Source organism: Sitophilus oryzae, unplaced genomic scaffold, assembly GCF_002938485.1.
Source record: "Sitophilus oryzae breed Bouriz unplaced genomic scaffold, Soryzae_2.0 scaffold_1177_pilon_pilon, whole genome shotgun sequence".
In the NCBI taxonomy this organism is placed as follows: domain Eukaryota; kingdom Metazoa; phylum Arthropoda; class Insecta; order Coleoptera; family Curculionidae; genus Sitophilus; species Sitophilus oryzae.
In genome coordinates this window covers 3,040,055-3,112,143 of record NW_022145812.1, presented here as the reverse complement: position 1 = coordinate 3,112,143, position 72,089 = coordinate 3,040,055, and positions in this window count along the sequence as shown.

Sequence of the window (72,089 nt, the reverse complement as noted above, 5' to 3'; positions counted from 1 at the left end):
TGATAAGATTTTTCTTTAAATTTCGTTAACTAGAATGATAAGGGTAGTTTATTTCAACCCTTTCCACTCATTTTAAAAAAGTGAAAAAATTACCAGAAAGTGTGTTTTCGTAACAGTAATGCTCCCATAAAATTTCATTAGACTATCTCTTTTCGTTTTCAAGATAAAAAATAAAAACATTATTTTTCCGCCATCTTTGTACCGCGATATCTTCCTAATGGTTGACTTTTGACCCAACGTTTATGAAGCAAACTACCCTTTATTTTGAACAAGGAATCGCCCCCTGAAGTTTTTCGCATTTGTTTTGAAACACCCTGTATACTACTCCTAAAAATATTTGCACTTATTTAAGAGGCACCCTGTATAATCTAGGGCATTACTAAATACTAATTACCAAGGAAACGAATCTATCGCTCCGGCCGAGAATAAAATTCCAAAATTAGTACGGCGGCGAATAGTGGGCAAAATAGCCGGGAATTATTAACCTTTAGAGATTCGGCGAGCGGTAAATTAATACGGCGGCCCAAACAGCTGCTTGGTCTCGAAATTTATTTCGACTCGCGCGACTCGAAAAAACAACAACGAGGGCATTCCGAACATAGGCCTCGTCTACGACCGGAGTTCATTCTGCCCGCGGAAAATGCACGATTCATTGTTGGAAATAGTTGACGAAGAATGCACACCCGGAGAATGCAAATTTATTCTCCCATTTGAACTGACGAAAAGAGAAACAATTTTGGAATTGGTTTGAATAAGATATATTATATATACCCGGTATCTTGGTATCTTCTTCCAATTGGACGTATTATTTGTATATAAAATTAGAAGCTTGGATTTTTAAAATAGCCAGTATGCTCCTTAAAAGGCGAGGATTTATTGCTCGATGAGCATTTTTCTCACATTTTTAGGAAACTGCATCATATAACATATATATAGAATATAAAAGAATTTCGGACTATTGTGCTGTTTTGACCAAACATTACAAAAAGGTGAAACAATGAAGTCAGGTATTGCGGACCATGTTTGGTCAAAACATAAAGATATAATGTGGTCGGAAGCTCGGGTTGTCCACAGGGAACCTCATTGGAAAAAGCGTAAATTTAAAGAAGCAGTTTTTATAGCAAACAATAATAACATTTTTAGCAATCCTAGTACGGAAATACCTACGATATGGGAACCACTGATAAAAAGATCCAATGCAGGCATTGAATGTGGACAACCTCACGGTTGACTGCACCCAACTTTTTCACGAGTGAATGCTTGACCGCAGTATAAAAGCTAAGTCGTTTTAGGGGAATTAGTTTAGTTTACACTTGAAACGGTCAGTGATCCTTCTGAGCGAAACGTTGTGTTAATCAAACTAAATAGAGATAATCGTAACAAACTCTATTTTCAATACTGAATCATTTTCTACCACATTCAAAGAAAAATATTTAATAGAGGTCGTGATACCTAGCAGTCGTGATACCTAGCATACCTAGATTCTGTATAGAATGTAAAATTAAATTCAAGGAATGTGAGCAAAATGCTTCCGCACGATCACTTACATGATTTTTAGCCTAGCGACCAATGCCGGGTCCCATTACTTACTCACTATGCGCTGATGCGCTTCATCAATGCGTCGATTTGATGCGCCAATGCACTGAAAAAACAAATCCATCGGCCCAAGGGCGAACGCATTTGAACCAATTTCGCCATGCTCTTGATATATGCCAAATGTATGGGGTTCAATTGGGGTAATTTCAAGATGCATTTGGGATAATCGCTGTAGAATCGCTGGTTGCAAGGACTACAGCCTTATCCTGAAAGTATTGCGATTTGCATGACTTCATACCAAAGTTTTCAAAGATCATTATCAAAACTCTGCGAATTTACGGCAGAAGCACTTTAACTTTGTTATGAAGTACCGCGAATTTGCGATAAAAGCACTTCGAATTTGTAACAACATAGTGGAAATTTGCGACAAAATCATTGCGAATTTGTAGCATTTTGCTGTTTTTTTTGTAGCAATTTGTTGGTTTTTGTAACTAAAGCACTGGGAATTTGTAACAAAAATTCACCTTAACAATCAATTTTTCTTTCAAATATATTTGCTAATAAGTGTTATTTGAGTGTATGTGGCGTTATTTATACCTAATTAAGTAGCACACAACTCACAACAGTATCAATTATTTGCAGCAATTATATTTGAATTAAAAATTGACTTTGTATGGTTCGGGTTAGGGTAAATTTAAAAATAATACTAAATTTTTAAAATATTTTTATTGCTTATTTGGATGTATCTTTGTTTAACAAAAATAAAACTTTTTTTAAAGATAACTTATGCTAAAAATAAAAGAACATTTTAAGTATGATATTTGAAATAAACGAAACTAATATATATCATTTACATCACTGTTTTCATCAAGTTGATGATGGCTGATGGACACTTCATTTATTACTTTCAGACCTTCAATAGCTTTGATTAATTTGATTTAGTCCCCCAGAGCATTATTTACTAGAATGCTCACTTCTTCTTGTGAAAGGCACTTTATTACATTGATTCCGTCGATATTTTGCTCTGCAAGAAAACAAAGCATATTTTACCAACAAGACATTCACAATACAAAATATGAACAAGAGCTGATAAAAAATTTTTGGGTCAATTGTAATGAAATATTTAGCATTTGCTACAAATGCCCGCGCATTTAACCTAAGAACACGAAGGATTTCAGGTGAAAAAAGATGGACGTCCATCACCAACTTATTGTCTGTAGTTCTTTCTGATAAAATTCTGATGAAAAAACTATAACCAACACAGTGCTATAATAATATTATTATACTGTGCTACCAAGGTGAATTTATGTAAAAATCATTTATAACCCAATCGTAGATCGGGGCTGTATATTGCATCATATTTTTTTTACATTCTATGCCGTGATTAATAGTCAAAAGTAAATAGTAAATGCTTCTTTGTACCCTCTTTGTTTGTTGTTTATAAACTGTGTATAAGTTTTTGTGTAAACTGTGTATATCTTTGTTCATTCCACCCATTATTTATTTGCTTTTATATAAATCCTCTTAGGAAATCATGCATAAACAAAATCAAACAACGCTTTATTGTTTCTACGTACCTTGAAATGTTGATAGCAAATGTTCTAGGCGCCACTTGGACAAAAATTCTTCCACGCTGCTCATATTTGTCGACAAAACACGCCCCACTTGCTGGTTGTTCAAAGGGACTGATGATACTAATACTAACACGCACGTAAAAGGTTGATCGCGTCACGATGCAAATATAGGCAACAATGGCTACTTATGCCAAGAGCGCCGACTTCCTACCAAAAGCATGGCTTTCAGCTGAAAAGTTTGACATTGGAGATAAAAGCATATAATTCCAATGAAAGGAGTAAGTTGAATCCACGCAAAATTTGGCCCAAAGGCAATAATTTTCTACTAAAATCCGATTTGCCAAAAAAGCATGGATTTTAATGATTGTTTTTCGTCTTCTTTATTAAAATTATAGAGTGGATCAATTTCGTTATTATTAATTGAAAAATATGAAAAGTTGCCTTTATTATGGGTTGTTAAACATTCTTTGTCCCATACAGCACATCAAATCACATTTACGGTGTGTTTACATTATTAGACGTTGACACAGGGTGACACAATTCCCCCGATGTAAATATGCTACGTTTACACATTGTAGTTCAACACGTATGCACAAAGATTAAACGTCCGCCTCACAATGTAGCCACAGTATAGCATTTACGTATACACAAAGTAAGGGATACACAGTGTGCCGTGGGATACACAGTGCTTGTGTGTTACGTTTAAACTCTGTTTACACATTGCAGTTGTGACTACCGCGTGTATACGTATGTATTTTGCTTCGTATATACATCTTGTGCTAGATAAAACTACTTCTTATGAACGAATTTAGGAAATAATACAAGTTTTGATGCCTAACTTTTCGTTCTTTTTAAGAAATATTTATTCAATGACGCCAATTATATCTTTTTAGAACGAAAATTGGGAAGGCAAAACTTTGTATTTTCCAAAAGTATCTCGATCGTAAGTTCAAGAGAAGGAGCATTAAAATTGTTCCATTTTTGTTTTGTATTAAATGTACCATATTTCTTCCATAAAATGGATTAAGTGGTTAAAAAATAAAATTCTTATATTTCTTTATATCATGAAACGCAATATCGCAAATAATACAATAATAATAATTATTTACACTGCAGAAACCAGAAGTAAGAAAACACTGTAAAAGAACAGAATTCGTATCAAAATGTATTAAAAATATAAGTACCTAGTATAACAACACATACTAAAATAGTAAACACTGGTATATCGCCACGATTTGGTGGACCTCGTTTAGGCATTTTTTTCTCCTCTTTTCCCTCCAAGCAGTTGGTTTGTTAGCATACTCATTCAACGAGCACTCTGTTGGACTTTGTTGCATTTTATTTCCAGACCAATGTCCTCACCCTTAAATTTTATATTAAACTGATTATTGAATATTAAAAATACCTGTATATTGATCCATCAATAACTTACCGAATATCAGTGTAAGAAGTTATTTGAAGTGTTTAAATCTTTCTTTCTCTGGTTCATTTAGATTTTTATTATTTCCAAATTAAAAAAAAATATATTGCAGAGCTAACCTCTTTATCATTGTACGAGAATATTTGGAGTTTTCATTCATTGGAGTCAAAATTTGGTGAATTGGGTATCGAGTAAGGGAAGAGTCGCTGTTATAATATTAATAATAGTCTTAGGAAGGTGTAACAAGGCAATTAAAAACTTGTGCTTACCTTAAAATCTCTTTTAAACTACACACAAACAGAACATTTATATAGAGCTTCCGAATGATAAAACAATAATGGCTGCTAACACATACCACTCCTAGAAAGGAGAAAGGAGAGAGGACACATAAAATACACTTGGTCGGTGTATCTACGCTGCGGCTATCCGCGCGTGCGCACAGCTTCATTTCATGCTAGAATGTAGACACAACAGTAAAATGTTACATTGTCTATATAGATATCTATATTATGTGTATAATCACATTTTTACAAGGTGTGTACTATAGACACAACTATGATACGAAGTATCACACATACATATGACTTATACATTGTATGTCTTATACATATACCGACGCGTCGCGTTACCGACGCGTTATAATTATTTGTTACGTTACAAAAAACTCTTTAGAATCTTGAGTGCATACGGTATACAACTAGTAAACACTGTATCACACAATTCTATCAATATAAACCTGCGTGTATCTCATATGTATATGTTATAACCAGATGAACACTTAGGTTCACTTTAACATATTTTGTTCCTCATGTGTCTCCCTTGTAGAAACGTAATTTCATTTGGACGTGCTGTATGGGGTATTATTAAAAAAATAAAAAAAAATATAACGCATGGCAAAACCTTGTAAATAAAATTAATATGGAATATGTCGATATTAATGAAATTGCTATTCTAAAATTTGTATCTTTTGTTCGTAATTTTTGGTGTTATTAAATTTTGTAAATATTTAAAGTCGGGCCTGGTCATTCTTGTAAAGTTTTTGAGCTGATCATAGCCCTCCTCAGACACTAAGTTGTTGCAGCAAATTATATCGATTTCTAAAAATTTGGGTTTGCCACCAGCGACGATGTTTCCGATTTTTCTTCTTTTTAATAATTAAGCTGTGCATAACAATGACTTCAGCCTCGACTACTTCTTGGTTGTCCATTATTTTCGCCAACACAACTCTGCTGTGTGCGCACAAATAGATCACTTAATTCGTCGAAAAATAAGTTTTTAATTTGAACGGAGCCGAGACGCTCAGCTCGTGCGTGCTCAAATCTAAACGCACCATAAGAAATATCTCGAACACGATGGACGAATATCCAAACGAACTAACAAATAACATCGACGAACCGCATCGACTATATAACCGCATCATACTTACTATACGGGAATGGATGCATGAATACATATAGTGTTACCTAAGTAAAATTAATGATTATGATTACGTAAGCAATATTTTTAAAGCGAAAAAAGAAATGTACTTTTTAGGAATCGTGTATACGCTTGAGGCATTTTTAAAGGCAAATATATATGTGACGTATTCGATGTTTAATGCTCTATTAGTTCTTTTGTCTTTTTTTAAATATTTTTTTCCTTGCTCAAGGAGTTAAATGGAAGGGCAGAAATGGGTTTATTCTCAATTCTGAATTTCGCTCTTTTCCAGATCTTATTATTTGTTATTGTTAATTATTATTGCAGTTGGGGGTTGGAACCTTTATTGCTACAACAGTAAAATAAAAAAATACCACAATACACCAAACCACTTTATTTTTGCAATGGACACGCGTTTTGCTGACCATATTAGCATCATCAACAGTTGATTAAAACTGAACGTACTAAAACTGAGTTTTAATCTCATCGGCTGATAATGCTAATACAGTTAGCGAAACACGCGTCCAGTGCAAAGGTATAGTGTTTTGGTGAGCTGTGGTAAACTAGAGTTTTATTTTACATCCCCAGTATGTCGTTTTAAATTTCTACCCATCAGGTCAATTTATTTAGTAATTTTTAGTTAACATCTATTTTAGAACTAATTGTTTCCTCCTCTATCCCGTTTTAAGTCTGATGATCACAATGACAATTACTAAAAAGAATATGCAGTAATTTACGAAATGCCGTAATGACGTCACCAATCTCTTTCATCTGGTTGGCAAGTGATTGAGAGAGTTCGAAAATATATGGCGTGACGTTGAATGGTGACTGAACATTCTATACATTTAACATATTAATACAAAATACAAATTTCTTTATTTAGAATAACATCTTTATCGCTACCAATAAATAGAGAACACATTTTTAACTAAGAAGATTGTATATTATATCATAAAAATGGGTTAAAAAGCTTTAAAATCTAACGTGTTCTTAATATCGCCGCAATGGAAGAACTAATCCATACAATTCGAAATAAAGAAGAGTGGGCAAATGGGATCGCAAACATCCATTAGTGGATTTGCAGAAGAAGAAGGAGAAGTTAATTATTATCTATTTTAGTACCTAACTGTTCCCTCTTCTATCCTGTTTTAACTTTGCTGATCTGTTTTAAAAATTATATCATAAAAAAAGCTTTAAAATCCAACGTGTCTTTAATATCACCGCGAGCTGTTGTTTGCGATTATAATCAGGAATGGACGGCCGAGCCGATACTCGCAAACGTTTAATTTCACGCGGTCTCATAAGTGCCCGTTTCGCGTATTCCGTATTTAAATTAGCAAAAGTTTTACGGCGGCAGTTAAAGGCTCGAACAAGAGAGGACGAGCCATATTTCCTCGTTTCGCAGTCGTTCAAAAAGCGTCATAAAACCGCAATTGTAAGCGACTTAGGTCGAGCGAGAGCGTCTTCTCTGAAATCGATAAAAAACAAGTCGCGCCGCTAAATAGACACTAAAGAACCATCAAGCCAAGTTGGTACGCTCACGTACCACCACTTACTATCGGTACCAGTTTTTAGTCGCCCTAATATGTAGAGAATTTCGCTCGTCGTCGCTCTACGACTTTACCGGATTCTCTGAAAGCGATGTTTTCAATGGGGGAACGGCACTACTACAGTATAAAATAATTGTAACCAGTAGTCGTGACCTGTTGCTGTCTGTTAACACTTGCTTTGTTTGTAAAGCTTCAATGGTTGTTAGGTTAAACTGTAGTTTGTAGGGTTAACTTTCAATTGGCTAAGCTACGGGCGTCTCTTGACTTCAGCCTCTATAGGGAGTCGCAAATTTGAGTCTTATTATTGGTATCTCGAAAACTAGAAGAGATACGAGGTCTCTCAAATGGAGCAAAATTGCGCAATTTGAGGTCCTGAATTTAAAATCCAAGGCCAAATATGTATTGCACATATTTGTAAGAATCCTATTAATGCCATTTTCTATAAGAACTCAAGTGTTAGAGAGTGACAGAGAATAGATTTGTTGTTGAAATCTTTAAGAAAATCATGGTTAGCAAAACACGTGCCCAATGTTGTATTGTGGTGAACTAATGTTTTTATTTTACACCTAGCAGTTTTAAATTTTTTTCACAGGCCAATAATATTTCATTATTGCTAGTTATCATGTGGATCTATAAGCGTGTACTAAAGATTCGATGGACTGCAAGGACAAACGGTGAGATCTTGAGAATGATCAATAAACCTCCAACTACCGGATACAAACAAACGCCGAAAAGCCTCATATCTAGGTTACGTTATACGTAACGAGAGATATATACCAACTCTTCCAGTTGATAATTCAAGGAAAGAATGAGGGAAAGAGAGGAGTCGACAGGAAGACGATGTCATGGCTTCACAACATCGGACAGTAGACGGGATTGAGGACAATGGAAGACTTAATCCATACAGTTCGAAATAAAGAAGAGTGGACAAATGTGATCGCAAATATCCGCATTAGTGGATTTGCAGCAGAAGAAGGAGAAGTTAGTTATTATCCATTTTAGTACCTAACCTATCTACCCTCTTCTAATCTGTTTTAACTTTGCTGATCTCTTTTATAAATTATATCATAAAAATGCGTTAAAAAGCTTTAAATTTAAAATCCAACGTGTTCTTAATATCTCCGCAAGCCGTTGTTTGCGATTATAATCAGGAATGGACGGCCGAGCCGATACTCGCAAACGTTTAATTTCACGCGGTCTCATAAGTGCCCGTTTCGCGTATTCCGTATTTAAATTAGCAAAAGTTTTACGGCGGCATTTAAAGAGTCGTACAAGAGAGGACGATCCATATTTCCTCGTTTCGCGGCCGTTCAAAAAGCGTCATAAAACTACAAATGTAAGCGACTTAGGTCGAGCGAGAGCGTCTTCTCTGAAATCGATAAAAAACAAGTCGCGCCGCTAAATAGACACTAAAGAACCATCAAGCCAAGTTGGTACGCTCACGTACCACCACTTACTATCGGTACCAGTTTTTAGACGCCCTAATATGTAGGGAATTTCGCTCGTCGTCGCTCTACGACTTTACTGGATTCTCTGAAAAGCGATGTTTTCAATGGGGGGAACGGCATTACTACAGTATAAAATAAATGTAACCAGTAGTCGTGACCCGTTGCTTTCTGTTAACACCTGCTTTGTTTGTAAAGCCTCATTGGTTTAAGGTTAAACTGTAGTTTGTAGGGTTAACATTCAATGGGCTTGTGGCAGACTTCCGAAGGTAGCAATTGCCCGCCACAGATTGGTTGGTTCGACGGGAGGAGAATAACAACCCTGAATGGCCGTCCAGCTGATATCTGTCAATCGAGGAAGAGGAAGGATTATTCTGTGGATAGACATTCGACCTTGAACATTCACGTTTCGCGCCAAGAAACCGAATTCTAATGTTTTGTAATAGTTATTTAGTCTGTAACAATTGATCGAGTTAATTAAATGACTTAATTATTTAGTGTGCCTAATTTGCTACCCGCAATGGCCACATTGGTGACCCCGACGAACGTGTGAGTGCAAGAGATTCAGATACGCAATGTCCACCTCCGACACGAACGACTTTCAAACCGACGATCAAGTCGTTATTGCCCGTGTAGGGATTAAAGCACCGGAGTTTTGACGCACAGAGCCCGAACTATGGTTCCTACGCCTGGAAGCCCAATTCAGGCAAGCCAAAATAACATCTGATGCCTGCAAGTTCGATCACACCGTAACAAGTTTAAACAGCGAGGTCCTAGTAGAGGTAGCCGACATACTACTAAATCCAACTAGAGGTAGGGCCTACGAAGATCTCAAAACGAGACTGTTAGATAGATATGGCAGTAGCGCTGATGACAAAATTCACCAGCTTATGGAGATGACCTTGGGAGACCTTAAACCAACACAGCTTCTCCACCGAATGCAAGCTTTGGCCTCAAATAACGTTTCTACGCAGGTTCTAAAGAAACTCTGGTTAGACCGCCTACCACCCCAAGCCCGGGGAGTCATAGCAATCCTGGATGGAGACCTGGAGGAATTGGCCAAGAAAGCTGACAAATATATACAATGTTCTAGTTTTCCCTATCATGGCCATGGACGGAAAGCCTGCGTTAAACAACAAAGTAAGTGTGGACGAGAAAACTGACGGGCACTGCTACTATCACAGGAGATTTGGGTCCCAAGCTAAGAAGTGTAGAGCACCATGTACCTTCTCAAAAAAACGATCAAGAGGGGGCGCAGTAATCATGACCACCACAGCCCCCCATGCACCACGTCGCCTTTTCGTCACAGATAAAGCCCTAAAACTGCAGTTCCTCGTTGACACTGGAGCCGACTTAAGTGTGCTGCTACGCAAATGCCTCAAAACCTGGTATTCTGCCTCAAAACCTAGTATGATACGCCTATACTCTGCTACTGGTTCCTGTATTAAAACATTCGGGCAGAAACAGTTGACACTCGACCTTGGTTTTGGCCAGCCAGTCACATGGACCTTTGTTGTTGCAGATGTCACCACTGCCATCCTAGGTGCTGACTTCCTCGTACACCATGGTTTCACCGTAGATATGCGAAACAAGCGCCTTGTGTGTCCAACTATACCAAGCAGCATTACGTGTGTGTCTCGACGAGTAAGCGCATTGGAGGTGGGAATATCTACTGCCCACCCTTATGACCGACCAACGGATGCACCAGATGACCCTGGAAGAGTCCAGCATTATATCGACACCCAAGGCCCACCAGTGTTCTCCAAGCCGCGCAGGCTTCCACCAGACCGTTTACAAGCTGCACGGGCCGAATTCAATCAACTTATACAAATGGGCATTGTTCAGCCATCAAAATCGCCATGGGCTAGCCCGCTTCACATGGTCCAAAAAGCCAACGGCCAGTGGCGTGCTTGTGGGGATTTCCGTCGGTTAAATGCAATTACCAAGCCTGATCGCTATCCAGTGCCACATATTCAGGACTTTGCAAATCAGCTACATGGAAAGAAAATTTTCTACCATTGATCTTGTACATGCATTCCACCAGATCCCAGTCCGCCCAGAAGATGTACAAAAACGGCTGTTATTACACCTTTTGGTTTGTACGAATTTCTACGTATGCCCTTTGGCTTACGTAACGCCGCCCAGACACTTCAGCGGTACCTCGACCATCTCTTCCGAGGGTGTTCATTTGTATATGTGTACATCGACGACATACTGGTAGTCTCGGAGACGGAAGCAGAACACGAGCAGCACTTAGCAGTAGTTCTTCAGGTCCTAGAAGCAAATGGACTCCAAATCAACAAAGAAAAGTCCAAATTCCGGATACGAGAGGCAAATTTCTTGGGCGTCACAGTCTCCCCCAACTGGAGTCAGGCCTCTGCCAGCTAAAGTCAGTGCTATTCGCAGTTTTCCGCAACCAACAACATACAAACAGCTACGTCGCTTCTTAGGGATGGTTAATTTCTATCGACGCTGGTTACCGAATGCTGCAAAAGAGCTTATGCCACTCACCGAGCTACTTTCCCACCAAAAGAAAAAGCAACAGGACCTCAACTTGACCCCAGCAGCATCAAGTGCCTTCACCAGAGTTAAAGAACTCCTAGCTACTGCTGCCGAGTTGGTTTTTCCAGCACCCCATGCTCAGTTGAGCATGTCAGTCGACGCTTCGGACACCGCGATCGGTGGTGTATTGCAACAGCTTGTTGGTGAGCACTTACAGCCTATTTCTTTCTTCTCACGGAAGTTGTCGAAGACGGAGCGTAACTACAGTACCTACGACCGCGAGCTGTTGGCAATATTTAGCGGTATTCACCATTTCCGCTACCTTCTTGAGGGCATGCCATTCATCATATACACTGACCACAAGCCCTTGACGTATGCCTTTCAGCAGCGACATGACCGTCAATCTCCACGACAGATCCGCCAGCTGGAATTTATTGGTCAATTTTCCACAGACATCCGACATGTCCAAGGAGAAAAGAACATTGTAGCCGACTGTCTCTCACGACCTGAGGTAGACGCAATAACATCACCCATCACCATTGACTTTGACCGGTTAGCTGAAGCTCAGACAACTGATGAAGGTCTACAAGAAGCTCTGCAGGACCCCACAAGCTCTTTAAACCTTCAACACATTGTCATACCAGATAGCGAACGACCCCTATACTGTTCAATCCAAGATGGACGTGTACGTGTGTACGTGCCGGCGACCTTCCAGAGGGATGTTTTCTTGAAGTTCCACACCCAGTCCCACCCTGGACACGCTGCTACGCTGAGAATGATCGCCGAACGCTTCGTGTGGCATAATATGAACCGTCAAGTCAAGCAGTGGTCCAGAGAGTGTCTTCAATGTCAGCGGGCCAAAGTAGGACGTCATACTGTTACACCGGTGACACCACTAGGAATGCCTGACGAACGATTTGCCCACATACATATCGACATTGTGGGACCACTTCCACCTAGTGACAATTTTCGATATCTACTCACGATCATTGATCGATTTACGAGATGGCCTGAGGCTATCCCTATTCGTGAGATAACTACTGAAGTAGTGGTACAAAAACTCCTCGAAGGATGGATATCCCGCTTTGGTGTACCAGCGACCATTACTACAGACCGAGGCAGACAATTCGAGAGCCAGTTGTTCCGCCAGCTTAACACAGCACTTGGAGTACAGCACATAAAGACGACTGCTTATCACCCACAATCAAATGGATGTATCGAACGCTTTCACCGAACCCTCAAGGCTGCACTCGTCGCTGCTGATGTCGTATCCTGGGCCGAAGCTCTTCCCTCGTCATGCTGAGCCTGCGGAACACCTTTAAACCGGACATCGCCTGTACAGCCTCCGATTTAGTGTTTGGTGCACCAGTTCGCCTCCCTGGACAGCTATTTGTTCCAAGTGCTACCCCAACCGACGAACACGGATTTGTTCAACGACTCCGTGAGACCATGGGAGCTTTGAGGCCTGTACCAACGAGCAACCACTCAGTTCGCACCGCCTATGTCCATCCCGACCTACAGACGACTACACATGTCTTCATACGTAACGACAAGGTGAAGCCTCCATTGACACCTCCATATAGCGGCCCGTACAGAGTTGTGCAACGAGATGACAAGTTCCTAACGGTGGACGTCCAGAATGTTCCCCAACGAATCTCCATGGATCGACTGAAGGCAGCATATGTTCCAGCATCTCATCAACTGGCGGAGGAACATTCATACGCCAACCGTTTGCTGCTCAACGTTTGCCAGCAGAACCGTTCACAACCAGTGGGTTCCTCACTGGGGGGGGAGCCCTGTGGCAGACTTCCGAAGGTAGCAAGTGCCCGCCACAGATTGGTTGGTTCCACGGGAGGAGAATAACAACCCTGAATGGCCGTCCAGCTGATATCTGTCAATCGAGGAAGAGGAAGGATTATTCTGTGGATAGACATTCGACCTTGAACATTCACGTTTCGCGCCAAGAAACCGAATTCTAATGTTTTGTAATAGTTATTTAGTCTGTAACAATTGATCGAGTTAATTAAATGACTTAATTATTTAGTGTGCCTAATTTGCTACCCGCAATGGCCACAGGCTAACACATATGGGCCCTCGCGTAACTTCAGCCTGTACAGGGTGTTACAAATTTGATCCTTGATCGCCGGAAACTAGAAGTGTTTAGTTGCGCGTTACAAAGTTGCGCAATTTGATGGTAATCGAAATACCACCTTAAAAGTTTTGAAAACACCGAATTCTTCCGAAGATTTTAAGAAGAAAAAGAATATTCACGATTTCACTTTTATTTTTTATGACTCTATTTGAATAGATATTAAAAAATAGATTTCATATTCTCATTGCTACATTTTTTGTTAACCATGATGGTTTTTCATCATGTCATCATCAGCTTTATGTCAATGTCAAAATCAATCAAATAATCAAATTAAGTGCAAATATTTTCAGGTCTGGTAGAGATCTCGATAAAAGAAACATATTTTCTCTTTACCGTTTTTCAAAATTACCGAGTTATTTTACTTTTAAAATTCAAAAAAAAATTGCTTAAATTGGGAGAACTACTGTACAGTTAGTACGTCTGTCCGTTCTGGGGCTACGGGGTATCCGTGAGAGGGAAAACGATATTCTCTCGATGTTTTTCGTAAAAAATTGACGACGCGTCCCATCAATAAAAATTCGACAAATTTGCAAGTAGCCAATAAAATGAGTGGGCTGAGCGATTAGCGGTGACGTACTCGTCAAGTCGACGTATAAAATATATTGCTGTTTATTTAAATGTTTTTTGTCCGCATTCCCGCATTCCTTTCATAGACACAGATCCAACAGACGTACTGTACTACCTATACCCAAGTAGCATTTGGACGTTATCTAATGTCGGGTATACGTCGCGTTCAATAAACCCGACGTCGGGTACCAACGTCGGTTCGAGCGCCTGACGACCCTTATTTGCGCCTAAATGGGGAATACAGATTCGGGTCGCCTCGACGTCGGTATCTGACCTAATAGGGAATGAAATTCTACCAATTACCAACGTCATTACGTTGGATTTTAGTCACTTAAAATTCGTCTCTAAGCACTTACGTTACGTTTGGTTTCATATTCGCTACCAAGAATACATAAAAACCTAACCAAACTACCTAATTACAAATGGATTCATAATCACTCCTCAAATATAACTATATAAGTGCCTATCTAATTTCAAATTATAATAATTCTGAATCATTAATCCAGACATCAGTTTTGTCAACGAAAGTCAATTTTTCGATATATCTGATTAAAATACTCCGGAAAACAACGAGCGCCTTCAAAATTGGGTAGATTTATGAAATAAAAATGTCTATAAAACGGTAACTCGCAAAATATTTTTTTTAATTTTCTAGCTGGTTTAATCATAAAACTGTACTGTGGTTCCCCCCAAACTCAACCTTATCAATATTATTCTACTAGAAATCGAAATGTGAATATAAATTTTAAAAACAAAATATGATTATAAAATGGCTGACAATCGGAGACTTGTTAAGAATGGCAGATTTCTGTGTCCGACTTAATATGAACTACCAATATACCAATTCCGACCGGGTCTCCAACTTTAGTCGTCTCACACGACCGAAGTCATCAAACCGGACGACCGGAAATCGTATTATGACTTATATAATTCCAACGTACGCCACGTAACCTCACTTTGCGCATCAGTGGTTTGTGGATTTGTGCAACTATATTTTAGTTTTTGTTTTCTCCTCAAAAAAAATTACAGCCACTTTTTTAAGCCTAACCTCACATGTGGGAGGAGGATGGGGTCTGCTGGTTTCCTAAGCTAAAAAATGAAATTAAGATGCACCAGTGTAATGCAGCATCTCTTCCGGATAAAAAGCATTTATGGGTGGAGGCAAGACATCACTACTACTATTATTATTTTGCAAAATACTCGACCTCTTTCTGAAAAATGTAGATGAATGTCTAAATGCCTTTTTAGTGTTTTTTAGGCATAATAAAAAATTAAGTTTGTTTACAAAAACTTTTTATTAGGTTATGTTCATGATGTTCATTAGGTCGCAAATGCTACTTAATGGGTTGTATTTACGGACGTAAATAGAGATACGTAAATTAGGTTATAAATATGAACATAAAATACAACAAAATATAATTGGACGTTACTTTAGGGATTATCAGTGAGACGTATCCTATTCGGACAACGGGTAGACGTCGGGCTAGTTCAAGTATATGTACGTCGTGCAAGTCAACGTGGGAACGACGTTGGGAAATTAATAAAAATGGTACGTTGTTATTTTGTACGTCGAGAGATCGTTGGATTTACCGACTCGGATCCAACGACGTCGCTTTTAATAGGAAAGCGACGTCACCGGTCGTATCACCAGCACCCGACCTAAATTTGCACAAAGTCTGACGCGAGGTCTGACGTCGCTTCAGGTCATATTTAGTTCGAAGTCAGATAGATGCTACTTGGGTATGTTGCCATATTATCATGATATTATGTTCTTTAACTAAAAAATAATTTCTTTTTTTTTAAATACAAAATTTTCAATTTCAATTTTTTTTTTCGCCAAAAAACCCTTATAGACGCGTTTCTGGGGTCGAAATATACCACCCCTAAAAATATTTACAATTTATTATGACCTAACCTAACTCACCTTCTATAATATAATATAATACCAGGGTATCTCTTGTAATTGGTCACAGTCCTGGTCACAGTATTCCTTTACCGTCTGGTTTACTCTTCCTTTCTTCTTCATGTTTACAACTTCTACATAATATGTCACTTAGCTACAGGTATTTGTTCAGTTAGTAAGTTAAGTTCGTATTCCAGTTAGTTGGGGCGCTATTTCTGGATATCGCTTATGTAAAACTTGGAAAATAAGTTGGTTATAATAATGGTTTTATAATTCGGAAACTCTCTATTTATTTATCTAGCAATGCTAGAACACTCTATTAATTTGAAAGTCGATTAGAGAAAATAGTATGATTCACTGGCAAGCGATGTAAATATTTGTGATCAGGTAAAAATGTAATGTAAGAGGAGGCTTAGCTTGCCGGCGCGCGGCAGGTCAGTCAGTAGTAGACGGGACGGCCGGCTGTAAAGTAGTGTTGTGTTGTGTTTTGTCACAGAGCTGACATTTGGAGGTTGCGAGTCTTATGACTAAGGTTAGATATAAAGGATTAGGATATACTATAATTAGGATACGAGTCTTATTGACTATTAGGATGCGAGTCTTATTGACTATTAAGGATGCGAGTCTTTTTGACTATTAGGGATGCGAATCTGTTTAGCTGCAGATTTGCGTCCGGGGAAAGCCCCTATACTTATTTCAGGTGACACCAGCTAGTTGTTGAAGATTAACCAATAGATCTGAATAAGATTTGAATTAGATGGAAGATATGGAATGGGATATGTTGAATAGAATACCAGTGGCTAGGGGGCAGAGTACCCCCGGGTGAGTTTTACTATTTAACTATCAATTTTATCCAGATCAGTAAATGTTTGTTTTGTTATTTTCATGTATAATGAGAACCTGCTTGCCAATGACCAACTAAATGGATATTTGAGGTGAATTTGCATTGTGAGACCCGGTTGAGTAAGTCCCAGAAATAAGCGATTTTACACTTAAAATATCATTGTTCATTTTCCTTATTTATTGTGGTACTGCAAATTTCCTTAATATTTGTGTGCTATAAGCAAGGAGTAGGAAGGCGTAGGTAGGTCCAAATATGATGAACTAACTTATGATGAATAGTAAAACTGTTAAAACGAAAATTCAAGATCGAAGTAAATAAAAAACAATTGAACAGGTAATGAGCTTCTAATAGTTAGAACACATCAAGCTGAGTTAACAAAGCCTCGCTAATATCGAGTTGCTTAGAGACCACAATAAATCGGGCCGATAGCCACCTCGAAGAATTTAATCTAATCTAATTATGTCTTCTAGAAGTTTAAGAAGAAGAAGAAAACAACTGTAAAACACTTTTTAGTCAAAATTTAACTGTAATGAAATAAAGACTATTTTTCGTTAAATATAATAACGAACCACGTACACAAAAGAAAAATTGTTCTGTTTTTATCGTATACGGTCAAACATTTTGATTTACTACACGGTTAAAAATAATGACCATATTAAAATGAAAGACATTCGTGAAGAGCAAAACAGTCCGGTTGTGTGGTGACATTCCTGGTGAGTTGTTGTACATCAAGGGGAACAATTTTAATTGCAAGAAAATGCGGCAAAAGGTTAATCTTTAACGGTGAAAAAAGCTGATCGTGTCGGGCAGTTTTTAGAACGATTGCGAGTAGCTAAAAGATCCCATGGTTCTCGTATATTTGTCCTAAAGAGTTGTTCTACAGAATTAATCGGTTTCGAGAAAAAATAAAAAGTAATGTTTAGTTGTCTTCGCTCGGAAGAAACAGCGGTAACGTTTATGTCGAGTGGAAAAGCAGCGTTAAATTTTAACTGAAGCTGAAGAGAATTGTAGCGTAAAATCAAGGTACATTTATTTAAATTAGTTTAAGTTATCTCGAGTGATATCGTTTGGTAAGATTAATACTCCTACTTCTTACATATTATATTAAAAATTGGATAACTATTAAATAACCTTATAGTTGTAATAACCATTGTGTATACCGGGTGCGCCTCAAAAGTGGCCCACCCCTATAACTTTTTTATTTTTTTTAGGTAAAAAAAACGAGATATGGTAGTACGTACGTAACGTATATGGATAAATTAGTATTGATTGACGTATTCAATTGTTTTCGGTCACTTCCTGTTTCACCGGAAATCACTACAACTTTTGATTTTTAAATAGCACCCCCGGTATTTTTCCACTTTATTCGATAGAAAATGACACCCCGAATAGAACATGACATGTTTGCATATCGTTTATTTGAAATTGTAACGCGCAGTTCATAACGACAATTTGACACAACAATACCTAACCGGTCAGGATAAGACACGAAAAACATTAAACGAGATCTATTTTTCCAAGGCTTCTTGATTAAAAATTAGTATTGTTAACACAGCCATGGCACTCTATATTGAAATTTAAAATACAGAGGTTCATTTTCTATCGAATAAAGTAAAAATACACCGATGGTACCATTTAAAAATCAAAACTTGTAGTAATTTCCGGTGAAACAGGAAGTAGCCAAAAACAATTGAATACGTCAAACAATTCTAATTTATGTCATTTATGCCATATACTAACCAAATCTCGTTTTTTTAAGTGAAAAAGTAATGTGTCACATTATTGTCACTCAAGTTAAACCCTACTGTGGATCAACAAGAAAAAGATGTTTTAGATAAATGTCACCTGTCTCGTCATTATTCAATTCATTATTCGAATTCTCAGTATGTTGCTAACAAAAGTTTCATCTTAAAATAAAATTCTAACCAATCACAATTGTTTATCTCCATGCATCAAATCCGTTTGCCAAAAATAAGCTTTAAATGTCAAGCAGTTTAAGGAGAATCGTGATTACTCAATGGTCATATTTTATGAAACACCCTGTATAAATTTATCAAAATCTTAAAATATATAAAACAACAAAATAAAATATACGTGTTTAAGAGTTTTTCCGAAAAACTCGCCGGTTTTTAAATAAAAAATATTTTAATATTTGTGGGATAGTTTCACCCTCTTAGAATTCGAGTTTCGAAAAATCCCTTCTTATCGAAGCTCTACACCCTAAAGTCAATCTGTTTTCCAAAAATCAGCTTTTTACGTCAAGCGCTTTAAGCAGGATCGTGATTAATCAATGACCAGATTTTTCGAAACACCCTGTATACATTTTTAAAAAATCTTAAAATATGTAAAAAACAAAATAAAATATACGTGTTTAAGCATTTTTTCGGAAACTTGACCGTTTTTTAAATAAAAAATATTATAATATTTGAGGGGTGTTTCACCCTCTTGGAACTGGAATTTCGACAAATCCCTTCTTATCGAACCTCTACACCCTAGAATCAACCTGTATGCCAAAATTGAGCTTCTTACGTTGAGTGGTTTGAGCAGGATCGTGATTAATCAGTATGTCAGTCACGTAAGGATTTTATAATATATCAGTATAGATGTTCAATTTTTCTGTATAGTTTTCCGTAATTGTGGAAGAAGACACTGTCTGAGAATTTTTTTAAGTGAGATAATGAATGCATGTTTTTGGAAGATATGCGTAGACCTTTAGTGGTCCAAGGTTTATTATTGATAGGCCTACTTTTTATAGGCATAAGAGGAAAGGATTTGAATGCTAGACTGGTTAATGTTTTTACGAAAATCGAAAATTCGGTGTCGACATCGTAAGAGCGAGTATCCCAGTTGGTTGTTTTACATAAGTGGCTGAACTTTTGAGCATTCTTTTCTGAAAAAATACGGCATAATTTACGAGGGGCATTTTTGCTTTTGGACTTTATCGAAAATTCAGTTAAAACTGCTTCAGGATCAGAGAGACCCGAGCTAAAGACGTTGCATAGTCAGTACTAGAACTGGTTTTGGATATTCTTGTAGGTAAACCTACATGCACGACTATTCCAAAAATATCAAAAATGGACTGAAGAAACTCCTGAGCAGCACATACACTAAGAAAGTCAATATTAAGATCACCACACAAAATTAATTTGCTTTTTAAGGGCAGGGACTCAAGCAAGTTTAGTAGATTATGACAGAATAATTGCACATCAGAGTCAGGTGTTCTATAAATACAAATAATGTAAAGGTCATAAGCATTATGGTGGACAATGGAAAATTCGAATACTTTTTCAGATAACAAATCATTGTACTTAGTTACATCGGAAAAGTAGTTGTTTAAAAACATTATCATAGTATCTCCATGAGATAAATTTGTTCTATTAAATCTGGCTACTGTGGTATAATTTTTAACAAACACAGGCTCATCAAAATTTAACCAGTGCTCAGTTATGGCAATGATATCTGGAAATTCAAGTTCTTCTAGTACGATATAATTCATCTGTTTTATGTCTTAAGGACTGAATATTAATAAGGAATAGACCAAGCTTGCTATCGTTTAATTTTTCAGAGGCTGCTTGATCCTCTGTTCACGTCAATTCAACTAAAAATGTTTATTCTTATTTGGGCAGCCACTATATATAGGTAGTTTGGTTTGGTTTGGTTTATTAATATCTTTTCAGAAACAATAGCGCCTCTTTTTTTCAGAAACGATTTTATATAGTGTGACCAACGGATCTGTAGCTACGGGGTATCGGCAAGGGAATGCAGTTGTAAACAAAACACGCCCAATTTCATTCATAAAATAGGCATGGGCGTACGGTGTTATATGAAAATAATGTGTATCATAAATATAATACTCAGATTAATATTTTTTTTAAAAACTTTATGCTGTTTGAATCGTTACTGTTGAGTTAGCAGATAAACACTAAAAGCTTTTATTAAAGCTCCCTTAAATATTTTCAATCATTTTATTATTGTGTTGTTAATATAATAGAAGAAATAATTACAGCTGTGGGTTGGAACCTTTGGTGTTACACAGCAAAATAAAACACTAAATCAGGACAATACACCAAAACACTTTTAATTTTACACAGGACGCACGTTTCGCTTACCATGTCTGCCATCATGCAGATGATCAAGACTGAGTCTTGAGGTATATTTATTTATATATCTGTACTAACTATATTTTTTTCTATAATACATAATTTTAGATATAACTATTTCCAGCAAAAAAAATCTTGAAAATAGTTAACTTTTGAAGCGCAAACAAAACATAATTTTACTCACCAGTAGATCCAATATTGCCTATTACACCAGATATGGTATCGCTCCGCCAGCAGTTTTTAAAGGTTAGGTCATTGTCTACCCATATGTTTCATCCAAATAGATAATACTTAGCTATATTTTCGAATTTCGCGTATATATTTATATCTCTCTCTGCAATATAATGGGCCGCTCCATTAATATTTATCTGTTATTTTGACATTTACGCCAAAAAAAATTCATTTGATTTTAATAACCCCTAAGCGTTTCCTGCAAAAAAGGAAAATTCGATTCTTCCTGCAATTTTTGCAAAAGCTTTCTAATTGTGGGGACGAGTTTGAATTCGAGATAAAATCTATTTATCAAATTCCTGACCACTTCGAAAAAGTCGTCGAGCTTTTCGACAGCAGTCTCACGTGGTCGTTTCTTTCCAGAGCTGGATATCATTTTATCGGGGTTAGTTTTCAGCCTTTTTTTTATCTTCTGTGTGAATTTTTTTTTATAGCCGATACGCTAACTCCGGTATAAACAAATATCCGCTCAAGTTTACGTTTAAGCGGCAACTTAAGCGAACTCTCTGTAGCTTCTTCATCGCAAACCCTATTATGAACACAAGGAAATAAACCAAATGAGATTTCATCTACGTTATTATTAACTTACCCATATAAATTAGCTATTATTTCTCTTGTCTGACTATGTAGTGTCTTACCCTTAACAAATTTATTCATTTTAAAACACAAATATACGATCAAACTTGATATTAATAATTAAAAACTACGAACGAAAAACATTATAACAAGATAACAAAAAAATAAAACACAACTTAACTATCAAATATACGAAAAATATAGGAATAAAGGATTACCGGTATAAAATAATGAAATAAAGTAATAATGATCAAAAAAATGACACAGCCACTGGATATTTCAATAGTATTCAATATTCCTACTCTTTTCAGAAGAGACCGTGAAGTTGGGGATAAAGCAAGCGAATAGGAAAGGCGTAAAAGCCATGGCAACCGCGTGGTAACAAATCCTGTGACGTACTCTCGCCAATCATGTTCGATGAATAGGTGGCCATGCGCGGCGATGCCGGCTTGCCAATGATATCGTTGAAAAATCTTCAACTTTCATAATAAGCAGATTATACAGAATGAAAGAAATAAGTTATTAAATAAAACATATCGAACAATATGAACTACGTTAAAATTCCTTAGTAATATACGTCAGAATATATGCTAAACACATTATATATAATAAAAATATATTAAATTTATAGTTCATGTCTGGCAATTTTGCAATTTTATAGATAAACGTAGCAATATCGATTTTTTTTTCTCGCATTCCTTCCGTAGCTTCAGATCCGCTGGTCAAACAGTACCATACTGAAATCTAACTATAATTTTTAAGCCAATTGAAATATTACAAAAACTACTAGTTTTAGATTCTATAATCGGTATAGTTTTAAATTGTGTATGTTAAAAACTTTTATTGCTTTTCTATTTGATTTTTTGGTGAAATTCTTAAAACATAGCAGATAATGAAATTTACTCTAACGTTGAATGACTCTGTACAATATGTTACGATTTGTATTCTACAAACATTATGAAACGTTGGCTACCGTTTACAACAGTTTTGTTATAGCTAATTGCTTCGTTTGTCTTCATGTAAAACCTCGAATATTCTATACGTGAAAGAAGGGCTTAGGACAAACACCCTTGAAAAAAACCAGCCTGTTAAATGACGATATCATACGTTAAATCCCCGCCGTCCATATAAAGAGCGACCTAATCCCCAATCTCCAGCGCCTTGTCGATAGCGGCGCTGCTGATGAACGTTGAATATTTTAACAGCTTAAGAGAGACGATCCGTTAATGCCCGTCGGCCTACGAACTTTAAGACACCCAAAAGCAGTTTTATTAATCGGCAACGTATTTTGTTTATATAATAAGCAGGGATGGGTAAACATTTAGGTTTTTAAAACCGAATCATCAATTCTTTGTCTCACATAAATAGGTACAGAAGTACAGATGCAATAAAATTGTGGAACAGGAACTAGCTCTAGTTATTTTTAAAGGTCTTGCGAGAGGAATGATTTTGTAAATTGGTAAAAGGCCATCATGGCAGGACCCTCTTGATACAGGACACAAAACTATTAAGCGCTGAAACTTCATTTTTATTGCAGAATTGGAGAAACTTTTTTTAGGTAAATAAAGTTTAAATCGATGGCTGCCTCGTGAGTAATGGTCATGGAAGTCAGCACTAGACTGTGTTCTGATACACCAATTCCACTAAAACTCCATTTCCAGGAACCAGGTTCCAAGAAGGAGCAAGCGGTTGTTCCTGATGACAATGGGAGTAAATTATTTGTGTTAAGAAAACGTATTTGCGAAGAGAAGGGAAATAACATACTAGTTGTCCAGAAGAATTGTTTAGGCAAAAATAGCATCTAGGTAGTATCGACATTTAGAATCTTTATTCTTAATGGTTGCTCAAAAATACCTATCTGTTTTTATTGCCAGTAGGATTGTTATCTACAGAACCGTCTAGGTTTCATTAGTTTGGAATAATAAATTACTTTTTTTATCGACTAATGTGTTGTTGTAAATATGTTTTATTTTGTTAAAATTGCATAAACTATTTTCTATTTTCTTTTATTGGTTTGCATATTAAATTTACTATATACAGGGCGAGTCTTAAATAAGTGCAAATATTTCCAGGGTTGGTAGATCTCGATAAAAGAAACATATTTTCTCTTTACCGTTTTTAAAATAACTCTAAAATAACCGAGATATTTTACTTTGAAAATTAAAAAAAATATTTTTTTCGCTTACATTTTGAGAATCGCTCCCTTGGTCTTTTCTGGGTTTTCTTCCTTGTAAATTTAATCTATTACCTATGTTGCCATATTATCAAGAAATTATGTTTTTTAACTAAAAACACACAGAAAACTAAAAAAAATCCAAATTTTTTTTCAAAAAATTCCAAATTTTCAAGTTTTTCATAAAAAAAAAACCATAATCTCTGGGGTCGAAATATACTACTTCTAAAAATATTTGCACTTATTTAAGACTCGTCCGGTATAAGATAAATCTGCCAAAATTTTAATTCTACAATAGCAAAGTTTTGTTTTTCATTATTGTTTTACATTTAATTGGAAATTTTCTTTTTTTCTTTTACAACTATAATACCGGGTGCGTATTAAAAGTGGCTCACCCATCTAACTTTTTTATTTTTTCAGATAAAAGACGAGATTTGGTATGTTAGTATATGACATAAATTAGGATTGAATGACGTGTTCAGTTGTTGTCGGTCACTTCCTGTTTCACCGGAAATGACTACAACTTTTGATTTTGGCACCATCGATATTTTTTTACTTTATTCGATAGAAAATGACTTTTTCGCATATGGTTTATTTGAAATTATAACATGCGGTTCATAACTACAATTTGACTTGAAATACCAAGTGTGTGGTATCAAATTATTCGTAAAAAATGCTTTTTCCAAATATGCTAATGAGCTATTTCGTTCACTCGTTCCATTTGAAAAAATTGAAATATGATTAAAAATACGATATGGGCATCTTTTAACCGGCCAGGACAAGACACTATAAACATTAGACGATCAAATATATTTTTCCAAGGCTCCTTGATTAAAAATTAATGTTTTTAACCTAGCGATGGCACTCTAGATTAAAATTTAAAATACATTTTTTTTTGAGTAAATATGTCAAAAGTTGACATATGATATGCCATTCGATTCCGAAAGTCATTTTCTATCGAATAAAGTAAAAAATACGGAGGGTGCCATTTAAAAATCAAAAGTTGTATTCATTTCCGATGAAACAGGAAGTGACCGAAAACAACTGAAAACGTCAATCAATCCTAATTTATGCCATACAAAATCACATACCAAATCTCGTTTTTTTATCTGAAAAAATAAAAAAGTTATAGGAGTGAGCCACTTTTGAGACTCACCCGGTATTTCGTAAACGCCCGTAATTGTAATGAGGATGCATATACAGAATTTTCAGCCATCGTTCACCGTTACGACATCATTATTTGTCAAATATGAGTTTTAGGGTGTGTCTGAGATCAGTTCATATTTATGTCTATATTTTTTAATTTTGACATTGATCCCCGATGTCCGTCGAAAAAATTATATCCCTAAATCAAATGATAATGACACTACTAAAAATAATTAGCAGTAAAATTACTACTAAAAAGAATATGCAGTAATTTACGAAATGCCGTAATGACGTCACCAATCTCTTTCATCTGGTTATCAAGTGATATCAATGCTGATTTATTGAATATACCGTATGATCGAGAAAAAACGGAATTATGAAAAGAAGATCGCTGTCATTTTATATGTAAATTTATATAGGGAATGTCATCGATCGTCATTTCCCAGCCAACTGGACGCCGTTTTTTTTCGATCATACGGTATTATTATAGTATTTTTTTTATTAATTTTTGGATATTGTATGGTTTCTGTTATTTATTTGTTTGTTTTAGAGGTTACACACTCCAATTTTTTATTTTTAATACAAACATACCTTGTGCTAAAAAGTGCCTGTGTGTGTTACCTGTCACTAAAAACTTGTTTACTGTGTCTTTTCAGATAGATTTGTAACAAAATCATAACATAAATACGACAGTTTTTGAAAGCGGTTTATAAAATTAAGCCAATTTTTTGAAAACTAGTAATTTTGACTTGAAAACGACAAAACCTGGCATAAAAGTGTCATTTAAACATCGGGGAAACAAAATATTTTTATTCCCCCCTCCTTCCCCATCAAATTAATATTTCTAACCCAAAAGAGAATCTTGATGCTGTTGGAAGAAGGTTTTTTGTCTAAAAAAGTGAAGATGACTCGTTTTCAAAAATATTGCTTACATTTTAATACCACTATTTTAAAAACTAATCGTATTATTTAAACGTTTTTTGTAAGATTCTAAAGAAAAACCAACGAATAATTCAACGATCTGCCACACAAAGTATATATTAAAAAAAGATCAAAAGATCGATATACTTGAAAATGTTAAGGAAAGCTAATCTTGACTTTTACCTAAGCCTTTTGCCCAATGATAAATGCTAACAATCTGTTGTTTTCTGGCTAATTCAATACAAATTTGGAAGTAACATGGACATTGACACAGCCCTAATTATTAATTACGCACCTAAAACTAAAGCCTCGGAAATCTCTCGTCGACAAAGTGACTTCCAATCGATGGCCGAGAACAGATTATATCTTAATCTTAGTTGGTTTCGCTGGACAGTATAGTAAAAAAAAACATGGAAAAATCTGTTGCCCAATAAAATTCGTATATATGGGGTTATAAAATTGGTAATTTTGAGATTTGCTGTGAGATTTTTATTTTTTCTCCAGTGGCGGAGAAATAAATGGTCGTTTTATACTAATGTGGATTTAGTGAGGCTTATGTTGCGCCAATCTTTCTTCTATGTAATACAAAATTACGACAGTATTTAACTGTATTTCGTATCTAATACTATTTAAAATGTTTCTTTTCTTGTTTATATATCGATTCTAACTTTTTATTCTAACTTGAAATTTTTAGTGAGCTCTCAGCAAAACATTGTGAGTTCTCTCTTGTATCTTTGTTCCTACGGCAGGAATGTAATGGTCAGGTTAAGGTGCTTGTGCAACAGGAGGGATAAGCAAGGAACGGCAAAGTGTCAAAACTTGATCTCATAGTCCCACTATGTATTAATAGGTTACTGCAAGTTTAATATGCATTTAAAGATGCTAAACTGAAAAAAAGGATCTCTCAGTCGAAATGAATATGACTTTGACCCAAAAAATTGGCGCTTTTCAATAGGGCCAAGAACGACGTTTCTTTGCCCAAAGCATTAACTATCTTTTCATAAGCTTTAAAAAATTACTTTAGAGAATAGAAGAATCTATCTGTCCAAGGTATTTCACTCTTGACCCAAAATGAATATGCAAAGAAGTTCTTGCTACAAGAACAATAGTCTCTTTGATTCATGCAAAAATTCTTGATTGAAAAGGGACATTTCTTGATTAAAAGACACTTTTCTTAAACCGATAGCGAATACTATTGACTCAACTAAAATTTATTTTGATCTAAGAGAAGTCTATACATCATATACAGGCATATTACGAGGTGTATTATTTTCTGATAAATTTAGGTGTTCCTGGTCTGTAGTAAGTAAAGTGATATTATTTTCCTCGATAGTAGTTATTTCTGCTTCTTCACTCCTTGGTATATTTTTGGGGTGGTTCATCACTCTACAAATTACAAAGAAATGTTACATCACGATTAATCAAAGTAAAGCAAATACATTATTAAAATTATAAGCTTTGGTCACATTTTGAATTTTTTAATACGACGACTTGATATTTTAAAATTTTTGTAATTATTTGCATAAAAAGATCGATACCTATATTCTTATTCTATCTATAGTCACACATGCATTATCTAAACAGGTGCATTAGGTAAATGTCTCTTACCTTCAAATATAGCAAATAAATGCTCTAATTTCCATTTTTTCAGAAACTTCTTTAAAGACTCCATATATCCTAAAATTTGTCGATAAAAAATGACAAATGCATGTTAATAACGATCACTAATTTGTTATACGATATGCGTTTAAAAGGCAAATTATGCAAAATTTCAAGTGGAAAATTCCAAGCAACAAAACCCGTGCGTACTATGATGTACGACTGATTGGACTGCCGAATGATTGTATATACCGTCCTTCGTCATCGTCTTTGCGTGTTGTTATTATTTTTCATCAAAATAGTATTTAGCTATTGGAAAAATGACCATGTTTCTTGAATGGAATACTTCCTAGCGTATTTTTCTTATTATCTTAAAACAAAGTAACTTGCACTTAATGCTTAATGAAAATAGATTCAAGAGAAATTTTCGAATTTTTCAAGAAAACCTTAAGAGAGTTAAGAGAGTCTTCAGGCAAAATATTTTCTTTTACGCTAAAATAAATTCTCTTGCCACTAATTTTTTTTTCAAGAACGATGACGACTTTAGTTCAAGTCCATCTTTTTTATCAGTGTGGGATTAATTGAATTCGAGTGCAGTTTATGTCAATTAGAAGAAGAATGAGCGGAATATATTCTATAGCATAGCGATGACAAATGTTCGGCTTTTTTACTAGGCGATAATAATCCTATAATATCCTAATATTTGGCAAAGGAAGGAAGGATTCTATAATGATTCATTTTTTTAAGATCAGAGGATTAATAATAGAACCGAATAGTTATTGATATTGATATACTCTCACTGCGACCTCTTCAGTTCTTCATTCTTTCACAATAGGAATGTACCTCAAATCCAAGGGGGGAATAGAGAAAGAGAGATATATACTCTATCATAGATCCGGAACAACACCGGTATCAGGTCTAAGGAGAGACCGAGTTAAAGAGGTGGAGAAAACGGAGACAGATCCTCCAGCTTCCATCTCACGGGGACACCAGCCGGAGACAAGCTCCTCGACTGTGAAGAGTATGGATAGCCAAACCCCAACCGTGGAAGGGTGTATATCCTCGGAGGGGATAGATGTCCACTCCTCAGAGGAAAAACATCTGTTGTCAGAGGAGGATGGGAAATACCGTGTCTCCCCTACAACTGGAAGATGTATGATGAGTTATAAGTCAAGGGGGACAAAATAGATCTTTAAGATCACGGTGTTTAATCCCCCTCCCACTCATTCTACATTCTACAAACCTTCAGCTTAAATCCATTTTTTCTTCTTCTCGTTTTGATTAGTATCACATTAATACGTAAAACAATTTTAAATATCGTGAAAAAATGAATCATATATTATTTAATTTTTGGTTTCTTTTGACGCTATTCTGACGTGTAGTGATCACAGCCGATAAATATTCGAATTTCTTAAATTTATTACCAACCAGATAACAAATAGAGAAAGGCTGTTGAAAATAACAGAAAACTTTTACACTGAACTATACACAAGTTATCACCAACAAACATACAACAGTCAACAACGTCTGTACAAAAAGATAGTTAACCAGGGATCAGAGGATATACCGGAAATAACTACAGAAGAAATCAGAAACTCCTTAAAAGAAATGAAAAATAACAAAGCCCCGGGTGAAGACGGCATAGTGATTGAGGCTGTAAAACTCGGAGGAGGAACACTATTAAAATGGATTAAAGACTTATTTAATCTATGCCTTGAAAAAGGAATAATCCCGTCTCAATGGAACAACGCCATAACGATACTTCTCCATAAAAAGGGCGATATCACCGAGCTTGAAAATTATAGACCGATAAGCCTTCTTTGTCACTTGTATAAGCTGTTTACCAAAATCATTGCCAAACATCTCTAACGTAAACTAGATTTCTATGAAGCAAGAGAACAGGCAGGCTTTAGGAAAGGTTATGGAACAAACGATCATCTTCAAGTAATTAAAGTCCTGATAGAAAAATCTGTGGAATACAACAGGCCCCTAGCATTGGTGTTCGTTGATTTCCAGAAAGCATTTGACACAGTAGAATTAACATCAATAATAGCAGCATTGGAGCAGGGAAGAGTAGATTATAGGTATACAAGGCTTATATATATAGAATACATATATAGTAATGCCACCACAACTGTAAAACTTCACGAAACAACAGATAAAATTGAGGTAGGCAGAGGAGTTCGACAAGGGGATACTATTTCGCCTAAACTTTTTACAGCTGTCCTTGAATACGCAATGGAATCACTCTCTTGGGAGAATAGGGGCATAAATATCGATGGTGAAAGGTTGACACATCTCAGATTCGCAGATGACATCGTCCTTGTCTCAGATAACATCGGAGATTCAAAGCAAATGCTCGAAGAATTAGTGCAGGCCTCATTAAAAGTCGGTCTCCGGATAAATATGAGTAAAACGCAAATAATGACAAACTTAGTGCTGATACAGAACATCAGAATAGGTGACGCCGACATAAAAGAAACACATATATACAAATATCTCGGGCACGAAATACAAATCGGAAAGAACAACCAAACACACGAGATACAGCGCAGAATAGGTTTGGGTTGGGCTGCTTTTGGCAAACTGCGGGAGACCTTTAAAAGTGATATATCTATATGCTTGAAGAGGAAAGTTTATGAACAATGCGTCTTGCCAGTAATTACATATGGAGCGGAAACTCTAACATTAACGAAAAAGTCAGCAGAAAATTTAAGAGTAGCCCAGAGAGCCATGCTTGGAATAACTAAAAGAGACAAAATTCCTAATAACACTATCAGACAAAAAACCAAAATTAAAGACCTAGTGGAACACGTAACTCGAATGAAATGGAGATGGGCAGGTCATGTGGCGAGAACATGTAAAGATAGGTGGACTAGAAGGTTGTTAGAATGGCGACTTCGAGCAGATAAACGTAGCAGAGGCAGACTACCGACACGCTGGACCGATGATGTAAAGAGGATTGCTGGAAATTGGATGATGACGGCCCAAAATCGAGAGACATGGAGAAATATGGAGGAGGCCTACGTTCACCAGTGGACAACGATGGCTACATGATGATGATGATTACCAACCAGATATGCAAAATCAGAATAGCTAACTATTTCAACCATTGTCTATGGCTCCGTAGAAAAATTGTCGCGTACTTACTTACTGCCATTACTCGCTGACGAGTATTTGACACGCATCAGAAAATGGTTACGCAAGGCGTTTTCTTTCATGAGCTTTTCTGTGACTGAAAAGCCAGATACGTGATGTTATCTCTCTTCCGCACTTTTGGTTGTTGTTGTTAACTGAGTTTACAATTGTTCTCCATTGCGTTCTTTTGTGCGCTGCTTCCTCCCACTGATTCTATATGTTTATCCCCTTTATGTTTTCATAGAAAATATCCTTCTATTTTTTGAGTCCTCCACCCGACTTCCTACTTACCCTCTACAAACTCACCGTAAAGAAGAGATTTCGATAGGCGGTTTTCTTGCATCCTGCATACGTGGCCAGCCCATTTTATGCGGAATTTTGTAATCATGATTTAGCTTTTTCAAGGACTGATACGTTTGAGACATAGATTGGATTGGACACCATTTGATTCTTAACAGTTGTCTAAGGTGTCTCTGTTGTAATTTATTTAATGCGTTCGTGTGCCGGCGATATGGCACCCAGATTTCGCTTCCATATTACATGGTGGGGGATTATTATTGCTCGGTACACTGCAAGTTTCGTTTTTGTGCTCAAGTCATGATTGTAGAAGACCCTGTCTTTTAATTTCCAGAATGCTCTTGAGGAGCTGCTGATTCTGTGCTGAATTTCAGAGTCAATATTTGTCTTTTCCGAAATCAAACTGCCTAGGTAATTGAATTCCGCTACATAGTCCAGTAGTTCTTCTCCGATTTTTATAGCACTGTTATGATTTTCCTGGGGAGTGCACATGATTTTAGTTTTATCGATGTTTAGCTTAAGTCCAAAAGCCTCGTATGCCCAGGTATATGTGTTCAGCATTTCTTGTAATTGCTGTAACGTTTTTGCAACTAGAGCTCAATCATCAGCGTATTGACGTTCTGTGGTGAATTTAATTGTCGCGTACGCCACTGGAATATCGGAAATCGTTTCACTCTGCGAATTAATACCGGCGACATCGTAAAAATCTCCCACACGCCCACCGTTAATTATCCCATACCTCCGAAAATATTTTATATCTATGCAAATGACCCAGGTCCGCTGCTCCTAAATTAGAGGTCTTTTTATTAACGGGCAGATAGGGTTATCGGCGGCCACGTCGACAACGTTAACTTTTTCCCGATAATTACCGGCGATATCTCGCCTTATCTTAATTTTTATTGGTGCAATTTTTCCTCTTTTTCTCGGACGACGACGGTCGAGCCACCGGTAGCCGGTCGATTATCGACTATCGATAGATTAGAACCGTTTAATTTAAGCCGTGTCTGGGGCCCGCGGGCGGTACTGTGTCGCTGTTAATAAAATTCCGATCTATTTTTAACGGAATCTATTTTGTAGTGTGTAGAAAATTCTATAGTTTTTTTAATAGATATTTATGTTATAAGTCCTTAAGTATGAGGGAGATTTTTATTATCCATAATTTCGAAACGAATACCGTAAACTTGGATAAAACTTATGTTTTTAAATAATCCAGTATTTTTTAATCCGTTTATACATGGGTTTTAGATACTATTTCATTTATTGGTGGAAACATTGTCAGTACTGACATTAAATTTGAATAGGTACATATTATATACATGTAGAATGTAAAATGAGTGGAAGAGGGGTTAATAACCACGACCTTAAAGATCTATTGTGTCCCCCTTTCTTGAGTTATAACTCATAATACAATCTATAACTCATCATACATGGGGATCTTCCTATTTTAGGGAAGACAGGGTATTTCCCATCCTCCTCTGACATATTATGACGGACTTCTGACAACAACTGTTTATTCTCCGAGGAGTGAAAATCTACCTTCTACGAGGGTATAACCCAGGCCCCAACCTTCCACGGTTGGGGCCCTCCGAACCCTTCACAGTCACAATCTCCGGCTCAGGTACCCTTGAGGTGGAGGCTGTCTCCATTTTCTCCACCTCTTTAACTTGGTCTCTAACTGATAACTGACCTGATACCGGTGTTGTCCCGGATATCTCTCTAGAGGCTAGCCTTTTATCTACTTACGCATCCCTTTGACCTGCTTTCGCCATCATAGAATTTAGTTTTTTGGTAAGATTGTCTCCCCTTGGTCCGGGCGTTTAAACTAAACTCCCTATATTCTCTACCCATTATACATGAGCACAGAGGATGCCTGGTATGGCAGACAGGGTAGTCCCATCCGGCATCCTTATACGTCTTGGTGCAATTCCCCTCCACGACACTACAGCCAAGGACAAGACACTGGGATGCTTGTTAGACCCAGCCACAGCGCCAAAGGGGATTCCTTATAGTACCTGACTAGGAGCTTCCCCACCAACAAGGTCTCGCATCTCCTATAAGAAGATATTATAAATTTACATAACGCGTTACAACGTTTTCCATCATCCGATTGCTAATCTCTACCTCTCTATATCTCCCCATCCATCCACTTCCAAATCTCTGTACAAAACTTTTTTGTCAATACTTTCTTCTACCTTGGGGCTTCTAATTTAATAGTTTCTTTGAGATTCGTTCTTTTTCGATTTTCGACACTGACATGCTCCTTAGCCCCTAGGTTTCTCCTAGCACACATACACTACAGCATATGGAGGAGAAGCGAGTGATTTCTTTGAAGCCATACACAGTGTTGAACTGGATCAATGGTCTCGATTTTAAAATTTAAGTGTACTTTTTGTAATGTGTTTTATGTGTTAATTTCCAAATTTCTATTTTTACTTCTGCAATTTATGACAATCTGTTTACGTGTTATGTTGAGTTTGAATGTATACATATTATGATATTGTAATTAAATCCATGTAAGATATAAGCGATAGGCTAAATAGCCTACCAGGACAAAAAATGTTTCGGGCCTAGTCCGGTAAAAACGTTAGACCAAAAAAAAAACGCAAACCAAATACACCAAAATACTCTCTTATAATAAGTTATGCCTAAAACAGTATAACAACTGACTAATGATATAAGAAAAAAAAGCTTAAAATTTTAAGGAAAAATGTAAAAAAAGTAAGTAAAAGTAAAATTAAAGTATGATCGAAAAAAGGCCCCCAGTTGACTTGAAAATGACGGTTGACGACATTCCCCATAAACATTTTTATACCTACAAATTCACGACGATCTTCATTTTCAAGCCATCTCTGACACCCTTTTTGCGATCATTTTTGCATTTAATGATTAGAGAATATGTGAAATGGCATTAACCTACCAGGATGCGATGATATATTACATTATTTTATAACAAATGATTCGTGAATTATGTTTTTAAGGGCTATACACCAACACAAATCAAAGATATGTTGATGAATCTAAACATGACCGTTTAGCTTGTGAGATGAATCTTCGGAATATCCAAGAACTGTTAGCACTAATGATAATATTGCTGAAGTTCACGATATTTTGCTCGACAAAAGTCGAATTTAAATTAGAGACATATAAGAGGCTCGTGGTGCCTAAAGAAAAATTAGAGACTCAGGATGTCTAGAGAGCGAATTTATCATATAGCTAATAAAGACTTGAGAATGAGAAAGTTCAAACAGAACATTTCAAATGTTCTGTTGGTTCAGTCCAGACAAAATAAACAAACGACTTTTAGCGCCAATCAATTACTGCAGACGAAGTCATCGAATAGTCATTACACAATCAAATCTAGTGCATTAAATTCATTGGACTCATAAGGTGAAAATAGCTTCAACGAAAGCGAAAACGAAAACTTTATTTTTGACTGGGAAAATGATGGCAACTGTTTTTTTTTGGGGATAGTCGTGAACTTATCCTAATTTTATAACAATTATAGCATCATTATTCGACAGATTGAAGGCAGAAATCAGTCATCAGTTCTAAAATCCTATATTCCAAGACAATGCGCTAGCTCAAATCGCTGTGGTTGTCATGACAAAAAATCACGAGTGGCAGTTTGGTTTAGCTCCCAGAGACATTTTTTTTTCAAAAATTATGTAGAAACTACACATCACATAATTCTCAGATTGGAATTATTTCAAACTCTCCCGATATACTACCCAAAAAGATCTTACAGTAAAGAAGTATCGCAAGATAAAAACTCCACCACCCGAGAAAATATATGTATTTCCAAAATGTCCTTCCGAAAGAAAAATTTGCCTCTGTCTAGCATAAAGCTCACATTTTCCGTCCGGTAAGCCGTTCGTCTTGGCCGATAACAAAGCGCCGTGACATCCGCAAAGACTTTTGAGGAAAGTTACGGTGCGGTGCCGCCATAGGCGCGACGCATGTTCCCGCAAAGAAACCGAAGAATCGAACATTGTCTCCCGGTTAGGAATGTGCGATTTTTTCACGTTAGGCTCAGTTTACCTCAACAGCGCCTATAATAAACCTTGTTAGAGATGTTATTAATGTACCCGGCCGCGGGTACGGTCTCCCGCATTTTTTACATTTTTTAGATGCTATTGTTTACGGGATCGGCCTTTGTTTCCACAGCCGCTCCGCTCTGTCTTTAAATATATATTCTCTTCGTCTCTCTGTCTTTACGCCGCGGGGGAACATGGCGTCTTATATTTTAACTTGGATGCGCGCTCTATTTTCGCATAGTATGCAAAATCGTTTTATTTACATTATTTTACTATAAAATTATCTAACATGTTTAAAAATGAAATAATTGTTTATACAGAGAAGACCAGGCTACTAGTAACATAGCAAGTTGCCGGACGAATTTACGTTTACCCGTTTTGCGTTCGTACTCGAGAGTCACTGCCGGCTAGTCGGCTGGTCAGGCAGTACGCAGTTGCTGTTGTGCTTGGACGGGTCGGTCGTGACAGACTAGGAATATGACGCGAGGAGTGCCGTGTATTTATTATTTTCATTTTAAGTGTTTACCTTCACTCAAGGTAACATTTAAAATAAAAATACTTAAATATTTATTATTTGAGTGTGTTTACAAACCAAAACTAAAAATAAATAAATTCTCTAAACCCAAAACAAACTATAATACTACTTTAAATAAAAAAAAGTTATAACAAGTGTTCAAAAAGACCACCTTCTTGTGCTAGACAGAGGCGGTCGTAAAATCCCCGTCTGACATTGGCTAACATATTAGGGCTAATAGTTTGGAAAGCCTCTCGTATTTTTACTTGAAACTCATCCAAATTATTAGCCCTTTTATGACCATACACTTTGGATTTTACATAACCCCACAAAAAGAAATCATTGGGCGGGCCACAAAATAGTTCCATATCCACTAATTAAACGGTTGGGAAAAGTATTGTTAAAATATTCTTAAACAATACGGGCATTGTGGGCAGGGCAACCACCTCAGCAATTTGATTACTTCAAAACGTGGGATTTTGATCCGCGGTAGCACAAACGAACACTTGCTTTAACTCCTGTTCTTCATTAATCAACACATCAGGCTTTTTGTGTTTTTGTGGGGACACGCACCCATGTGTTTCAAAATTATTAATAACTCTTGATATAGTAGATAAAGATGGAATTGGCCTGTTTACAAAAGTTTGTGGAAAAATTGTTTGTATATCCCGATAAGACCTATTTTGGAAATACCATTTTACAATTTGAATTTTGTCATGAACTTCATAAACATCCATTATTTTACTTAAAAAATAAATTTTACACGAGAACTGTCGCGAGAATTTACGTATTCGTTTTGGCTATTAAAACACGAATAAATACAAATTCTGAAACATTCTTATCACATAATATCAACCTATTTTTATTTTATCGCATTTTTTCGCCTGCTTTTTATCCGGCGGACGGGTATACGCTAATTCGTCTGGTTGTGCCTATGTTACTTCTACGGTGGTCCGGTCTGTATAATAATATAGCCAACGTATTCGCATTTACAGATTCCTTCACCACAATCACCACATCAATACACCACAGATCACCACAAATCGGTTCATCAACTCAAAAATGTCAACAGTTGAATGTAAAGATGTTTAATCTTTGCCCACCACAAAAGAAGATTTGGACGACCGGTCAAAAGAAAAAAGAAAAATTTAAGAAAACTAAATTGAAAGATCTTCGTTGTTCCCAAGTGTTCCAGTTCCACATACTTCAGGCTACTTGAAGGAATTACTGAACGCAAATGGTCTCGACAACAAAACTGTGATTGAATATATTGAGCTTACATAATGATGTAAGCTCAATTTTGTTTCATACGTTTTCAATTTAATAACAACTTTTTTGAACAGCGGGAAGGTACAGCAATGGGTAATCCATTGTCTCCATTTTTGGCTAATTTATTCATGAGCAGGTTTGAAGTCGAGGCTAAGAATCAGTTTGAGTATTTTCCAAGAGTATGGTTTAGGTATGTGGATGATATTTTTGCTGTTTTTGACACACATTCAGACACCATAGATAATTTTATTTCTAAGTTAAATAATTTTTTTCCTTCCATTAAATTTACACATGAAATTGAGAACAACGACAGATTACCATTTCTAGATGTATTAGTTATTAGAAATACTAATAATTGCCTGGAATTTGATATCCATAGGAAAAATACCACTGCGCGCAGATATATTCCTAATGAATCACATCATAGTGTTGAACATAAAATGGCTAGTTTAAATTTCTTAGTTCATAGATTACTTAGTTTCCCACTTTCCAACGAAAGATATGAAATAGAAAGAGATTACATTAGGAATGTAGCTGAGTGTAATGGATATTCTCCTTCACTAGTTGATAAAATAATTATTAGGAAACGTAGGTATAGGTTAATAAAATCTGAAAATTCGATTTTTCAAGTGGAGAAAGATACGTCAAAATATTTTTCAATACCGTTTGATAGACAGTTATCCCGTGGTCTAAAAGGAATTTTTAAGAATGTCAATTATAAACTTGTGTATAGTGCTAATAATAAATTACAACAATTATTAGGTAATCCAAAGGAAAAAACACCGGAAATCTAACTGTTACGCTCGGTGGGTTCTGACTCGGTTGGCTAGATCTTGCCACGCCCACTCTGTGCCCACTGAGCGAGTATATAAAAGCTCCAATTGTAGATTGTATTTTAGTTTATAATCATCTGCTGAATATGCTAACATGGTTAGCGAAACGCGCGTCCAGTGTAAAAGTAAAAGTGTTTTGGTGTATTGTGGTGATTTAGTGATTTATTTCGCTAAATTGAAAGAACTAAATTTGTCAATTTGGCGCCATGACATTTTTAGGGATGTGGGGACGCATTATCTTGGTGCTACATTTTCTACGGTTTTTTCTGTAATAATTTTGTCAAGTAATTATGCGAGTATTGTCCTCTAATGAGTTTAATGTATGACTTTACGACTATGTATCTTACGATACGTGCCGGACGTATATTAGTTACTATTAAAACCACTAAATAATATTTTTCGGAATCAAGGAGTTACGTTCAGGAAACGATACGTGCATGATCTGTGTAAACCCACAGAAAACCGTGATCATACCATTCACTAGAAGAAGAAAAATAAACAAACTGAAACCACCCACTCCTCTTGGTGAGACAATTCCCTTTGCGGAGGAAGTTAAATATTTAGAATTAAACCTGGACAAAAAGCTTAACTGGACCTCCCATCTAGAAGAAATCACAAAAAATGCTCTGTGGACATGCCGCCGAACTTGCGGCAGAAACGGAAGATTAAACCCTAAAAATATGTACTGGCTATACGAGACAGCCATCATACCTAGTATCACGTATGGTGCAGTTGCCTGGTTGCATAAAGGCACACTGGTGGCCAACCAAACAACGACAAAGAATACATTTTCAACAACAAGCATGCTTAGCGATGACTGGTTCCTTCCATTACACGCCGTCAAAAGCTATGGTAACTCGGCTTACCTCCTTTCACATTCTTTTGGAAAGAAAGGCGAGATTGGCTACATACAGATTTCTAAATATGGCACTAGAATGCCAATAAGGAACAATTAAGTTCATAGAAAACCATCTAGTCTGGGAATGGTCTCAGACCTCAAACCAGTGGTTTGAGGTCTTATTATTGATGCAAATAGGGAAAAAATATAAAATTGTGATTAAAGATGTATCGATTAATACGTGTAATTCTTCAAATGTATTTGTGAGGCACTGCCTCATCTGCCTCATAGGACAAGCCGCCCCTGCAAACCACCAGTCCATCACCTGATACGCAACTACAACGTCCTGTTAGGGACGAATATGATAAGGCGAGAAACGGTTTATTACATGCGGAAATGTGTTGGTACACTGACGGATCCAAGAATGAAAAAGGATCTGGCGGTGGAATTTATTGCAGCAGTCCACAGTCTGAGATCTACCACAGTTTTAGAAAACACACCACAAATTTCCAAGCCGAGTTATGCGCTATTGAAACCTGTGTGCATCTGTTGGTAGAACGGTAGTACACGGGAAAACAATTAACTTATTCGGATAGTCAAGCCACAAAGTTGAAAGCACTTGAGGCAATGACAATCACGTGATTCTTTAATGCAGAAAACAACTCACTTTATTAGAAGATATGGATACCGGGACATATCGGTATATAGGTTCGTCATTCGTGGGATCTAGAACCGACACTTAGCATTCCAAAAAAAATCGAAAGGGACAGGTTATGTAGAATGGAATAGGGGTACGACGTTTCGGGACTGAAATTACATTCCCGGAATGGAACATGCCAAGGAAATCCTAGCAAGATGATGCAAACGCAGAACAGGAGAACTCTTAAAGGCCGGTAGGAGCGTGTACGCTCACTGCAATATACACGGGACACTGCCGGCTGAGATCAGATATCCAGAGGATGGGGCTGGTAGAAGACGCCGAATGCCGACTCTGTATGGAAGATGACAAAACCATGAAGCACGTTATATGTACCGGATCCGCTGCGCTGGAAACAGGACTAGGTTTGAGCTGTTTGGAAAAACCATGCTAAACCTATCAGACCTATTAGACCGAACATATATTACCCTCGGACATAATAACCTATGTTAAAAGGATGGGTTTTGAGGGTGAATTTTAATACCTTTTTTTTTAAAGAGTTTGTAGCACTGAGCCACAATAGGCTGTCACGGTTGCAGTGGAGTGACCTACCTAAGACCCTCTCTTGTAGATACAAAAGATAATGTGCACAGACCGTAAATATTATCAGAATCGTTTAGCTAAGATGGATAATTGATGTAGACCACCATTTTCACACGAGATCTTATTTAGACACAGGGTATAAACTGTAATATCTGCACCAATTTAGGAGGCACCCGGTATAACAAGCATTTCACTTTTACTACACCGCCTAATATTTTTTAGCTAATCCGTTCACTGACAAGCAAACATATCGTTATCCCTCCGTTATCTGGCCGGCTGTCGTTTCCTCGGTATATTTTCGGTTTTTTCGACTCCAAATACCGGCGTTTATCTTTATTTTAGTACCGGTTTTCCGTAATACGTTAAAGATAACAGTCGAGTACACGGGTTTTATACGAGACGTATCGACCGATAATTTTCCGCTATTTGTTATGGAGGAGATTTAAATTATGCAATAGGAGAGAGGACGGAAGAAATACGACGCAGCCCGTGGGATTAGATAAAAGCTGTCGCGGATAGACTACGGATTGATAAACGTGCAGGTTTTCAGTTTTTATACAGGGTGATTCACGGCCATGGCACTTTAGACGTTTATGGAGAATAAGTGATTGATGAATTTTTTTGCAAATTTGGATTTTTGCATAAAGGCACCTGCTCTATCTTTTTAAATTATTTTCAGCATTACAGTGTTGCCGCTTCATACTCAAAGTGGTAGCATCTTTGTTATTTTAAATGGAACACCCGGTATATTATTACATTTTTGGAAACTACTTCCATGTCTCAAAATTTTTCCATTATACTAACCTATACCAATCTCTAATAGTTTCTGAGATAAAAAATAAAACATATAAAATTGACAAAATCATGACCTAACCTACCCATGGGCCCCCCCCCCTAAAATCTGTAAATTGTGTGAAATATTAGGCTTTGGGGTTAAAAATGGCGCCCTAAAAAGCATATTCTACATTACGTTTTATTTTGGGCCACCCCTAAAATAAATTCCTGTATCCGCCCCTGGTTCTGCTTAAGAAACCGGAAAGTTTAGGTATAGGAACATAGGTATAGGACATATGATATAGGATATATCGTTGAAAAGCAATTTTATTAGTCTGTTGATTTTTTAATTAATAAATATAGGGTTGTATTTGAAATAACAAAGATTTGAGCAATTTTATATCAAACGGAAATAAATAATATTTTTGCGCTGTTTATTTGGACAGATCGAATATATCGACTTTCGTTAACTTACAACCCAAATTTCAACTTTAAAAATATTTAATTCATGATTTTACCAATGCTTATTCACGATCATGTTTTTGTCAACTTTACTCATGTTTTATTTTTTATTTCGAAAATTATTAGAGATTGGTATAAGTTAGTATAATATAAAAATTATGAGATATAAAAATAGTTTCCAAAAATGTAATAATATACCGGGTGTTCCATTTAAAATAAAAAATACGCTACTACTTTTCAAATGATGCGGCAACACTGTAATGCTAAAAATATTTTAAAAAGATGGAGCAGGTGATTAATGTAAAAATCCAATTTTTCATAAAAATTCTATCACCGGTTATTCATAAACGTCAAACGTGCCATCGTCGTGAATCACCCTATATACGGGTTTGATATTAACTTCCCCAGTAGCATCTATCTGACTTCGAACTAAATCTGACCTGAAGCGACGTCAGACTTTGTGCAAACTTAGGTCGGGTGCTGGTGATACAACCGGTGACGTCGCTTTCCTATTAAAAGCGACGTCGCTGGATCCGAGTCGGTAAATCCAACGATCTGTCGACGTACAAAATAACAACGTACCATTTTTATTAATTTCCCAACGTCGTTCCCACGTTGGAGTGTACGACTTACAAATACTTCAACTAGCCCGACGTCTACCCGTTGTCCGAATAAGATACGTCTCACTAATAATCCCTAAAGTAACGTCCAATTATATTTTGTTGTATTTTATGTTCATATTTATAACCTAATTTACGTATCTCTATTTACGTCCGTAAATACAACCTATTAAGTAGCATTTGCGATCTAATGAACTTCATGAACATAACCTAATAAAATGTTTTTGTAAACAAACTTTTTTTTTTATGCCTAAAAAAACACTAAAAAGGCATTTAGACATTCATCTACATTTTACAGAAAGAGGTCTAGGCTTTTGCAAAATAATAATAGTGGTAGTGATGTCTTGCCTCCACCCATAAATGCTTTTTATCCGGAAGAGATGCTGCATTACACTGGTGCATCTTAATTTCATTTTTTAGCTTAGGAAATCAGCAGACCCCATCCTCCTCCCACATGTGAGGTTAGGCTTAAAAAAGTGGCTGTCCATTTTTTAAGGAGAAAACAAAAACTAAAATATAGTTGCACAAATCCAAAAATCACTGATACGCAAAATGAGGTTACGTGGCGTACGTTGGAATTATATACGTCATAATACGATTTCCGGTCATCCGGTTTGATGACTTCGGTCGTGTGAGACGACTAATGTTGGAGACCCGGTCGGAATTGGTACATTGGTAGTTCATATTAAGTCGGACACAGAAATCCGCCATTCTTAAGAAGTATCCGATTGTCAGCCATTTTAAAATCGCTTTTTGTTTTTAAAATTTATATTGACATTTCGATTTCTAGTAGAATAATATTGATAAGGTTGTGTTTGGGGGGAACCACAGTACAGTTTTATGATTAAACCAGCTAGAAAATTAAAAAAATATTTTGCGAGTTACTTTTTTATAGATATTTTTATTTCATAAATCTACCTAATTTTGAAGGCGCTCGTTGTTTTCTGGAGTATTTTAATCAGATATATCAAAAAAGTGACTTCCGTTGACAAAACTGATGTCTGGATTAATGATTCAGAATTATTATAATATGAAATTAGATAGGCACTTATAGTTATATTCGAGGAGTGATTATGAATCCATTTGTAATTAGGTAGTTTGGTTAGGTTTTTATGTATTCTTGGTAGCGAATATGAAACCAAACGTAACGTAAGTGCTTAGCGACGAATTTTAAGTAACTAAAATCCAACGTAATATGACGTTGGTAATTGGTAGAATTACATTCTCTATTAGGTCAGACACCGACGTCGAGGCGACCCGAATCTGCATTCCCCATTTAGGTGCAAATAAGGGTCGTCAGGTGGTCGAACCGACGTTGGTACCCGACGTCGGGTTTATTGAACGCGACGTATACCCGACGTTAGATAACGTCCAAATGCTACTTGGGTTCATACATGTCATTTGACTATTTTATTGTAGACATAATTGAAATACTACTTAATCGAGTAGGGCCTGTTTTAACTTTCATACACGGAAAAAACTGTTGTGAATAATGCTACGATTGTAAAATCCTTTGTTGCAAACTGTAGTGGTATATAGGTCAAATACAAGTTGTAACAATATTTACTATTTTTTGTAGTTAAAAAGTTGCAGAAGCAGTGCATAGTTTTTTTAGAAAGTTTTAATATAGTCCACATCATAAACTGCATATCTTGATATGCTCTTTGAGGAATTATTACTTGTAATAATTCCTCAAATACTACGCCATACTACTAAAATGAATTGAATAAAAGTGGTATTCCTTCGATGCAATGTCGGGAATTACCAAATTGACAAATATGTCAAGAGCCCAGACTGTAGCTGAGATGGGAGTATACCATAGGTACCTTACCGCATGAATATAAATAGAAACACGATGAATAAAGGCCATACATTTTCTTCTTCGCAGTAGTATTTTACAGATATTTGGCAGTTTTTTGAGATATTGCAGTAGTAAAATTATTCAAATATGTTTTCCAGTTTAAAGAATAAAACTTTGTGTTTTGTGAAAATCGATTACAACAAACTCTAAAGACCTTCGATCATCTATTATAAAAAGCAGTCTAGGAGCGATATTCTAGCAGTAATTTTTATTAATTCTCGTTCTGATAATGGTATATTTAATTTTATCCTAAATATCTATAATTGTCAGTATTAATAATAATAATAATATAACAAAAGAAATGCAGTGCTATCTCGTATTAAAGCAAGTATCTTATTGTGATTCATCATTTCCACCTACGCATTATGCATTTCATGAAGAATCCTCTGTGTTAAGTGCAAAAACTTGTCACCGTTGCCATAAATCTTCTTCTTCGTAGTTTTGAGAGAATATCTTCTTTCCGTACCAGAACCGGTACTAAATATAAAGACAAAACCAGTATTTTGGAGCGAGGTAAGGTACGGCGAAAAAACTGGCGACGTAAACTTCAAGATAGGGAACGGATAAATGTGTTTGTTTATCGTTATGTGTTAATTTACAGTGTGGGTTTCTGGGATTTTGTTCGACCGTCTGTATTAATTAGATACCTTATTATTTTTCCCTCTTTTTTTAGATAAAGGTTGGGTTATGGACTGCGGTCAAGACCGTAAACGTCATAAAGGAATTTACGGTTGAAATATGTTGTTGTCGCACGTCTTGAGTGTTTCTTTTTATTTAGAAAATATTACTGGGTAACAATTATACTGTTTTCATTGTTGTAAATAGAATTAATTTGAAATTCGGGAACAGTATATATTTGGGAACAATAGAGAAAATTCCGCCTACTTGTAAACCGTACCAGCTCCCAAGTCTCAAAATCATTACCTCTTTAAAATCTAGTTTATAATTGCATTGGCGAGATACCTTGTGGTGTATTTAGTAGACCGAACAAATATAGTCAAGTAATACCTGTAATACCTAAGATACCACAAAACTGTAATAACGCCAACATAATTCTAATTCATAAGAAAGGCAGCAAACACTGAAAAAAAGGATCTCTCAGTCGAAATGAATATGACTTTGACCCAAAAGATTGGCGCTTTTCAATAGGGCCAAGAACGACGTTTCTTTGCCCAAAGCATTAACTATCTTTTCATAAGCTTTAAAAAATTACTTTAGAGAATAGAAGAATCTATCTGTCCAAAGTATTTCACTCTTGACCCAAAATAAATATGCAAAGAAGTTCTTGCTACAAGAACAATAGTCTCTTTGATTCATGCAAAATTTCTTGATTGAAAAGGGACATTTCTTGATTAAAGAGACACTTTTCTTAAACCAATAGCGAATACTATTGACTCAACTAAAATTTATTTTGATCTAAAAGTCTATTAAAGAAACATGTACAGGGTGTCCCATTTTGGTTGAAATCATACGGTAGCTCCGTTATTAGTGAAGATAGAAAGGTGCGGTTTGCACAAACTTGTCTCACTTTTTTGTCAAACGGAAGATGCCGTAAACAAAATTTTCATAGTCCTCTTCGTTTCCGAGCTACAGGGTCTTTTTGAAAGTTTTGCAATTTGGAACACCCCCTGTATCTCTGTTGTTGTTAAAGCTATCGAGAAGGTGAAAACTGTTTATTCTAGAACTGTTTACGTAGAATACAGTGGTGTAGTCTGGTTTTCTACCAAAAAAATATTTTTGAAAATATGAACTAAAGTTATGTTTTTTCAAATAGAACACCCTGTATATTTATAAATCATATGATCTCTCTTGCCATAAGCTTCTCAAAGATATATATTACTCTATATTTATTTTCACTATTTACTGCAATATTTAAAAGTTTTTATTAAAAGATCATATTTATTAGTAGGCCATGATTGATAATAAAAGAAACTAAAGAATTATTAAAAGTATACTGCTATCTGTCTCTTGTTTTATTTTGTGTGCCGCTAATAAATTCTTTATATATTAGGGAAATACTCCTTACCGCTATTTGTAAATCTTGGAATACGTGTATACGAATAATCAATCGTATCGGAAATTTTAGATATTCCTTTAGCTAATTTACGTGAAATATACTTTCAGCAAGGTGGGGAACATTCCCCCTCATAACTATGAAAATATTAAAATACTGTTAAATTATTATTTTTCAAATCAATGAATTGGAACCAATGAACACATATTGATAGCCTCCTCGATTCCCGGATATTTCGCCGTTCTCGATTTCTGATTTTGGGGATTTTTGAAATACGAAATATATTGTGGACACTACAACCTACAACAATGTCGAACACCTGAAAAATTCTTTAATAGTTCAAGCATTTAGATATTTGCAAACCCATTCCGTTATAAAAAAAAAGAAAAATATATTCACAGTTTCAGTGGTAACAGTTAATTTCAAAAGTAAAATATATCAATCCCAAATTAATTTTAATATGTGTATGACTATTTTAGTAAATACCATTTTGATTTTTTGTTATTTATCACGGCCTACAATGATATATTTTAAATATTGCAGTAAATAGTAAAAATAAATATAGAGTGATATATATTTTTGAGAAGCCCATAGCAAGACAGATCATATGATTTATAAATATACAGGGTGTTCCATTTGAAAAAACATAACTTTAGTTCATATTTTCAAAAATATTTTTTTGGTAGAAAAACAGACTACGCCACTGTATTCCACGTAAAAAGTTCTACAATATGCAGTTTTCGCCTTCTTGATGCCTTTAACAATAACAGAGATACAGGGGGTGTCCCAAATTGCAAAATTTTCGAAAAGACCCTGTAGCTCAGAAACTAAGAGGGCTATGAAAATTTTGTTTGCAGCATCTTCCGTTTGACGAAAAAGTGGGACAGGTTTGTGCAAACGGCACCCTTCTATCTTCACTAATAACGGAGATACCCTATGATTTCAACCAAAATGGGACACACTGTACAGGCATATTACGAGGTATATTATTTTCTGATAAATTTAGGTTTTCCTGGTCTGTAGTAAGTAAAGTGATATTATTTTCCTCGATAGTAGTTATTTCTGCTTCTTCACTCCTTGATATTTTTTGGGGTGGTTCATTACTCTACAAATTACAAAAAATGTTACATTACGATTAATCAAAGTAAAGCAAATAAATTATTAAAATTATAAGCTTTGGTCACATTTTGAATTTTTTAATACGACGACTTGAGTCTAAAATTTTTGTAATTATTTGCATAAAAAATCGATACCTGTATTCTTATTCTATATATAGTCACGCATGCATTACCTAAACAGGTGCATTAGGTAAATGTCTCTTACTTTCAAATATAGCAAATAAATGCTCTAATTTCCATTTTTTCAGAAACTCCTTTAAAGAATCCATATATCCTAAAATTCGTCCATAAAAAATTACAAATGCATGTTAATAACGATCACTAATTTGTTATACGATATGCGTTTAAAAAGCAAATTATGCAAAATTCCAAGTGGAAAATTCCAAGCAACAAAACCCGTGCGTACTATGATGTGCGACGTATGAAATGCGACGTACGACTGATCGGCCTGCCGACTGATTGTATATACCGTTCTTTGTCATCGTCTTTGCGTGTCGTTATTATTTTTCATCAAAAGAGTATATTAGCTGTTGGAAAAATGACCATGTTTCTCGAATGAAGTACTTCCTAGCGTATTTTTCTTATTATCTTAAAACAAAGTAACTTGCACTTGGTTGAATGAAAATAGATTCAAGAGAAATTTTCGAATTTTTCAAGAGAACCAGTTTTCTTCAGTTAAGAGAGTTTTTCTTCAGGCAAAATATTTCGTTTACGCTAAAATAAATTCTCTTGCCACTAATTTTTTTTTTCAAGAACGATGACGACTTTAGTTCAAGTCTATCTTTTTTATCAGCGAAGAAGACATCAGAAATTATAGACCAATAAACCTACTACCAGTATCACACAAGATATTCATAAAAATGATAAATAACAGAATACAAAACACGCTAGACGCTGCACAACTACGAAAACAAGCAGGTAACAAGAGTAACTATCAGCCGAACAAAATAATACGAAATTCCACTAGCCATAGACTTTATTGACTTTGAGAAAAGTCTATATAAACTTACGAAACTAAAGTAATCTACAGCGAACTAGTAGAAAGAAAAGACATTCTTATTAATAACACAACACTGAAAATGGTAGAAGAATATATATATTTCTAAAAACTAATACACAGCTCGGGATCTTTACTATCAAAAATCAACAGAAGAATTAAGTTAGCATGGAGTACTTATGGAAGAAAAATCTAGAATGCCACTCTATCTAGAACCTAGACAATTAAAACCTAGACAATTAAAACGGACATCATAAGGAAACTGTAGGTCGCACAACGTTGAATTGAACGAAATATGCCAGCAGGGAATAACCAAGAGAGACCGCAAAAGAATAGAGTGGATACGACAAAAGATCCATGAAATAGATGTCATCCACAGAGTCAAATCCCTCAAATGGCAATGGACAGGACACCTGGCAAGAAGAACAGACAACAGATGGACCACAGAAAATACAGTATGGTAACCAGGAAGAATTAAGAGACCTAAAGGAAGACCAAATCTGTGATGGGACCATAATATTAGGAAATTAGCAGGGATAACTTGGGCCCGCATAGCCAACAATAGACAACAATGGGCCGAACTACAAAGAGAGAATGATGATGATGATTAATACCTAAGATATTTTTCAAGTAGCACGAGTGAATTAAGAAATAATACATATCAATGATTCCTTATACCTGTGCTGTAATATTTGGATGAATTCGCTACCTCAAAACTACAATTAGATATCTCTAAAATCATAGCTTTGGCAACTTGAGCTGTCTAGTTGTAATATCCTGGAAATTTATTTGAGAAATATCTACGTTTCACCGATTCACACTTCAAATATAAAGTGTGTACGTCACTTTTAAGCAATAGAAAGATAATCCAAAATAACAGAGGTTGGTAAAAGGCAACTAAAAACAGCCAATTTTCGAGTTATCTAGTTGTAGTTTTGAGGTAAGTGATTTTATCATAGATTTCGGAAGGATTTTATAAGGCTTGAGGGAATGTAAATGAAGATGTATATTTTTTTCTCAAACTAGAGATTATTTCCTTACAATACACATACAATCTATAACTCATCATACCTGAGGATTTACCTCATAGGTAGGGAGGACAGACCACTCTTATCACCAGATGCGAAACAAAAAATATTTAAATAAGCATATTAGGATCACAGTTACACGCACATCGAACCACTTTAAATCGGGCATCTCGACGAAGAAAAAATATCTTACCTTATACGCTCTAAACCTGCCGTCTCCGACCCCAAACTGACTATTTCCATCGATCAGCGATCGACGACGCGTAATCGCCCATTGTCTTCGCCGGTCCTCGCGATTCGAACGCGTTTCGCCACCGCCGGCCGGCCCATACTCGCCTCCTCTCCGCCATGCCCATGCCCTCAACATGGTCATAATGAACATGTTACGCCGGCCGGACAATGGACCGTAACGGGGATTATGTAAAGTTGGGGCCCGGCAAAATCGGCACGCATTATACGACTGTGGCGTCGGCGACTGATAATTCCCAGCTTTGATTGATATTTTTTGTCGCCAGTTCAGTTGTCTAATTATTTCTAGGAATGTTCACATACCTACACATTAAAATATGCATTTGTCTAAAAAGTATTAGTAGTGGGAGAGACCGAATTAGAGATGAGCAAAACTGCGATTTTCTAGTCGCGATTGAAAATGGGATTGCGATTTTTAAATCGCAGCGGGTGTAACCTGCGATTACGATTCTATATATAGTATCGATCTTGGACCGTCGTAACTCTTCGAGCTCCATTTACATTCCCAGTATACATATAGAGTATGATTGCACCTATAAAATAATATAAAATAAAAAAATATTTACAGCCTTGTCTCATAAACTCAAAAAAACAATCTAAGTTACACTCAAGTCACTAAGCTCAAAACGATTCAAAAAAAAACTCAACAGATCCCAACTATGAACTACGGTTAGTTTATGTGGTCCTAAAATAAAACGGCTAAGTCCTAGATCGGTTTGGTGCCAAAAATTATACAACAAATCAGCCCTAAACGTTAAATCAGCCCTAAGAGTTGAGTGCCAAGAATTGCCTTAAGCGTTGGGCGCCAAGAATTACCCACGTTGCGGCGTCAAGAATTGCCCACGTTGCGGCGCCAAAAATTGCCCCACGTTGCGGCGCAAAGAATTGCCCCACGTTGGGCGCCAAAAATTGCCACGCCCTTTCTTATTTGAAGTTCAATAAAACACAAAATTTACTTAAAGCAGAATGAGTTACATAGAGGCCACTAGCTTTTTAATTTTAACAGCCGGGTGGTCGGGGTTCAAAGATATTAATAAAAGGGCGCCACGAGATTATACTCTATGAACTCGGCAATAAAGATGTAACTATTAAGTAGACTTCAACACTAACTTCGAACTGTTGAGTGTAACTACCATGAACTTCAAATGTTACTATAATTATTTAAACTTAAGTGACTTTAACTTAACTATGAGACTAGACTGTAAATAATACTACTAAATATATTTAAGCAATTTGTTAAAATATTAAAAAGTTAAATATATATATAAAAAAAATTAACGAAATGTAAAATGTAATATGTTAAGAAGTTTAAATCGAAAGGTTGGAAGAGAAAATAGAATATTAAATTAAATGAATTAACTAAACCTATGACGTCAAACCCCCTTATCTAACTTAATACTAAATACAATCAGGGTGGTTTATACCCATAAATTAAGTCTAAAATTATACTAATATCTAAACGATCTTACTCTCCAGTCTCGAAATTACTTGAAACTTCCTCCGGGTGAGCTACGGTGTATAGCTATGGGGTGGCTACAGCAGGGTACAGCAGCTCGGTGTACTGTCACTGGAGCCCACGGATGTTAGCAGACGTACAGATGCTGGCCAGGTGTAGGACTTCAAAAGGTGAACATAAAAAACCCTAAATAACATTGGTTGTCTTAGAAAAGAGCCTCAATTATAGAACAAGGACTAGCACAACGTGTAGGAGTTAATAAAGGTAATAAAGAAGGACTAATCAAATCTGAACTTTACCTCAACGAGGGTTTATGATGTCCAACGGGTAACTCTACACACGGGCACCAGGAACGGATGGAATTCTGGACTGTTCTGTGCTGTACGGTCTGGATCGGTCCTCTTGCTCTACAATTACGAACAACCAAATAAGATTTAAGAAAGATAACACTCACCTAATCTTTCTACACCACGTGGGCGTGGAAAAGTCGAAAACCAGTCAACAATACGAATAAAAATCAGTTGAGCATTGACTTAGAATAGGCAGAAGAATTATAGCATACCTTGGAACTATTCGGGGACTTCTTGGGCACGTGGAATCGGAATATCGGTCGGAAAATTCGGCTATTTAATCCCTTGACGGAAATTTGGTCGGTGGTCCATACAAATTCAACAAAATCCAACCAAGTCTCTGACCAAATATGTTTCGGAAGCCTTAATCCTTCTTTACGAAGACCTGCTATTCACTAACAGGGAATGCTTCACGAAACGGCATCCAGTTCTTCACGACGACACTCTTCAGCCGGGGAGTACACAAGAAGTGATGCAAGGACTCGATTTCCTTCACAAAATCAGATTTCAACCGGAAATCTCCCTCCAGGATATAGATAGAGAACTATATATCTTGACTAGTCCAACTCACAAAAAGGCATAAATAAAAAATGATGTTTTCTCCTCAGCCATATTCCATATCCGGTCAATTAACGAACTAAACTCAGAAATTTCACAATTAAAAGAAAGAATTGCACACTGCGATCCACATCAAAAATAACCAATTTAACTACGAAATTTTATCTGATAATTATAAAATTTCAATAACCAAAACAAAGGATAAATAAATCCAAAAACATCTGATTTGATCTGACAGTGACAAGTGATGGACAAAAGTGATGATCAAAGATATAGAGAGATGGACAAAAAGCCTATTGCTGCTGGTGTGCCTGGTCCAGTGACAGTATTGTGTATCTATAGCTGTATATCGCGGTGTATATCGGGTTGCATAATTGTAAAATTTAAATAAAATAATATTTAACAATAAAATTATAGTAAACATGATGCAAAAATAATAGCTATTTGCGTTAATTTATGAGCTAGCACACAGAGGTCGTTGCGAGAAAATTTGACTGTTACAATATATATAATTAACCTCATATATTGAAAATGAATGTAACGCTCAAGGCCTTTGGGTTTATGGGATGGTTTGGTTTGGAAGGGATAAGGATTTTCAAGGATATTTTCCACGAAAACTTAAAGGGGATATGCATGCAGAATCAGTGGAAGCAAACAGCGCATAATAGAATGCAATGAAAAAGAATTATGAAGTCAATTAACAAGACCAACCAAAAAGTAAAGAGGCAACAAAGTAATGAGATTTTAGAATATCCGGAGTGCGGAAGAGAGGTAACATCACGTATCGGGCTTTTCAGTCATAGAAAATCTCATTAAAGAAAACGCCTCGCGTAACTATCTTCTGATGCGTGTCAAATACTCGTCAGCGAGCAATAGCAGTTAAGCATGTTCGGTCTTCGGGTATACCATTACCAGAACCGGTACTTTTGAAATATTCCGGTATCGGTATCGTCTTTTACAAGACCGGTATACCGGTTTCGGTACCGGTGCCGGAAGACCGGTTTCAATCGATACCGAAAGACCGGTTTCAATCGGTATAGAAAAATAGATTCATGATAATATGAATATCAAAAAACCTGTGTAAAACGGGGTCGGTACCGGTTTTCATGCAAAGCTGCCTGTGTTCTCCTACTCTAGGGACCGTATGATCGAAAAAAAACTGCGTCACCGATGGCTATGAAATGAATATCGCTGTCATTTTATATGAAAAATTATATGGGGAATGTAATAGAGATGTTCATTTCCAAGCCAATTGTACACCGTTTTTTTTCGATCATTCGGTATAATACGGTCAGGAACATGCAATGTAATTTATTTTTATCTATATTTAAGGCATTGCTAGTCTAGTTTGGTCTAGTAATTAAGTAAAAATAAGTAAAAATCTTTTTTTAGTACATCTAAAATTCAAGTAAAGCATCTTACTCATGGATCACTCATGTATTTTATAAAAATTAAAATGTCGGTAAAACTCAGGCCGATATTCAATAGCGTCTACTCTGTTATTTAAAATATGTAAAATTGCATCTTATTTCCGCTCCATTTATATCTCCAAGAACAGCAGCTTCCAGTACTTTTTTTCATTTTTCATAAGTAAAGAGAAGGTTGGACAATAAATCAAGAGTATGGCGGAAATGTGAACATAAACAATGAGACTCTTAAGTTAGATCAATACCGTTATAACGGTAACGGATAGATTTGCGATATATTCTGAGAAATCTAATTTATCACTGGCATAACAACCAAAACTGTAATTTCGGTCTTTCCGATATTTAGGTTCATCCGGTCCAACCGGTCTTTCGGTCCATCCGGTATTCCGGTCCAGCCGGTATAACGGTTCAGTATCGGTTCCACCGATCTAATTGTTGGAACCGGTATACCGGTTGTAGGACCGGTACGCCGTGGTACCGGATACTGGTACTGAAATTTTAAGACCAAACATCCCTAATAGCAGTAAGTAAGCAAGCCACTAAAGGAACAATATTGAGTTTTATACAGGGTGAGTCTTAAATCAGTGCAAATATTTTCAGGGCTGGTAGATCTCGATAAAAGAAACATATTTTCCCTTTGTCATTTTTCAAATAAATCCAAAATAACCGAGTTATTTTACTTTGAAAATTTCCCAAAAAAAAAATATTTTTTGCAAAAATGTTGAGAACCACTGGATCTTTTCTGAATTTTCTTTTTTGTAAATTTAATCTACTACTTATGTTACCATATTATCAAGAAATTATGTTTTTTTAACTAAAAACTAAAAAAATTTCCAAAATTTTTCAAATATTCCAAATTTTCTTCAAATTTTTTTCGCGAAAATATCCTCAGAATCTGCCTGTAAGTTCAGAATCGAAAACACTTACCTTTTCAATCGGCAATCGACGTCTTGTAGTAAATATGCATACCTATATTGGCTTGTGATCGACGCTTGGTGACTCCCACGCCGGTGACTACGCTCTGACAGGTGTATCTATAGTTTCATCACGTAAATCATCAGGAATAAAAGGTATTGTACTAATACTAGCAGATAACCATTATGAATAGTGCCTTACCTAATTTGAAGAAACAATAATTGTAATAAAGTCTAACAAAGCCGTCAGTATCGTCCGCCCCCTGTTTCCCGAGGCCATTCGTTGCGGTTCCTTCATATCCCAGTTTCGCGAGCCATCGCCTTACGGAGAAAATAGAATAAAATAAAGCCGTTCTTCCAGGTGGGTTGGGTCGGCCGGCTCTGAAATATATTACATTGCATTTAATTACGTCCCGAGTAATAATTTTCAACTATTGTTTTTGAGCTATTTCTGATTTGTTGTTAACAAACAATCGCTCGGCGCTTTCAGCATTGTTCCTTACCTATTTTCGAGGCAGAGGCGTGCCGGACTTATCTCTAAAATTAATGTATCGTGGACATGGGAAAGGTAACGTGTTTGCGCTTATTGTATAGTAAGAGATGATTAATTAATGAATAAATTAACGTCGAGAGACTCTTTGTGGATGGGTTTAATGGTCTTGGTAAAATGTCCAGTTAAATAACTTTTGGTGCAGTACGTATCTTAATTTTTGTCTGTCTTTTCGTTATTATTAATTACCTAAAATTAAAATCAGAGTTGGGCGTTGGCAATACGTCGACTATTGAGGTAAATGTAGACACACACACACAAGTTTGAGAATGTCACAGGCGCAGGTTTGACGTTAGGTTTGTCATTAGAAAGGGAGTGATTAATTCCATTGGCTAACCCACCCCCATCCTGACTGATTAATGATTACTCATTTCTCAGGTTATTTTTGGTTATTTAGTTTGACTTGGGCTATCCTGCGAACTTCACAAGCGGTGATTATTGTTTTAATTTTTTCAATTAATTGCGGTACATTATAAACTCCATTAGATTTTAAGTCTATAATTATAAGTTATTAAAATTGTTCAAATGTATCAGCAGTAACTACTACTTAATTTTTTGCATATTTCCTTCCTGTTAAAACAAGGGCTAACATTTTTTTTCAGGTATATTTGCCACACTTTTTAAAAAAGGGGTAAACAAGTAGTGATGGGCATTACGATTCTTTTTAGTGAATCGAATCACACGATTCAATTTCTCATATTGAATCGACTCCTACTACGATTCGTTCATTTGAATGAACCACATGCTCAATAATTTACGTTTTGTACAAACAAGATTGTAACTCGCACTACCGGCGATAATTTGGTAGGACAATTACTTAAGAGACCAGAAAAAGAAGTATACAGTTCTTTTATTTGTTTTTCGAAACACTTTATGACACTGGTGTAACTGGATTGATTATTTTGCTAATAATATTAAATTATCAATCCAATTTATATATACTATTTATTAAAGACTTATTAATACCAATTTAATATTTTAGAGCCATATACTAATTCCGATTTAATAATCATAATAAACAGTATATAATACCGCATCATCGAAAAAAAATCGAAAAAAAGTTGGCTTGGAAATGAACATCGATGATATACCCCATATAATTTTACATATAAAATGACAGCGATCTTCGTTTTAAAACCATCGCTGACGCTGATTTTTTTATCACATTGAGCAGAGGCCAACAATATTTATTTGGAGTTGCATAAAAACGCGATTTCGTCTTCTAGTCCGACATTTAATGTCGGTTATATTATTTTAACAGGTGCCCGGTGGTGTAGAGGTACAGGCTCTCGTCTACCAATCTCAAGGTAGTGGGTTCGATTCCCACACCCGGCATTGCATCAGCCGACTATTTTTATTAAAATAAAAATAGTTTGGGTTCCTAGGTCGACTCAGCCTTAAATGAGTACTTGGGATTCACAATCCTTAGGTAATAAGCGGTTGAAGCGTAGTGCTAGCCACATTACCTTCCTTGTATACCGAACGGCTCTAGTATGGCAAGCTGTACTTTGCTACTCCCAAGGCGTTAAACGCTATATACGGGAGCTATTATTATTTATTAATATTATTTTAACAACAATATTAACGTGAAAATTAAATACTTTACAGATACTCCCGTACTAAGCACAGTATAGATAAGTTTTTTTCTTGTAAATAACTTTCCTATCGTTTGCATTTTATACCCATGATGTTTGTTTAGGGCTTTTGTTCAAGTCTAAATATCGGTGCCTGCATTTATGCCTATATCACCGCCGCGCCGTATAAACGAACGATCGCATTGTAATCCGATTCAATTCTCACGATTCTTTTTTACGGCTCATCGTTCAAATCTTATGGATCCGTGCTGGCCACGATTCATTGTGATCCGATTCAATTCTCACGATTCTTTTTAACGGCTCACCGTTCAAATTTTATGGATCCGTGCTGGCCACGATTCAATGTGATCGGATTCAATTCTCACGATTCCTTTTTACGGCTCATAGTTCACATCTTATGGATCCGTGCTGGCCACGATTCAGTTGAACAAACCGTATTTTAAGCAATGAATCAATTCTCACGACTCTTTGAACCAACGATCGCATTGTGATCCGATTCGATTCTCACGATTCTTTTTTACGGCTCATCGTTCAAATCTTATGGATCCGTGCTGGACACGATTCAATTGAACGAACCGTATTGTAAGCAATGAATCAATTCTCACGACTCTTTGAACCAACGATCGCATTGTGATCCGATTCAATTCTCACGATTCTTTTTTACGGCTCATTGTTCAAATCTTATGGATCCGTGCTGGCCCCGACTCAGTTGAACGAACCGTATTTTAAGCAATGAATCAATTCTCACGACTCTTTGAACCAACGATCGCATTGTGATCCGATTCAATTCTCACGATTCTTTTTTACGGCTCATCGTTCAAATCATATGGATCCGTTCTGGCCACGGTTCAGTTGAACGAACCGTATTGTAAGCAATGAATCAATTCTCACGACTCTTTGAACCAACGATCGCATTGTGATCCGATTCAATTCTCACGATTCTTTTTAACGGCTCATTGTTCAAATCTTATGGATCCGTGCTGGCCACGATTCAGTTGAACAAACCGTATTTTAAGCAATGAATCAATTCTCAGGACTCTTTGAACCAACGATCGCATTGTGATCCGATTCGATTCTCACGATTCTTTTTTACGGCTCATCGTTCAAATCTTATGGATCCGTGCTGGACACGATTTAATGGAACAAACCATATTGTAAGCAATGAATCAATTCTTAGAACTCTTTGAACGCATGATCGCATTGTGATCCGATTCAATTCTCACGATTCTTTTTAACGGCTCATCGTTCAAATTTTATGGATCCGTGCTGGTCACGATTCAATGTGATCGGATTCAATTCTCACGATTCTTTTTTACGGCTCATCTTTCAAATCTTATGGATCCGTACTGGTCACGATTTAATGGAACAAACTGTATTGTAAGCAATGAATCAATTCTTACAACTCTTTGAACGAATGATCGCATTGTGATCCGATTCAATTCTCACGATTCTTTTTAACGGCTCATCGTTCAAATTTTATGGATCCGTGCTGCCCACGATTCAATGTGATCGGATTCAATTCTCACGATTCTTTTTTACGGCTCATTTTTCAAATGTTATGGATCCGTGCTGGTCACGATTTAATGGAACAAACCGTATTGTAAGCAATGAATCAATTCTTACAACTCAAAGAGTTTGATCGCATTGTGATCCGATTCGATTCTCACAATTCTTTTTTACGGCTCGTCGATCAAATGTTATGGATCCGTGCTGGCCAAAATTCAATTGAACGAACCGGATTGCAAATAATGAATCGAACCTCACTATTCATTTTTAATACTCGTTCAAATGAACGACTTTCAACGGTTCAATCTTTACCCACCTCTATAAACAAGCCTTCATTACTTGACATAGCAAATTTTCGCTAACTTGGGGATAAACCATAGAGAAATATAAAATAAAAGATATGTCATTTTTAGTCAAATAAATATAAAATAAAAGATATGTCAACACATTTAGTCAGAATCGATAGTTGCGCACTCTTGAGCCCTATCTGAAGTAATGAAAATAAAAAGAACGCAAATAAACTGAATAATAACATGATAATAAATTTTACTGAGAACCAAACGCAAAACATATAATAGTTATTTATAACCTTTCCATTTATTTTTTACTCTTAAACATAAAAAACCCTAGCTAGTTTCTTTTTTATTAAAACCATTAGAATGCCGAGATCACCCCACGCCATTCGACAGCGTTTTCTCCCACGCACGGCACTGGCTCGGCTCTCCTCTTTCAACTTCCAACGCATGGTCGGCGTCGTCATCATTGTCTTGCCCCCGGGATTCCCGCAAATAGCCCTTTTCTATCGGCCAGATCACATTATCTGCATTTAGCGAGATGGTTCTGTTTGTGCAGTGGTGGATATTTCATTAATGTCATTTCTTCTTATCGTTTAAGAATATTTTTTTAAGATTCCAGTTACAGTATTTTAGAGAACATGTTATGAGCTAAAATACAATGTTTGGTGTTTATATTAAAATTTGGACATACTTTCTTATACAGGAAGGTTGTGTAGCAAAAATGGAAAATACATTTTGATCATAAAGCTTCATTCAGAACCTCGCAATTAGTGGTTTTAATTACACTTTATAGGTTTTAGTTTACGATAATTCACAATATCTAAAAAACACAATTTAAATTAATAGAATATCCTAGCAACAGCTTGCGGTACACATAGCCATCGCTGACGCCCATTTTTTCATGTCATATTATATTTATCGTATAACTTTGCGAAACAAATTTTAATGAGTCAACCGGGCGGAAAAAATCACTGGAAATTATTTTTACGTTGGAAAACTATCCAGTAGAGGTGCATAGCCAATCAGAAAAAGGATCTTTTTTTAAATGCATGTAAAGTGTAAAGTGTTAAGAGGTATTTTAAACATTGGTAGTATAATCTGTAATAAATAAGATGAATAGGTTTTTTTTAAGGTATTTTGCTCTATCTCTTGAAATAAAGTGGTGGGGGAAGTAGTAAACTTACTTTTCTCAAAATAAGGATAACTCTGGATTGGGCTAACAGAATTAAAGAAACTGGGACTGATTTAATAGAGATTTTCTTCTTTAATAATCTACAACACAAATTTTAGGTATCACAATATTTTTAGCGTGGTAGCTAAAGGAGGTTGTCAGTGGCGCAACTAGAGGAGGGCTAGTGAGTGGTTAGCCCCCAATCCTAAAGGAAGTCTTCCAAGATGATTGGTGCGGGTCGTTTAAAATTGGTTTTAATCTCAAATCAATATTATCTTATATGTGAACTGAGCCCCCTTAGAAGACTTGAGCCCCCTAAAAGTCGGTGTCTAGTTGCGCCATTGCGCGGTTGTATAAAAAAATAAATGGCGGGCTATATCTATTTCTGCAAAGGTAAATAGAGCGCACATTTCCAAAAATTCAAGGCAAACCGCACATTCAATTTTATCTATCAAACAGGAGAGATTAAGGAAACATGTATATTTGCGATATGCTAGAGGTGTTGTTCAACTTAAATAATAAAAATAAATAAATAAATAAAAATCCAGTTATAGTAAATCTAGTGTCTTACTCTACCATGGAAATGGAATGGAATCCTTCCTATTCATCTTCCAGGATATATGGTATCCAATAAGACCCACACATTCACACAGAAATGAATCGTACAACAATCATATCTAAATAAAAATGTGTTGTCGAATTCCCAGGGGCACAGTCTCTAATAAAATCTACACTTCCTACCCTATAAGTGTATCCGCCATTTTTGCCGATTCTAGTAAAATTTTCAAAATCACAAATTTGTAGCTTCATGTCAAAGAAAACAACCAGATATATATATCTGTGAAAAAATAACGTGAAAAGTGGGGTTTTCAATGTAAGATTGTTTCTATTTAATAACCTTTATAATTCGGTTTAGTGTTACTATAATAATAGTTTTTATGAAAACAGGGAAAACTTATCCCCAATCAATAACATATCTTTTTAAATCATATGCACCTAATAACACTAGTGAAAAAAATCTTCTACTGGCGTTATTAGGAACTATACGGAATTAAATGAAAAAAAAAATTAATATCTAAGAAAGTTGATTTGGTTTTATTTATCAAGAAGACCATGTCCTCGAATGCGTCTTTGTGCTGTATGCAATCCTACACATTCACGAGGAATGTGTAGGACTATCTAAAGGGTTTGTTTGTTGTTGTTTATTTTGAATGTGTATGTTAGTTTACTAACTCGTGTTATTGCATTTTTGAGATGAGTAGTTATTATATCCTCTTTTTATTCTGAAATTTAAGAAAAACAAAACTTTATAGTTTTTTGGTTTGTTTTTCTTCATCGAAATTACAACTGGCCTTATTTGGGACAGTATGTTCTTAATAGCGTCAATTGTAACCGAATATATTTTTTTTCCCTAATTTAAATTCTTAGAGAAAACAAACCACAATTAACTAACCTTGTCTTCTAATATACTGTTACGTTTTTCGTCGGTTCCGTGTGGATAGAAAGTCAGAATTTATTCGTGTATTAAAGTGTAAAGTGTTAATACAAGCAGTTTTTTGAACAGGTGGGAGTCTCAGAGCGTGGGTGATTAGTGTTTTTATAATTTAAGGGTAAGTAATTATGTTTATATGTAGTTTTTGTAAATATGGCAGCTCTCTTAGAAAACACAATCTCCATTTATTATAATTATTAAATATGCGAATCTGTCTATATCAATATTATCTCTAAATATTATTTATTCTTTCAGACTGTGTTTTGAAGGACAAATTTAATAGAGGACTCTATACATCCATAGTCTCCAAGTTGGTAAGTTGACTGTTTTGATTAGATAGCTGTTTCTTGCATATTTTTTTTTTTATTTTGTATCTAATGGCAATTTTGGTTAGACGCAGAATTCCAGAAAGGTTCTTCTAGACAAGAGATGGCAATGAGTATCTTACATACTTTTTTTTGTGTTTTATTAAATTTATTAATATTTACTAACGTTTTGTGAATTTACTAAAGTAATTGTAAATTCACTATAATAAAATGTTTTAATTTGTTGTTGCTCTATAGTAATATTAAAGGAACTTGGCGATTTTAAAAGATAAATTTACAAAGAATAGGTAAATTTACTATGAGATACACATTTTTTAAATAAATTCACAAAGAATATTTGTGAATATAATAGTATTGTTACGTTTTTCGTCGGTTCCGTGTGGATAGAAAGTCACAATTTATTTAAACACTATTTATTTAACACTAATTAACAAAAACAATAACGATAAAAGACTTATAGAACTATTTACAAACGATTTATAACTAAGAATTTATTTTGAATTTTAGCGCGTCAACTGCACTCGTCTATTTATAACTGCCCTCTGTAGGCCACAGCCGCCGGCTTTTATACCGACAGCTAAAGATCTCTAGAATAGTCCATAGATCGTTAGGTGCATAGAGAAGGTTTCGATTGTTCTCGTATGTACTACTCCATTCTAGTGGAACTCGATTCTTCTCGAATCTTCGAATGAATTATTACGGTGTCTATTCTTTAATGCGATGTTAAGGTCATCCGAGGGCGGGCCATATAGTTAGGTTAGGTCGAGTCCACACCGGTCCGCAACAATACCTAGAAAACATAACTATCAAAATTGAAATTATTTTGAAGAATATTTAAGAGACTACGGCGCCGGCGCGGCGGGTCAAACTTTAATATGGGGTTACTATACAAATTATATTGTAGATAGTTGGATAAGGTAATATCATACTATTGAAAAAAAAAACAGCGTTAGATATTTCTTGGTGATGAAGGTGGCTCTCATATTATATGTGAAACTAATACCGTATGATCGAAAAAAAAACGGCGTCAAAGACGTCTGCGGAATGGCGGTCGATGATAATTTTGGCAAGATCAATCTCTAGACATCATTTACTAAAAATTGTCATAAGACTTGTCAACATTAATACTAATTATAGAAAGATTAAAAAAGGGTAGAACGTTCCCAGACACACAAATCTGTTTCTAAAAAAATATTTTTTCTAAAATTTTGAAGTATACCATTTAAAAATTATTTTTACTAATATAAAAATAAATCAAAACCGTTATAAGTCCATTAAAAAATAAAGAAGAGTAAAGCCCAAGTAAATGACATGTAGGACTTGACTTCGCCAATATTTATGTCGATTGTCACTCTGTCAGGTTTTTTTTTCGATCTATTATAAAGCTAAGGTGTTTTGTTTAAACAGAGATACTGAAAGGTCATCTATGGTCTTACAAATTCTCTTTGAATTTAGTCTTTATGTCTGAACTTATGCACCTATTAAGAATTTAAATAGCACTCGTTTTCCGTCTTCTACGTGTCTAGAAACAATAATCCTACCAGCCCCACCTTTAATAAATTACAAGTCAAAATGAGAACGTTAATAACAGTTTAATATTCCTTTTTCCCCGGCAGTTACTCGTAGAGTCGGTGGGTGCATTTTTCCAAAGCGGGCAGCAAGAAGAGCAACAATAGCGCCGATCGAGGAAGCGCCTAGGCGCGTTGTAGGTCGCAAATAACACAGTCCTACGGCCGCATCGTCTCATCCTACAGCCTCCGGGCGAAGCGGATCCTCTCCTTACAATTAGCGAGATTAAACGCCGACCGGTGCCCTTCCTAGTGCAGATTAGTAATTTCCGCGGAGGTTATTAAATTGACGGACACCGAATTCCACAGCGATGATGTTTGGTCAAGCGATAGTATTAAGTGGTAAGCGAGACTGGTCTTGCGGGCATTTTTTGTAACTTTTTTATTTAAATCCGAATTTAAACTTATTTATTCATAGATAACTATTAAAAAAATATAATTTTTTACTCACCTTGTTCCTCTATAATTTATTAAATTTTTGTGTCAAATCATGCGCATTGTCTTGTAGCGTTTTTTATAAACATTACCACTGCGAACGGCAGCTTTTCGTTGGTAGAGCAGTCGTGGATAAGGTATTTCACTGGAAAGAACTAATTAACAATAATAACTTGAAATTATAAATATTGGGCGCCAGGCATGAACAGAGAAAGAAAACACAGTTGTTTATTACTTAAAACTAGTGACTATATTTATTCATGATGTATCCTGATGGTAAATAGCATTGTACAATTTTAATAATTGTTATAGTGGTTATATGTCGAGTAAAGTTATGTATGTAAATAATATTAAATATGTTCTATGAAAAGACTATGAAAAAATACAATGCGTGTAACGTTATAGAAAATATAAGAAAGGTAGCATTACTTTATTTAAATTGTTAAATTTTATGCGGTGTTAAATCTGATATGTTGCAACTCGTCTCGTTATTCATCTGTTAATATAGCGCAATAATAATATCTATAGAAAGTAATACTATTACAATGCGTAATGTAATGAAACCTAAAATCTAAATCATATTGTAACTACTAAATCGACATAAATGTTCTTAATAATCTAACCACTAAATATAGTCTGTACGATATTATTTAAAATATACGTTAAGTTAAGACTGAAAATTGACTGAAAACCAGAACCTCAATCTACACTTAGCTGTTCTTGAGGCAATCCTGTTTCAAAGAGTAGCAGCGTGAGGTGGGCTCATTTCTCTGTACTATCTGTTGGCGATCCTGTTGGCCAAAACAACAAAAGGGGCAGAATGAGGACACCATGAATCAATACAGCCGTAGCTACTGACTAGGCTTAGAAATGGGAGCGAAGCAGCATGGGGCTTACGCTGTATCCATACTGTGGCAATATGAGGACACTACCCGTACCTTGGAACAGTACTAGGACCTTGGATAATGTCCGTAACTTGGACCATAACCTTGGACACAGTCCGTCCATAAGATAACGGTACAGGGGAACACTACCCGTACCTTGGACACAGTCCGTCCATAAGATAACGGTACAGGGGAACACTACCCGTACCTAAGACACAGTCCGTCCATAAGACCCTCGAATTACTTCCGAGGGCTCACTAATTAATAAAGAACTGTCCTTTCTTCCATGTAACATTCTGGAGGACAAAAGAAAAGGGACGCCAACGTGCCAGCAAAATATAAATACAGGTTAAGTTGGGACATCCAAAACTCTACCCTGTAGCTTTGAAATAGCAGCTGATTCAAATTATACAGCAAGATTAAAATAATTGCAATTTGTCCAAGCAGGGCTCTGAAGGTAACAGTCTCTCCCGAGGCCAGACAAAAAGTGAAGTTAAGCGCTGGGAGGCGCCTTGAAGCGATGTTGACAGCGCTCCACAGAACAGTGAAACGATAGCAGGGTTGCTGACTAGAAAACGTAAAAATTACGCCAAGCGCGTCAAATAAACTATCCGGCCTGAACGAGAGGGAATCCGGTGATGATAGGCCAGATATCATATATTATATATAAAAAAGACATGTAACGAACTAAAAACGTTACAGTCTTCGATAAATGTCAAGGGAGAATAGCGATTGGAGGACGAAAAATCTGTAACCTTCGCTTATGCTGCTGGTATTAACACATCGTTAATACTAGCATCTAGCATCCTCAACAGAAGAATTTGAGCACAATCATGCAGAATATGCTGCTGAATTAAGGCTGATTCTCACTATACCTTCCGTATCAGCTACCTTCCGTTTACTTAAAATATTATATCATGCAATCCTTTCTGTTTCCCTTCCATATTATTTCCTTCCCTATATTGTTTTGGCGGAAGGACTGAGGCGTATCATGATTTGGTTTAGGATATCACAAGGTTTAGCCAATAAGGCTGACGAATTATCCGTTTTTGGTTTGCAAAATGGTTATGAAGTGATCTGTATCAGAGAACACTGATGTCGTGAAGAAATTTTTAATTATGTAACTATAAGTGAATATAAGCTGGTTTCGGCATTTAGCAGAGACAATCGTGTGCATGGTGGTGTGTGTATTTTTGTCCGCGAAAATGTAGAATGCAGGATGGTGGACACAGGAGGTTACTGTAAAGAGTTTGATGCCGAATTTTGTGCCATAGAGGTTTCTCAGGGTAAGATTTTGATTTTAACTTTATATAGATCTTGCGATGGTAATATTGACACTTTTTTGCAATTATTGGAGGGGTTGCTTCACAAGTATTATCACCAATATAACCAGATAATAATTCTGGGAGACTTTAACATAAACTTTTTAGGCGCCTTAGCCGCCCTTCTTGGGCTAATTTCGATTTTTGATGCCTTTGACATGAAAGCTACTATATCGGATTTTACGAGAGTTACTGACAAGTCAGCAAGTTGCATAGATAACATAGTAACAAATTTAGATCACTCTTTGTTTATGTGTGGTGTGGTCGATCCAAAGACATTATAAATATAGACCGAACATCTCATTCATAAATACTCGTTGGTAGTGTATCAAACAAAGACATTATAAATATAGACCGAACATCTCATTCATAAATACTCGTTGGTAGTGTATCAAACATTCCAATGTGTCAAACAAGGACAGAAGAGACAGAGAAGTCTAAAATTTCCGACCCCGGCAACTAGGCGCATATGGATTGTTCTAATGGCCAGTGGCGTATCGTTTTTTAGAACGAATTTAATTAGTAAAGTAAAAGTAAAGTAATTAGTAAAATGTTTACTCCATATTAATATACTACATTAACACTTTTTCGTCAGGTAAGTTTTATTATAAGGTCTAATATAATAATATAATTAATATCCCACATATACTTATGATGAAACATTAGTAGGTAGTTTTCGAAAATCACTCCAACGTCGATTTTCAATTTAAACTTTCAGTTAATTCTATATAAACTTTCAGTTACTTTTGAATATTTACAGGGTGACTCAGGCTTCCGAAACAGTTCTATATTAGGTTTGTGGTTGGTGACTTTTCTTTCAATTTTTTTTTCAGAATATGGAGGCAATGGTAAAGCACATTTTAGACATTTTTGTAAACATAGGTGGCCGGAACATATTTTCAAACTAAAGTTGTAGATTTGCCATTAAATTTCCATTCCAGAAATACCTAGGGTTGCCACCTGTCCTTTTTTGAAAAGGACAGTCCTTTTTTGGACTAACTTGTCCTTTTGACTTTTTTTGACTAAAAAGTCATTTTTATTACGTATTTTCCTGAGAAAATTACCTATAGCAAACAGAAATATTATTTTCGTCCAAATTTAATTAGATATGTTATAAAACTTATAAATAAATTTTTCTTGTTTAGAATAGGCAACATTATTTAGAACTTCCGTTTAATCTCAAATGATAATTTAGGTTTTAGTTTTACCTTTTTGATCTTAAAAAGAACTTTTTAAAATTAGTAATTAGTAACAATTTAGTTAGTTCGCAATCGATAGCTTCCTGTAAAGTACTGTGTAATAGTTGTTTAATCTTGTATTATTAATAACTTCCTATACCTAAAATCAATATTTAATAAGAAAATTGTGTGTTTTTTGAAAATATAAGACAAGATTTGACTTTCGGTCTTCTTCTTGTATTATGATGGCTCTGATACGAGGCAATTACCTTTTAGTCTCTCAATAGAAGGCATTTATCATTAAAAGTATCAAATCTGTGTGCTACAGTATGGGATTTCTGTCGCATAATAATGAATATTACGTTTATTTACAAATCCATTACTTTTAAAGATAGCTTCATCTTCATCAGACAATCAAATTTTAGTTAAATGTCTCAATCTTCATGAACTGTATTAAGCATATGTATTGCGGTTTGAATCACCCCGAGAATCACCCTGTATGTTGACAAAAATATTTTGAAAATGTGCGTTACAATGGCCCCCATCTTTTGTAAAAAATTGAAATAAAAATTACAAACCAAAAACGTAATAGGTAAAAAAGCTTTTTGGAGGCCTGGGTCACTCTGTATATAGGTATGTATAAAACTAGTAGCCTAAGAATTATTTACAGTTCGTCCCATTCTAAAAAAAGGTAAACACACCGTACAAATAACTCTAGGAAGAGGTATTTGTACGGTGGTAAAAAATTGTTTAAACGAGGCCGAAGGGGCAGATATAATAATGCAATAAAATGTAAAAAAGGGCGGGTAAACACCTTTGTTTATTTGTTGAGCAAAATTCCCTTAGAATATCGTATATAATGACCAAAATATGACGCAATTTTAAGAAAAAAAATATCACTTTCTGGCTTATAATAAAGTTTCAAATGCAACGTTTATATTCACAATTGTTATGATCTACAACAGTTAAGTAGTAATTGAGACGAATTATAATTCAATTACCGGCTACTACGTTCTTGTTTTAATAGCTCAAAATTCAACAAATATAATTAGAAATTATTTTAATTGTGAGAGGCTCCCTTGTGGCGGAAACAATACCTACCTGTGAAAAGACAAATTCGGGTAATTTGAGCTTATTTTTCCACACATTTGACACTGTCGTACCATATTGAAAATTCGCACATTCAAAAGTACGTTAAACAAAAGCAAAAACTACTGAAAAACACAGAAAAGTTCACTTCGGACTTGATTCCGACTTCAAACACACCGTAAGCTAAATGTAGTACGCTATAACGGACCAAGGGCCGTCGCGAGGGGTGGTGGGGCAGTCGGCTCATTTCATTCTGGAAGACTAGCAGCGACGTTGCCAATAGTTCTAGACGTTTCAGCACATTAAACAGTAAACATGTCCTTTAATAGTAACGCATATATCATCTGGTTAATAACATATTATTACGCATGCTTCTTTAAAAATAAACTATTAATTTAATTAAGAAATTGAGATTTATTGATATCCGGTAAAGGTTTTAAAGTCACCTTTTCTGCAAATCAAACTAAGTAGATAGGCGCAAATTTGAGATGTGGCAATGTCGCCTTCTCTATCTCAGTTGGTTTTTACAGTACGTAGTCAACCTCCGATTGTTTGATCGGGTTAAAATGCAAAATGTGATATCTGTCCTTCCTAAATCTATGGGTCGATCCCTGTTTATCTGATCATTTTGGCCAGTTCATTAAGATAAAGACTAATTTCAGCAAGAAGAGGGGTACGTTGAAGGTTAGAAAAATAAATAATAAAACTGTTGTAGCTATGAATGAGAGTCTTTGCGCTAAGTGACTAAGTTTTATGATACGAAAAATGTGGAATACTTGTCTACATTTTTAGTTTCCAATTGCCAAGAACTAATCAATAAACATTTCTCTTTTAAAGATGTTCGAACTGATAAACCATTAACTCACTGGTTTACAAACGAACTAAAAATGGAAAGGGATAAAATGAACACCGTATAATTTATAAGTGATGTTACAGGTAATACTGACTACAGAGATATTTATGAAATACTGCATAGGAACTATAAAAATTCCATAGCCAGTGCTAAAAAACGGGCGTATAGTAACTACATCGATGGCTCCAAAAACAAAGTAAAATCCGTATGGAATGTAATAAACCATGAAAGAAAAAGTAAGAAAACCTGTGGTAAATACTTCTGGGTTATCAGCAGATGAATTTAACGATCATTTCGTATCCATTGCAAATAATATACTCCAACACCTTTCCGTTGATGTTGATTTACAACAAAGACTTATTGTCTCCATTCCACTTACATCTAAATCTTTTGTTTTTTGCCTATTGTTGAAATGAATGTTCAACATGCAATACATTCTCTAAAAAAGTCGGCCTGTTACGATGTATACGACATGAACAGTATAATACTGGATCATATTTCCGCCATATTGATTAAATCACTAACATACATTTTTAATCTCTGTGTTAGCCAGGGCATTTTTCCAAACTGTTTTAAATTATCTAGAGTCGTGCCTACATACATACATACAGCCGTTACTCGCTGACGAGTATTCGACACACATAAAGAAAATGGTCACGCAAGGCGTTTTCTTTCATGAGCTTTTCTGTGACTGAAAAGCCCGATACGTGATGTTATCTGCCTACCGCACTCCGGACATTCAAAAATCTCATTGCTTTGTTGCCTCTCTACTTTTTGGTTGCCGCTGTTAACTGAGTTTACCACCCTTCTCCATTGAGTTCTATTGTGAGCTGCTTTTTCCCACTCATTCTGCATGTTAATTCCCTTTAAATTTTCGTGGAAAATGTCCTTGTATCTTTTCAGTTGTCCACCCGGCCTCCTCTTACCGTCCACAAGCTCACCGTAAAGCAGAGATTTTGGTATGCGGTTTTCTTGCATTCTGCATACGTGACCAGAGTCGTGCCTATTTTCAAGACGGGCGATGTTAATTGCTCTAGCGACTATCGGCCAATATCAATCGTACCAGTGTTTGGAAAGCTTTTTGAAGTTATTATAAAGAACAGACTTGTTCAATATTTTGAGCGCAACAGTTTGCTTGACGTGGCTCAGTATGGATTCCGCGAAGGAAAATCGACAATTCAGGCTGTAGTCAAGATTGTGCAGGACATAGTCGAGGGCCTTGAGGCTGGTGAACAGGTCGAACTAGTCTTGTGCGATTTATCTAAGGCCTATCTAAGGCCAATCAAGACAAGATCAAGAAGTAGTCAAGAAAATGACGACCCCTATGCTCGTTTTTTGTACAGCGGTGAGTGTATATGTTGTTGGTTATGGCACTAGGACATTTTACAAATAAAACATAACAAACCGATTGTTTGGCACATTATTTACTTCAAGTTTCATTAAGTGGTAAATATATTTTTCCTATATTAACCAAATTTAATTCTTTAAAGCGTACCACACACATATATAAAGACATATCTTTGTCGCGCACATAAATATTTATAGCGTCTTCATTAGGGTCCTTAAATTTCAGAAGAAAAAAATATATCCTGACAATATTATGGCCAATTTATACCACTGCCATGTAACCTGTTTTGAAGGAAAAATTACGAGCCGGGACGTGACGCCAATTTCTGCGATTAGGTCCCAATAAATTCATGCAAATTAGTTGGCGGTCATCTCTTCCATATCTTTTATGGCGTCGATAAATTCCCATTTGCATTAATAGACGTGTAAATTAAGACGAAATATAGTCATCGTAAATCGACAGATACAGATTAATATTTTTCCGTACTTATAGCTCGTATATTATGGGCGAATGTAACTTGCATTATATGCAGATGTTTCGAATATTTCAACATAAAGATTTTAATGTTTTCTAGGCGAATTAAGTGGTTTGGAAAATTGCCAATTTTGGAATCGTTGAGTCTATCACAAGTCATAATTTGTTTCATAGGCCATTTTCATGTTCTTCTAGGGGCCAATCGACACGGGACTGTAACAACGTCCTAAGAATCTTACAAATTAATGTCGAAGGAATCAGCAGAGCTAAAAGCGACTATCTGATTAAACTTGCCAATGACAATCTTGCGGATATTCTGTTGCTACAGGAGACTCATTGTGATAATGGTGATCAGCTCTCTTCCAGGTGTAAGTTGTCGGGATTCACTCTCGTGGCTGCAACATTTCATCAGCATTACGGCACTGCAACATATGCTAAAAACAATATTGATAGTGTCTGTAAAATAGACGTCCACTCCAGCTCAACAATGTACTCCACTAAAATCAAAATTGGAGAAACCGAAGTTATTAATATATATAAACCACCGGCACAGCCCTGGATTAATGAAATCTCCATCATGAATATATCGCATCCAGCTGTAGTAATGGGTGACTTCAACAGTCACAGCGTTGCATGGCGTTACAGTGACACAGATGTCAATGGCGATAAGGTAACAGATTGGACGGAGGCAGAAAACTTGTTTCTGGTGCATGATGCTAAGGAGAGAGGTACCTTTCATTTGGTTAGGTAGGATAGGGATTATAACCCCGACTTGTGCTTTGTATCAAAAGACCAAAGAGGCACACCGTTACTCTGTACTAGAAAGGTATTAGAAGATATTCCCCGGAGTCAACACCGCCCTGTGTTTCTCTGTGTGGTTCTGCAATTTCCAATTATTCGATCTGTTCCTAAACCTCGCTGGAATTTTTCCAAAGCGGACTGAAAGGGTTTCACACTAGAGCTAGATCATAACATTAAATGGATCCCTCCAGTCTCGCAGAACTATCCCAGATTTGTTGGTTTGATTAATAGCATAGCAAAAAATATATTCCGAGAGGATACAGGAAAGATTATATTCCGGGCTGGAGCACCAAATGTTGTGAACTTTTCGAAGATTATAACAACAATCACGACCCAGAAGTTGCAGACGAATTGTTGGAATGCTTAGATACTGCAAGAAGAGAGAAATGGCATAACTTGGTAGAACGTATGGATTTCCAACACTCTAGCAGAAGGGCTTGGTCCCTTCTTGGCAGATTGAATTCTGGCCCACAACTAACATCCACACCTGATTGTCCTATAAACCCAAACAAGGTCGCGCATAGAAAAGTTGAGCTTACTAGAAGACCCGCTAATATCAACAAGGAGCACACAAAGCATATCAAAAACCAGCTCTATGCAAACAAGGCTACATTAAACAAGAACAGTGAATTCTCCATACCTTTTACAGCTGAAGATACCCTTCTGGCTTTGAAGGAACCCTTCTGGCATTGAAGTCTGGGAAGGGAGCGGGTCTGGATGGGATATTCCCTGAATTCGTTATGCACTGCGACCCTGCTACAGTCAAGTGGATTACTAAATTCTTCAATGATATATTAGAATCCGGGAATTTACCTAAAGCCTTCAAGAAGACTAAGATCGTGGCCATATTGAAACCGGGTAAAACAGGAAAACTAGCCGCTGACTATAGGCCCATCGCGCTGCTGAGTGTGTGCTATAAAATACTCGAAAGGTTAATCCTTAATCGTATTTCAGAGGGAGTAAATGAGCATGTCCCCATCGAACAAGCTGGCTTTAGAAAGAACAGAAGCTGTTGCGACCAAGTCCTCTCGCTCACTATGCATATCGAGAAGGCTTTCCAAGCCCGTCTCAAAACTATCACAGTTTTCGTTGACCTGACTTCGGCTTATGATACGGTCTGGAGAGATGGAATGGTATCAAAGTTCATTAAAATCTTCCCTTGCAAAAAGTTGGCCAATTTAATAAACAACATGCTCTCGGACAGAAATATCCAAGTGCATTTGAAGGGAGAAAAAAGTCGCACTTACAACATCAACAATGGTCTCCCGCAAGGCTCTGTACTTGCCCCTGTTCTTTTTAATATCTATACCGCCGACCTCCCTGCTACAGTCTCCAAAAAAATTATATACGCAGATGACATTCCACTTTCCTGCCAAACAACTGATTTCACTAGAGGCGAAAATATCAGATGAGAGGTTAAATGACTACTTTCGTAAGTGGAGGCTTCGCCCAAACATTGCTAAGACTGAGGTTTCGTGCTTTCATCTTCACAACTTACAAGCCAAGTATGTACCGCAAGTCAAATTTGGGGATCAACTGGTAAAATACAACTCTT